The sequence below is a fragment of the Dipodomys ordii genome, unplaced genomic scaffold (assembly GCF_000151885.1).
Source record: "Dipodomys ordii isolate 6190 unplaced genomic scaffold, Dord_2.0 Scaffold117, whole genome shotgun sequence".
Classification (NCBI taxonomy): domain Eukaryota; kingdom Metazoa; phylum Chordata; class Mammalia; order Rodentia; family Heteromyidae; genus Dipodomys; species Dipodomys ordii.
In genome coordinates this window covers 1,500,868-1,570,384 of record NW_012267333.1, presented here as the reverse complement: position 1 = coordinate 1,570,384, position 69,517 = coordinate 1,500,868, and the positions used below count along the sequence as shown (strand labels likewise).

Genomic DNA, 69,517 nt, shown 5'->3' with positions numbered 1-69,517 from the left:
TCTCTGTTACTCTGTTTCTCTCTGCTTTGATTCTCTCTTCAATTTCCTGATTACTACATCCACCCACCCCATACCCTAGCAGTCCAGCTTCCTTCCCCTTAAGTAAAGGTCTCTCAGGCTGAGAATGTGGCTAAGTGGCAGAGTGTTTGCCTAGCATGCATGAGGTCCTGGGTTCGATTCCACAAAAACTACAACAAAGAACTTTAAATATATATATTTATTTATTTAAAATATAATATATGTCAGGTGCCAGTGGCTCACGCCTGTAATCCTAGCTACCCAGGAGGCTGAGATCTGAGGATCATGGTTCAAAGCCAGCCCAGGCAGGAAAGTTTGTGAGACTTCTCTCCAATGAACCACCAGAAACAGGAAGTGGTGCTGTGGCTAAAGTGGTAGAGAGTTTGCCTTGAGTTGAAGAGCTGAGGGACAGCGCCCAGGCCCAGAGTTCAAGCCCCATGACTGACCAAAAAAAGAAAAAGAAAAAAGGCCTTCCTCCCTCCTGGGGCAGCTGTGGGAAAGACACCATGCGCTTGTACAGCTGTGGTCATGGCTACTGGGTGGTAGGTGTATGGAATCCATCAGGTCAGTGACAACCTCCGCAAAATCCTCATCCCAGCTTTCTTACAGAACAGGAAAACAGAGGCTCAGAAAGGTCGTGCAGTTTACCTGAGCTTGCACAACAGAATCCGGATCTTCCCATCAGGTGGAGGGAGGTGGGGACTGTCCTCATAACACGATGCTTGAAAAACCCACAGTGCAGCAGCCCTGGTTGACCGACTGCAGTCTCTGATCCTTTCCAGAATCCCTCTGATGAAGATCAAATCCATGCGGGAGAACCTACGGGAAGACAACAGGCTGAAGGAGTACCTGGACAAGTACCCATACAGGACACTCCTGGCCCACAACCTTCTGGACCAGCATCTGTCCTACCCAGGAGTAGCCTATGAACCCATGAGAAACTACCTGGATGTAAGTGTGGTGGAGGCGGAGCTCCAGTGCGCCCCCTAGTGTTCATGCCCGGCCCAGATGGTGAGGCAGAAAGATGGGAGGGAGAGTTTAAACATCTGTCCCCGCAAGGAGGAAGCAATCCTACCCCAGCTAGGGACTTTGGTGAAGGGACCTCGCAGTGACCAGGTTGCCAGGCAAACGTCCTATTCTGTGCCGACAACATGTGACAGGCACCTGGGATCCACAACGATTGGGTCGTTGTTGCTTCTAAACTAGGTGGATCCCATCTACTGCACTGTCTAACCTGGTGAGAGCAAAGCCAATTGCAAGTCCAGGAAGTCCCACCCTCCAGCCCCAAAGCTCCCACCACTAAGAGCCCAGTGAGCTACGCTGGATGCGAAGCAGACTGGATGTTTTTGCTACTAGTAGGCCTGTGCCTCTTGTGGCCCAGCCAGAGAAAAGAACAAACATTTAACACCTAAAAGGGCCCACTGCGTGGTACTGGTAGAAGATTAACTTTAGAGAAAGGAAAGAGCCCAGGACCCTGGCGTGACCTAGGAGGGCTGCCTGGAGGAGGCATGCAAGCAGGGCCTTGAAGAGTGAAAAGGGCTTGAGAGTTGAGGAAAGATGCAAATTGGGGAGGCTGTGGGGGTGGGGACGGTTGGAAAGAGGCTTCCTTGAGGACACCCCAGGGAAGACAGACACTCTGGCAGTTAGGGAACCGGCCAAAGAGCCAGGCCAATCCAAACCATGCCGCTTCTCCTGGCAGCTGAGCTACCTGGGTGTCATCGGCATCGGCTCCCCGCCTCAGGAGTTCAAGGTCGTCTTGGATACAGGTTCGGCAGCACTATGGGTGCCAAGCATCTACTGCTCCAGCCAGGCGTGCGGTGAGCCCCCTGCCCAGTTCCTACCACCAGCCATTCTGGAAGGCCACCAGCTGCTCACTCCCTTTGTTCCTCCCTCCTTCCCCCAGCTAAACACAAAGTCTTCAATCCGCTGCTCTCCTCCACCTTCCTGGTCTCTGGCCGGCCCATTAACATCGCCTATGGTTCAGGGAAGATGTCGGGATTTCTGGCCTATGACACGGTTAAGGTAATGTGGAAACCAAAGGCTGAAGCAGGACCAGAGGCAGGGTCTCGCCCCCAGGGGGCGCTGTGTCCCTCCCACCCTCTCAACAGCGGGGGGGGGGGGACAAGGATCATTTACTGCTTGCAGCTCCATTCCTCAGGATGCTCACAAGGCTGGAGCTACCAGAAGCAGAGAGGGATGTGGGGGGAAAAAATCTCTTTTTTCATGCCAGGTTGTGCCAGGCTCCATGCCGGGCACAGTTTTCACCCACCTGAGGGCGCTGGATTTCCTAGATGAGGGAATAGAGACCGTGTGTGCTTTGCCTAAGGTCACACAGCTGGGGGGGCCCAGCAGAGCTGGGGATGAGTCTGGGGCCTCTGAAGGAAACAGGATCTGGGCCTTGTGGTGGGTGAAAACTGGGTGCCGTTTGGGAAGAATCCTGCCCAAAAAGTGGGCTCTTGGGGGAACTTGGAGGTCTTGAAGGATCGTGTCTGATTCTTTTTTATTTTCCCCTGTGGTTGGGTATGGAGCTTGAATTTGGGGCCTGGGCGCTGTCCCTGAGCCTCTTTGTGCTCAAGGCTAGTGCTCTACCACTTGAGCCACAGGGTCACTTCCCCTTGAAGAATCTAATGAGACTTGTGGGGCGCCTCCCACGAGGTGCCTGAGCACCCACACAGAAACTGCATACCTGCTTCCACTTGGGATACGCAGCTGGGGTCCAACCAGGCCTCAATTTCCCCACCCTGTCCTACGCCAGGCCAGCCCCACTGTCAGACCCCTCTCCCACAGATCGGGGGCCTGGTGGATGTAGCCCAGGCCTTTGGCCTGAGCCTGGAGGAGCCTGGCAAGTTCATGGAGTATGCGGTCTTCGACGGCATCCTGGGGCTGAGCTACCCCAGCCTTGGCCTTCAGGCAACCACACCAGTCTTTGACAGCCTGTGGGAACAAGGCCTGCTCTCTCAGAACCTCTTTGCTTTCTACTTGAGCAGGTGAGTCTTAAGCTAGACAAGCCCTTGTACCAATTTGGCTGTAAGACACTTACAATCACATTTAAAAAAAAATGTAGCCCCTCTGATCCAGAAGATTCCTTAGGGGTAGTATAGAGTTGGCAAACTATGGCCTGAGGGGAGGCCAACTCTGGCCCACCAATTGTTTTTTTTAAATAAAGTTTTATTGGAACACAACCTTGATTATTCATTTACATACTGCCTGTGGCTTGCACTAGCCTTAAAATGGTGGCAGTGAGTGCTACAGAGATCCAGCAGCATGCAAGGCCTAGCATGCAAAGTACTAGTGGGTTTGCTGACACCTGTAGCCCATGCCCTTTGCCTGAGCAAGAAAGGAAAGCACAGAAAAGATGCCTGGTCTGATACTGATAGAGGTAAGATATGAATTCATCCCTCAGGACTCTGCCCTGTGGTGGTGGTCAGTCTGTGAAGGCTTCAGCCCCTGGGCACAGTGAAAAGCTGGAGTCCCCGTGTGAGCCAAGAGTCTAGTAGCAGATGGGAAAGAAGGAGACACAAAGGCCAGAGGAACCCCGGATGACAGATCATGTGTTTACCACCAAAGATAATGGTGGAACCCACAGGAGAACGGATTGTGTGGCAGGCAAGGGGGAGCCTGAGCCCCCCACCCTCGGCAAAATACCAGCTCCACAGTGGGACCGTAGGCAAGCTTTTCAACCTCCCCAGGCCTCAGGAACACAGAACACATGCACCTACTTAGAGGACATGAGTCATTCAAGAAATATTTATTGAGCACTCACCATGTGCTGTATCACACACCTGGTGACTGATCCTGTGAAAGCCGTAAATCAGGCAGAAGGAACAACAGAGGGGGAGGGGGAGGGAGAGAAGGAGGATGGCTTTCTGAGCTGAGACCTCATTATGGAAAAGAGCCAGGATTGACCTGGTGGAGGGAAGAGGAGGGCAAAGGCTTCTGGGAAAAAGGGGTGTGTCATTTCCAAGCACCATCGAGGGGGCGTGGCACATTCCAGGACCAGTGGCACCTTCTTCTATTTCTTGGACAGCTTGGGATGGGAGCAGCTGGAACTTGGAGCTTCGCTGAATTTGTTCTCATTGAATCGAGGATAGAGGGACTGGGTGGGGGACTCTCTGGGAGAGGGTGAAGCAGAGAAGAGACACGATCTGATTTATGTGTTTGTTTTGCCTGTTCTTAGTTTTACTTTTACTTGGCATGGGAATGGTACCCGTGTATGGGGTCCAGTGTGAAGGTCTGATACAGGAACAGGTTTTGTGTCTAATGATTAAATCTGAGAAGTTAGCACTCGATCTGCATTTTTGAAAGTCCACTCACTCTGGTTGAACACAGAGAGAATGAATGAAAGGAAGGGAGGCAGGGAGGCCAGGAGAGAGGCTGCCGCAGCCTCTTCAGGGGAGAGAGGAGGTGGCTTGGGGGAGGAAGAGGCTGATGGGTGGGATGTAGAAGGAGAGGGGTGGGTGGAGAGTTTCATCCCTCACTAAGCTTTGCCATGAGCAAGGGTCTGGCCTGGTAATTTACAAACCAATCATGTAGGCCTTGTTTCAGAAGTTTTAAGAAATCTAAGACAGCAGTGGCAGCAATACAAGACATTTCTGTGCTGGGGGAGGGAGAGGGTGGTTGTGACTACACAACATGCCCATCCTGTGCTCTCATGTGCCTCAGTTTCCTGAGAAATGACAAGCTAGACAGGGGAGGTCACGTACCTGTGGACATCGATCGTCTAATGAAGCCTGAATGCCTGGGATGGCTGGAGAGCCTGTGTCCAGAGCAGACTCACCCCATTCAAACCCCAGCTTTGCCACGTAAAAACCACATAGCTCGTTATCCTAGCTACTCAGAAGGCTGAGATGTAAGGATCACAGTATGAAGCCAGCCTGGGCAGGAAAATACATGGGACACATTTCCAATCAGCCATCAAAACACTGGCAGTGGACCTGTGGCTTAAGCAGTAGAGTACCACTCGTGAGCAGAAAAGCTCGGGGACAGCACGCAGGCCTAGAGTTCAAGTCCCAGGACCAGCACACAAAAAAAAAGCGGGGGGGGGGAATCCATGAACAACCTCAGGTGGGTGCTGCAGCCCTCTGTGACTCAACTTCTCTCTCCATAAAATGAAGCTCACATTAGGACCATGGAGCTGTGGGGTTGTGTGTTCCCGCACACCAATAAGCAGCCTCTAGCCAGGGATGGATGGATGCTGAGCAATGAATCTTCCTCTTCTTCTTCTTCTTCCTCCTCCCTCCAGCAAGGAAGAGAAGGACAGTGTGCTGATGCTGGGCGGGGTGGACCCCTCCTACTACTATGGAGACCTGAACTGGGTACCTGTGTCCAAGCCCAAGTACTGGCAGGTAGCCATGGACAGGTAAGCATCTGCCCAATTGCTACGGGAAGCGATGCACCCTGCCACGGCGCATGCGCATAGTCACACAGGCCCATGCAGACATGCGCAGTAACCCAACAGCCGCATCCAGCCGCCAGCAGGGCAGTCAGAACCCCTCCAGGCCTTACCCAGAAAAGATGCATCAGGATGAATTCTTGGGCATTAAAAGGAGACGGGAATGGGGGGAAGGGAAGACAAGTCGGGTGCCAAGTCAGATGCCAGTGGCTCACGCCTGTAATCCTAACTACTCAGAAGGCTGAGATCTGAGGATTGGGGTTCAAAGCCAAGCTGGCAGGAAAAATCCTTGAGACATCTCCAAAAGGAGAAGTATGACTCAAGTGGTAGAGCACTGGGCCCGGGTGAAAAAGCTCAGAGATGGTGCTCAGACCCTGAATTCAATCCCCAGTCCCCAGCATGCACGCATGCGCATGCATGCATACACACACACACACACACACACACACACACACAAGCATGCTGAACATCTGTGTGGGGGCATTTGGGGGAGGCACTTCACCAATTAGTAGGGAAGATATACAAAAGCCAATGAATTGCACAGATAATGGCCACCCCACAACCTAAGGATCAGATGGTGGAAGAGACCAAGAGGAGGGTCTGAGGTAGTGTGCAGGCGGGCCCCCCTGAGAGGTGACCATCTGAAAGCTGGAGGATAAGGAAAATCTAGCCAGACAAAGGGGTTGACATAGCTCCAGTAAGGAAGCGTTGCACATGCAAAGGCCCTGAGGCAAGAAAGAGTTCTGTGAATTCAAGAACTGAAAGTTGGGCATGGTGTCCTGCACCTGTAGTCCCAGCTACTCAAAAAGCTAAGGCAGAAGGACTGGTTGAATCCTATGAGATCAAGGTCAGCCAGGGAAATGTAGTGAGACGGGTTCTAAATAAATAAAAAGAGCTAAAAGGAAGTCTAAGAAGAGAGGTGTAGCCAGGCACCAGTGGCACATAACCTGCAATCCTCAGTACTCAGGAGGCTGAGATCTGAGGATCAAATTTTAAAGCCAGCCCAGGCAGACAAACTGGAGAGACTGATCTCCAATTAACCAGCAAAAACCCAGCCGTGAAGCTGTGGCTCCAGTGGTAGAGTACCAGCCTTAATCAAAAAAGCCGATCAAGAGTGCAAGGCTCAAGTTCAAGCCCCAACACCAAAACAGAAGGTATGGCCATGCATAGGGAAACACACAGGGAGCCTGAGCTGAAGGCCTGTCCTGGACATGGCGGTGAACAGGACTGCACAGGGTCCCTGTGTCTGCTTTGCCCCCTGCCTCTCAGCATCTCCATGAACGGGGAGGCTGTTGCCTGTGCCAGTGGCTGCCAAGGCATTCTCGACACGGGCACCTCGTTGCTGACTGGCCCGCGTGACTCTCTCCTCAACATCCACAAGATCATCAATGCCAAGCCCTACAGTGGGGAGGTAAAGCGTCCTGCCAGAGGGTCACTCTGTGCTGTCCACCCCCCTGAGGCCAGCCGTTGGCCAACCTGCCCCCTTTCTCTGACAGTATATCCTTGACTGTGATACCATCAACACCCTGCCTGACATTGTCTTCACCATCAACGGTATCAACTACCCAGTGCCAGCCAGCGCCTACATAAAGAAGGTGAGAGGCCTCCAGCCAGGGCATTGGTCTTCAAATCATCCTTGGGCTGCAGCTGGAAGGGAGCGTCCCCTGGTGGTTAAACTATGTCATTACACAGTGGCACAAGGCTTAGGGACGAAGATGGGGGACACTGTGGCCTCCAGGGAGCTTCAGTTTAGTCAGGACATTCCAGTGGGTCAGCTGGGAAGGTCCGCTAGCTCCAAAACTGTCCTGGTTCGGATGATAGATTATATGGCCACCCGGCCTAGGCCCTACTTTGGAGGACAGGGTACTCTTCCAAACAAGCACCCACCCGTGTTTCTGTCCTCTGTAGGCTCACGAACACATCTGCTTCAGCAACTTTGAACAAGGCGTAAACAACCTGTCTGACACTGAGATCTGGGTCCTGGGAGACGTTTTCCTGAGACTGTATTTCTCCGTGTTCGATCGGGAGAACAACAGGGTTGGCCTGGCTCCTGCTGTCTAAGTGCTGAGGCTGGGAGGCCTCCTCAAACGCAGACCCACACCGCATCAGGGATTCATATCCAGGTTGCTGGCCCTGGGCCGTTTGGTGCTCTGGAAAGCCTTTTCTTGGTGGAATAATAAAAGCTTTCATTTGCAGTGGTGCTGATGTTCACGGTGGCTTCTGTCTGGGTGGGGAGGTGTGTTGGAATGAAGCAAGACTCCAAAATCTAGTGCCCATCACAGTGAAAGAAGCTCCAACTGGCTGGAATGAAGAAAGACTGGAGGCAGGACCCTAGGGTGGGTGTAGAACCAAACAGGTCCAAAGAGCCCAGTGACTTGACCCAAGAACTCAAAAGATGCCCAGCTCCCTCGTTTCCTCCCTCCTTCTCTTCTCTCATCTTTAATCCTCCGCCCTCTCAGACATCTACTTAAGGTCAGACACTTTCTCCTTGCCTTCTCTAAGGTTGTCCATCCTTAAAGGATCTGAACAGGTAGAAAACAACTCAGAAAATACCAGGATACCGGAGAGCACTCTTATTGGTTCACTTTGAGTCATGTGTTTGGTCCTGGACCAACCACCACCATGGACAGACAGTGTGGGATACTATGATTGGCTCTTCTTAGTCATATGGCCTTTGCCTGGGGCCAGAAGGTCCTTGACAGTTTCCTCTAGAATCACATAACTGAACCCAGCCAAAGAAGTCCCCAAAAGAAGGCAGTCCATGAGACTCTTATCTCCTATTACTAGTAAAAAAGCTGAAAGTGGAGCTGTGGTTCAAGTGATAGAGCACCAGCCCTGAGTAAAAAAACCTAAGGGACAGTGCCAAGGCCCTGAGTTCAATCCCTAATACACACACACACACACACACACACACACACACACACACACACAGAATTCTAAGTAGGGTGTACTGGTGCACCTGCCATCCCTGTGCTCAGCAGACTGAGGCAAGAAGATCTCCAGACCAGCCTGGAGCTCCGTAGTGAATTTGAGGCACTCCTGAACAACATAATGAGATCTTGTCTCAAAAACACAAAACATTACACAATAGATTCTATTCTTCCCCACTTGAAAGTGGCCTTGTGCTCAGAGGGAGCGGTAGTGAGGCCCTTTAAACCTGAATGTCCCCCGCCCCCTCAGCTCCTGGGGTGTGGGAGATAAAGCAGTAAAGCACACCACCAGTGTTCTGCCACCCACATCTGCAACAGATACCATGTGGGTACCAAGCCCTTCCCACCCCACGAATTCCCAGCATGGCCCTTCTGTGGGGCTGAGATCTGGAGGATTATGGTTCAAAGCCAGCATGGACAGAACAATCTGAGAGACTCCATCTTCAGTCTTGAATCCAATACTGGATCAGAAATAAGCAATCTCAAAAAAGTGGGGGAGGGGATACTTTGGGGGCAGAGGAGAAAAGATACTTGGAGGCAACCTGAGAATGTTGACTATGTGCTGTATGTAACTTAATGATATCGGCTAGGGGTGGTCACTCATGCCTGTAATCCTGGCTACCGAGGAAGCAGAGATAAGGGGGATTATGGCTCCAAGCAAAAAATTATTGCGATTCCATCTCAATGAATAAGTGGTAGAATACATCTGTGACGTCAGTTCCGCAAGGTGAATAGGAGAGCAGTCCAAGGCACTGGAAAAAAAGAGAGAGTACTTGAAAAATAACTAAAGCAAAAAATAGCCGGAAGGGGGCATAACTCAAGTAGGAGAGCACCTGCCTGGCAAGTGCCAAGTCCTAAATTCAAACTCGAGTGTTTCTACGAATGTTCAGTTCTCTGAGTGTGTTTGTTGTGTATATGTGTACACACATTGTGAGTGGACGGGGATGTGTTCGTTCTCTGGAGACACAAAAATTCAGAAGGGTCATGACACAGATCTGAAGGGACAAAGGTGAACAAATACAGCAGTGGTAATCACTAGATGCTATGTTGAAAATGAACTATAAAATTTGTGGGTAGAGACGGGAGGGGAAAACAGAGAGAGCGAGGGAAGAAGTGACATTGTCCTAAAGAAATGTACTCCTTCACCCCTCTGTAGATCACCTTTAAAATAACAATAAAGAAGAACAAAAGGAAGAAAAAGAAAAAAAGAAGGGTCATGGTGCCTGCAACTGATTCTATCATTCACTCAAAACATTCATAATATGTATGCACCAGGCACTGGTGGCTCACGCCTGTAATCCTAGCTACTTAGGAGGCTGAGATCTGAAGATCATGGTTCAAAGCCAACCTGGGCAGGAAAATCTGTGAAACTCTTACCTCCAATAAACCCCAGAAAACTAGAAGTGGCGCTGTGGCTCAAGTGGTAGAGCGCTAGCCTTGAAGAGGCTCAGGGACAGTGCTCAGGCCCAGAGTTCAAGCCCCATGACCAACAAAAAAAAAAGTACATATGTGTGCTGGGGTGTGATTTCAATCATTGTAGAGTAATAATAAAGTGTGTGTGTGTGTGTGTGTGTCTGTGTCTGTGTCTGTGTGTGTGTAGAGAAACCTCTCCCAGTCAGTTATAAAGAATAGATAAATCTCAGGATGTAAACATGAAATTTGTTGTTTCATTCTTAGGATTTGTTTTCTATAGACCTTTAATATTTTCAAAATACAAAAACTTAAACCTAGCCAGGCACCAGTGGCTCACACCTGTTATCCTAGCTACTCAGGAGGCTGAGATCTGAGGATCAGGGTTCAAAGCCAGTCAGGCAGGTAACTAGGTGAGACTCTTATCTCCAATAAACCACCAGAAAACCAGAAGTGGCACTGTGGCTCAAGTGGTAGAGCGCTAGCCTCGAGCTGAAGAGCTCAGGGGCAGTGCCCAGGCCTAGAGTTCAATCCCCATAACCAACAACAACAAAACAAGTTAAACCTCAGTTAAGCCAGGTGCTCATGCCAGTAATCCTAGCTATTCTGGAGGCTGAGTTCTTAGGATGGAAATTCAAAGACAGTCAGGGGCAGGGAAGTTCATGAGACTCTTATCTCCAATTAACTACCCCCCCCAAAAAAAGCTAGAAGTGGAGCCTGTGGTTGAAAGTAGTAGAGTACTTGCCTTGATCAAAAGAACTCAGGGACAGCACTCAGGCCCTGAGTTCAAGCCCCACTACTTACCAAAAAAAAATAAAAAATAAAAAAATAACTTTAGTTAAGTGGCTTCATGCTAAGACAAATGAAAGGGACGTTTTAAAGGAAAGTGAAAACAGGGGTTATACCATTTTCACCGTATTGATGTTGGTATAATTTGTGGAGGGGAAGGGAAAAAACAAATTGTTTAAACAGGGATACAGGTGGACCCATTGCAACAATGAGATGTACAAGATGCTATGTCGAAAAACAAACTTTACAACTGTGGCGGTGGGGGAGGGGGGGAATGGGAGGGCAGGGATGGGAAAGGGAAACAAAGGAGGAGGTAATGATGCTTGATAAGAAATGTACTCTAACCCCATGCTGCTGATCACATGTATGGTGTATATGTGGACACTGTTATATGTTATAGACCGTGATAGAGAATTTGCTCCAGGAAAGTTAGAATGAGTTTGTGACTTTAAATGAGCATCATTATCCCACAATATTGTGAAATTTGGGAAATTATGTAATCTCTTAATTACAACTTTAAAAAAACCAGAAAACTAGAAGTGGCATTATGGCTCAAGTGGTAGAGCATGAGCCTTGAGCTGAATTGTTCAGGGACAGCTCCCAGGCCTAGAGCTCAAGCCCCACCACTGACAAATGAGAGAAAGAGACAGAGAGACAGAGAGACAGAGAGAGAGACAGAGAGAGAGAGAGATCTTTCATGCGATGGTTTCTAACATATTGATAAGAGTATGTCTTTGTTGCCTTGTATATCCCTCCCCCATGGTACAACCCCTGCTTTCACTATATATAATGTTGGTATATGTGGAGGGGAAGGGAAAAAACAAATTGTTAAAACAGGGATACAGGAGGACCCATTGCAACAACGAGATGTTCAAGTTGTTATGTCGAAAAAACGAACTTTACAACTTTGGTGGGAGGATGGGAAGGGATGGGAAGGGGAAACAAAGGAGGAGGCTACAATGCTTGATAAGAAATGTACTCATTATCTTGCCCATGTAATTGTAACCCCTCTGTACAGTATTTTCACAATAAAATATATTTTAAAAAAAGAAATGTATTCATTACCTTGCTCAGGTAATTGTAACCCCTCTGTACGGTATTTTCACAATAAAAAAAAAATCAACTCCAGTAAATAAAAATAAATAAATAAAAGTGAAGTTAGAAAGGAGACATTCTGAGCGACTCATTTCTCATGGCATGTGGCGGAGTTTTGACATGGAACCAGGTCAGCTCCTTTTCCTTCCACAGTCAGAGCAAGCCCAACTCATGCCTGCAACTGGAGGTATGGTCCAAGTGATAGCGTGCCGACTATGAGCAAGAATGTGAGGCCCTGAGTTCAAGCCCTAGGGCTGGTGAAGGGAAAGAAAGAGAGGGGGAGGGAGGGGCAAGAGGAGAGGAGGAGGAGAAAGAGAGGAGATCTGAGCAGAGAAGAGGAGAGGTCTAGAAGGCTCTTCAAAGTCACCCACTGTGGAGCAGGATCTGAACACAGGCTGACTCCTGGTCATCTCTCTCTCAGTTGTTTTCACTCATGCTTTTTTCTGTGCCCAGAGGGAGGCTCAGGCAGGTGCCGTGGAGAAGGCTGTGGCCTGGGGCTCACCGTGTGCTGCACGTGGTCAGGTACTGGCTTAGGGGACAAGTAAGTCACAGGACACAGGGCAGGACAGGGGAGCTGGCCCTGAAGGCTGGCAGGTGCCAGCCTCCCCCCTCTCCCATCCAGAGTCCTTCTGTGGGGACCAGCCCTGCCTTGAGCCCTGTGCCCTGTGCCCTGTGCCCTGTGCCCTGTGCGTGTCTAACAGTCTGGCCTCCTGCCCGATTCCGCCCATGGTGTCCCCTCCCCTTGTCCCTCTAGGCTTCCTGTCCCGCTGACTCAATGTTCCCTCTGGGTCCTGCACCCCAGCCCATCCTTCCTTGCCCAGGCCCTGCACTGAGGCCTTCTGTCCAACCTAAGAGAGAAGCCCAGTAAGGAGGGCCCTGTACCCCAAAACAAGAGAGGGCTGCCCCACCAGACACTTCAAATGGCCAGGACAGCACGCTGCTCTACCCAGCTCGGCTGATGGCATTGAAGTCGGAATGGACGCCCTCCCTCTGTGACCGAGTCCACCCTCACGGGGCCCGCGGCAGGCCCCACCCCATCCCAGGGCTGAGGGGTGACAGGGCAGGCTGGGGTCCCGGGCTCCTGCTGAGGCAGAGCAGCTCCCCCAAGCCCAGACACCTCCTCTGCCTGTACTCAGATCAAAACCCTCTTCAGGGCGGAAGTCAGTGCAGCCTGCGTTTCGCATGGTGGAGGACCCGGGTTCCATTCCTGGCCCCCAAACACAAACAAGTGAGAAAACCTCCCCCCAGGCGTGACGGGTGAACTATGGTTAACTACCCACTCCGCGTTGGCGCCATCCTAAGATCAGATGCTTATGACAGGGAGTCTGGAAGGAGCGAATCTGAGCCCAGGCAGGAACATGGTCCTGGGGTCATTGCACCTTCCAGGTATGGCCAAGGCAGCTCAGATGCCTCCTCCTCCTCCAGGATGGCCTCCCAGATGTCCTCCGAACACGAGCTCAAGTTGACCCCATCTCCTTCCATTTTCTGAGCTATGACATGAAGCCACAGAGTAAGTAACTTATCAATCACAGCTATTGGTTCGGCTCTCCCCTCTGGAGTATGGGAAGTCCAAGATTGAGGAGATTTGTCTGGAGAGACAGGTCAGACCATGCCAGAGCAGAAAAGGGGGCATGCCCAAGACAGAGCACAGGAAAGGAAGAGCCAAATCCATCCCTTTTATCAGAACCCACCCTCTAAGTAACTAACCCACTCCCCTGAGGGCAACATTAGTTCATCAGGATGAAACTCTCTCACAGTCTGGTCAGTGCTCCAGTCTAAACACTTAAGATAAAATTAGTTGCATCATGACATTTAACCTGTCTCCTCTGTGTGTGTGTACACACACACACACACACACACCAGTAGTAAGGTTTAAATTCAAGGCCTGGGCACTGTCCCTATCTTCTTCGCTCAAGGCTGGCACTCTACCACTTAAACCACATCTCTTTTTCCACTTTTTGCTGGTTAGTTGGAGATAGGAACCTTAAGGACTTTTCTGCCTGGGCTGGCTTTGAACCATGATCCTCAGGTCTCAGCCTCCCGAGTAGCTGGGATTACAGGTGTGAGCCACTGGGGCTCAACTCATCACGCTTTGTTCCTTGCTGTCCTTCGCAGCCGTTACTATCTTGCTCTGCTTTCCAGTGTGGGCTGGGGCTGCCTCCATCCTCTCTCCCTTCTCCCACCCACTCCCAACCTGACTTCTGTTGCTTCTACTACATCTCCACTCTGTCTAGGACCACGGCCTGCCAGTGCCTCTCCAGCAGTGAGGGAGGTTGGCGTATCTGGGGTATTCAGGTGCACATCTGAGGGAAGAGGAGAAGGCACACAATCATGGGACACGGGTGGAACAGTGCAGCAACGGAGCCACAGGCTGCCCTGGACATTGATGAAAGTGAACGGAGATGGGAGGGAGGGAATGGGAGAGAAGGAGGGAACAGATGATACTTAGCACAAGGAAAGAAATGTACTTGGGGTTGAGAAGGTGGCTCAGTGGTAGAGCGCTTGCCTCGCATGCATCAGGCCCTGGGTTCAATTCCTCAGTACCACATAAACAGAAAAAGCTGGAAGTGGCACTATGGCTCAAGTGGTAGAGCGCTTGCCTTGAGCTGAAGAGCTGAGGGACAGCACCCAGGCCCAGAGTTCAAGCCCCATGACCGGCAAAAAGAAAAAAGAAAGAAAGATATGTATGGAAAGGTAACCCCACTGTAAATCACCTCTAAAACAACAAAAAAGTAATTTAACATAAAACGTATAGATGGCAAGTCATTTAACCTGTTCTAGATTTTCATGTAAACAGTACCAGCGAGTATCTACTCTTATTTAACTCAGCGTGATTGTTTCTTGAGACTAATTTATGTCATGGATATGAGTAGTTGAGTCTTTTCTTTTAGTTGTGGGGCTTGAACTCTGGGCCTGGGCACTGTCCCTCAGCTCTGCAGCTCAAGGCAAGGGCTCTACCAACTTGAGCCACAGCATCACTTCCAGTTTTCTGGTGGTTAATTGGAGATAAGAGTCTCACAGACTTTCCTGCCTGGGCTGGCTTTGAACTGCGATCCTCAGATCTCAGCCTCCTGAGTAGCTAGGATTATAGGCGTGAGCCACCGGCACCCGGCTAGTTCAGTCTTTTCTTGCCAAACACTATTCTTTATGTGAAAATTCCAGTTGTTCCACATTTTTACCATCATGTGGAATTACTATTATTATTAGTCGTAGTAGTATTTTACTTTATGCATCTGAATGCATATATAGTGGGTGACTTACAGGGGTTTTAATAGGCATTTCCTCATTTATTAAGGATCTGACCACTTTTCCATGTTATTCTTTGTCAAGTAGATATCCGAGCATTTTGCCCATATCTTATTATATCATTTACTGTTTATAATAAAAGTTTTATACATTAAAAAATTAGGGAGGCTGGAGTCCAGGACACTGGTCACAGCTCACCACGTTGGGTCTTTGCATAAGCACATTCTTGTCCTCAGGACCCTCAGCCTCGGGGCCTCCCGACTGTCCCCAGAGGGCTGGGCCACTATCCCCAGCCTCCCTCCTCAAGTGCCTCCAGATTCAGCATTATCAGGGATTCAGCAGGCTTTTTAGGGAGGTGTGGGGGAGAGGTCTGGGTTTTCCAATTATTTTATCATGGTAAAACACATTGAACATGCAATTGAATCATTGTAAGAGTACGACTCCAGGGGATGGAGGCTGCTGAGACACCAGGCCTTGGGATATGGGGATCAGAAACAATCTCTCGATTAAAAAGCACAATTCAAGAAGCTGAATGGAGCCGGGCACCGGTGGCTCATGCCTGTAGTCCTAGCTACTTAGGAGGCTGAGAGCTGAAAATGGCGGTTCAAAGCCAGCCCAGATAGAAAAGTCTGTGAAACTTTTCTCCAATGAACCAGCAAAAGAAAAAAAAAGAAAAGAAAAGGCCAGATGTGGAGCTGTGGCTCAAGTAGTAGAGCCTTGCGTGAAAAAGCCAAGGGGCAGTGCCTTGGCCCTGAGCTCAAGCCCCAGTCCCAGCACAAAAACAAACAAACAACAAAAACAAAAGGATCCTGATAGGCTTTTTCTCCTCCCATCCCACATTCTAACGTATACTGGGTAAACACCCCCCAGACTTAATCCAGACCATGGATACATTCTGAGAACTGAATAAAGATCTTTCTTTCTTTCCTTTCTTTCTTTCGTTCTTCCTTCCTTTCTTTCTTTCTTTCCAAAACACTCTTTTTTAGAAAACCCATCTGATCTAGTCCCTTCCCTTGGTATTCAAAAAAAAAAAAAAAAGCTCATTAAAAGTGACACAAAACAGAACTTATATTGCCAGGACCTTCGATACAAATGCCTCCAGGCTGGATGGATAACATCTGGGTAACAGCATGATGGAGCAGGTGCGGGACCAAGAACAGCACCTGCTCATCTAACACCTTGTCCTACTTTCTCAGGCATAAATACTGGGATGGAAAAGCCACTTGCTGTGTCCTGCTCAGGCAGCCGCGGCTCCCCTGAGACGTGTCACCTCGTGTCTCCTCCTGACGTGTTTGGCTGCATCGGCCAACACGGTCTTGCAGAGTCTCGAGTTCAGGCCTGCTCCCTTTGGGGATTTCTCGGACCACCACCTGTGCCCGGACCACGATCTCAGCTTTGGATGCTAAATGTGGATCGTGAGCTGATCTTTCTTCTCTCCCGAGGAAGATTTAAGGTAAGGGCCCACATATTGCTCCATCCCTAGAGCTTACTGCTTTAACCTTTGTCTTCTGTGCATGCTACTCTGCTCGCACCTCATCTGTCCAGTCTGCTTTGTTGTCTGAGTGTTTTCTCCTTTCTGAGATCAAAAGCCAAAACTGTTCTACCCCTTGGATACAAGTGTTTAAGGTTCATGAGAGGCTGAGTGTGGTAGCACATAGCTGTAAGACCTAGCCACTTGTGAGACAGAAATAAGGAAGACTATAGTTTGAGGCCAGCTTAGGCAAAAGGTTAGCAAGACTTCATCTCAAAAAACAAGCTAAGCCAGGCACCAGTAGCTCACGCCTATAATCCTAGTTACTCAGGAGGCTGAGATCTGAGGATTGTGGTTTAAAGCCAGCCTGGGCAGGAAAGTCCATGAGACTCTTATCTCTAATTAACCACTAGAAAACCAGAAGTGGTGCTGTGGCGCAAGTGGTAGGACATTGTTCTTAAGCTGCAGAGCTGAAGGACAGCACCCAGGCCCAGAGTTCAAGCCCCACAACTGACTCAAAAAAAAAAAAAAAGCTAACTGTGGTATATACCTTACCTACACAATAGGTATAAGTAAGAGTATCATGTCCAAGGCTGACATGAGAAAAACAAACTATCTGATAATGACTAAAACAAAAAGAGTTAAAGAAATGGCTCAAGTAGTAAAGTGTTTGCTTAGCAAATGCAAGGCCCTGCGTTCAAACCTCTAGTACTTATCTCCAAATAATCAGAGAGATCTTGAATATATCACCAAATGATGTACCTCAAGGTCGTAGAAAAACAAGAACAAGCCAGTCAAGAAATTCATAGATAAAAGAAAAAATAAAGGTAATAAAGACTGGAGTTAAAATTAATGAAACAAAAACTAAGAGAATAATACAACGGATCAATAAAACTAAGAGTTGGTTCTTTGACAGAATAGGCAAGAATGACAAGCTCTTAAATTACCAAATGAAAAAGTGGAAAGACTCAAATTATGCCAGGCACCGGTGGCTCATGCCTGTAATCCTAGCTATTCAGGAGGCTGAGATCTGAGGATCAGAGTTCAGAGCCAGCCAGGGGAAGGAAAGTCTGTGAGCCTCTTCAATTAACCACCAAAGAGCTGTAAGTGGGGCTGTGGATCAAGTGGCAGAGCACTGTCCTTGAGCATCAAAATCTCAGGGACAGTGCCCAGGCCCTGCGTGCAAGCATCAGTATCAGCACAGAAACAAACACCTCCCAACAAAGAAAAGCCTAGGACCAAATGGATTAATGCCTGAATCCTATAGGTCTTTAAAACAGGACTTCCACCAACATTCCTCAAAGTATTCCATAAAATACAAAGAGATGAAATGCTTCGAAGCTGGATAAGGATACAGGAGGAAAGGAAAGCTACAGATCAGACTTCCTTGACAAATATGGATGCAAATGTCCTCAACAAAATGCTTGCTAACTCAAGCTGGACATGGTGGCTCACACCTGTAATCCTAGCTTCTAAGGAGGCTGCAATCTGAAAATCTGTTAGGAGGCAGCCCAGATGGACAAATCTATTAAACTCTTCTTCTCAATCAACTAGCAAAGGCGGCAGAGATGAAAGTCACTAAAATGGTTTCAAGCTCTAATACCAGCACAAAACCCAAAAAGCAAACAACTTTGCAAAGCCCTGTTCATCCACTTGAGCCACGTCCCTAGTCCTTTAGCTATTTCTCTGTTTTTTGGATAGGGTCTCACACTAACTTCGCTCAGGCTGGCCTCAAACTTTGCTCCTCCTCCTACCACTTCCCAAATAGCTGGGATTACAGGTGTGCACCACCACACCCAGCCCGAGGCCACGGTTTTTAGTATCCCACCAGAGGGCTCCTCAGGTTGTTACTGAGGTTGATGGAAAAAGGCCAATGTTACCAGCCCTCTAGCCTCATTCTGGGCTCTATCGCCCCCAAGTTGTCTATCTCTACCCTTACTTGTCATTCTACCCCCAGCTTCTCCTCCAGCTACTCAACCCCTTAACTCTTGTAAGGGAAAGAGTTAAGTCCCACTGCTGTGGCAACTCTTGGCACAGCCATATACCATCCAAGCTCTAGTAATAACACATGCCTTTATGGGAAACAGCTGCAGCAGAGACAAACAGTAAGTGTTGATCTGCCTGTCTCTCTGACAGACTTGGTATGAAGCAAAGTTAAACGAAGATGCTTCCGGGGATCCTGAAAACTTCATAGGTGAGTTTCAATCATTCACTCCTTCTTTGGCTCTAGCCAGAGCAGATTTACACGTTGTACTGTCATGCTAGGTAGGAGGTTGGTTGGTGGTGGTGGTGACTCAAGCCTGTGGGCGGTGAGTGAAATCTATTGGACTGTTGCAGTACTAAATGTTGACCCTAGGTGGTGGTGTCAGCCTGGAACTACTCACTTGAAACTGAAGAAATAATATATATGTTGTATGAAGGGAATAAAAAATTAATGAGCAAGCTTGTCAGTTATGACAAGATTAATCACTCAGTCTAAAGATGAGACCCCCATATGTGTTTTGGAACAGATTAACGGAGAACCTGAGGAAGTAATATTAACTCCAGGGCCTTAACAAATATGCCTGGGAACTGCATTTATTAGCCAATCCACCACAAATATCCATCATGAGTTATGACCATAAATTCCAATTGATCTGTTACTCAATTTGGCCTTTGGGGTCTTCAACAATTGAGTCACAATGAAAGAATGACTAAGAGTTGGGAGACAGCAATTACTGGCCAAAGAGGAAGTCTGTCTCTTGACTTTAGGAAGAAAATTCCCTCCTAAAGAAATGCTCCTCATTGGACACCAGTGGCTCACACCTGTAATCCCAGCTACTCAGGAAGCTGAGCTCTGAGGATCGTGGTTTGAAGCCAATCTGGGCAGGAAAGTCTGTGAGACTCTCCTCTCCAATTAAGCATCAGAAACCCGGAAGTGGAGCTGTGGCTCAAAGTAGTAGAGTGCTAGCCTTGAGAAAAAGAGCTCAGGGGCAGTGCCCTAAGTTCAAGCCCCACAAATGACAAAAAATAAAAAAGAGAGAAAAAGACAAGAAATACTCCTCAAGGAAAATTCTAAGAACACAGAGCTAAATGAAATGATTCTAAAGCACAGAAGGGAAATGTTATGACCATAGCTAGCCAAACCGCTGGAGTGCTGACTGCTCCACAAAGGGGTGGAAGAGACCAGGGTTATACCTCTCTGTAAGGAGAGAAGCCAACAGAGGAAGGCACCTCCTTCATTTTTCAGAGAGGAAAGTTCTGGAGGACTGAAGATGCCTGAGCCCTCCTCCTAATTAAGCCCCTACTAGTCAACTACCAAGAACATAGGAAGCACTTCAGGTAGTTCCCAAGCTAGCAGGTAAATTGATAACTTTCCTTTAGATATTGGGGCTCACTGCTCTGCCTTGACTGAGTTCTCCAGATAACATGTGTGTGACACGCATGTGCACATATGTGTATGTGGGTATGCACACCAGTACTGGAGCTTGAACTTGGCTTTGAACCCTCACTTACCTTTTTTTGCTTATGGCTTGAGCCATCCATGCCCCCGGTCTGTATTTTTGCTGGTTCGTTGGAGATGAGTCTGGTGGTTTTGTGCTTCAGGCCCCAGTGGCCATTTGGAAATAATGACGGTAATTGACAAGTAGTAATTCTCTGGTAAAACATGGGCCCAAAGTTGTATCTTTATTATAAGTTGTCTGGATGCTTTGTAAGGGTCACCAAACATCAGGTTCCTAGCCAGACGCCAGGACTCATGTCTGAAATTCTAGATACTCAGGAGATTGGGATCTAAGGATGGATGATCAAAGCTAGCCCTGAGCAGACAAACCCAAGAAACTCTTATCTCCAACTAACTAGCAAAAAGCTGGAAGTGGAGGTATGGTTCAAGTGGTAGAGACCAGCCTTGAGTGAAAAGCCAAACAAGAGAGAGTGTAAGGTCCTAAGTTCAAGCCCCAGAACCAGCACACAGAAAGAAAGAAAATGACTGTTAAAAAAAAAACAGTGTAAAAAAGACTCAAGTGGTAGAGCACCTGCTTAGTAATCATAGGAGTCATGAGTTCAAACCTCAGGACTACCAAAAAATAAAATAGGCACAACCAACAGATGAACTTTTATCTGGATGGAAAGGATAATATACAGTCCTCAGCACCCCTACACCTGTAAGTGTACCCAGCACACCTTCGGGTTCATACATCCAGAATCAAACCTTTGTCTCTCCAATTTCAATCTCAGCTTTCAGATTCACCCATACCTGAGAGATTCGGTAATTCAACACTTAACTAAACCTCTGGGAGATTTTTCAAGAGACAGAAGACAACATAACAAGATCACTCCGGTGGTTCGACGACAACTTTGGCCTTCTTGACACTTCTTACACTCATCATTTTCCTTGGGCGTTGACAAACTCAGCTGTGGGTTCGCCCATTCCCTTGACAGCTGTGTGCCATTTCCAGCTCACTGAGGTAGACATGGCATTCTTAGTCTCATTCTGGTCACTTCCGTCAGGTCTGAACCCTCCCTTCAGCCCCAAAATGTCTAAACTGCTGGTTTGCCTCCTCTTACTCTTTATTCCTTCTGTCCATACGACATCCAATTCCTTTTTGGAATGGGCTCAGAATTATGCAAGCCAGGTCAATAAGAGTAACTGCTGGATTTGTGGCATGTTACCCATTTCCAGCACATCTGGTTTGCCCTGGTGGGTATCCCCACTCCAGGGGTCTGACTGGGTCCGCCTGCAAGAGTTCATAGATCAGGCCAGAGTCAATAACAGTTTTCTCAATGGTGTAACTAGATACAATGTCTCAGAATGGCCCATTGCAGGAACTATGCACCAACCAGGGCACAACAAATCATTTGACTTGTTAACCACCATTAAGGAAAGTTTAGAGTATATGCCTTCCCAGATGTCGGGAAGTCAAGAATCAGGACAAATACAGTCCAGAAATAAAGAAGAATCACTACAACCACCAGCCCCAAATGAAAAACATCATCGGTTCTATGAGGGGTTTTACCAGATTTGGGATCAGTATATGTGGGTGACTCCCATTATCGGCCAGTTAAATCAAAAGGCTCCACTGTGCTGGGAGCAGCGCAATCACACGCTTGATAACTGGGAGAACGCCACTAGGAAAATGGGCTGGATCCCCGAGTCAGACTGTGAAAGAGTAATTGTCCTCCAGGCCACTGACTGGTTCGCTTCCAACTGGATCGAACCATATAACACCTCTTTGGCGGTCCGTTGGGGGGCCCCTAATGGTACGAAATGGTTATGTGGGGACAATATGTGGCCATGGCTGCCCCCAGGCTGGATAGGCCGGTGCACCATTGGCTTTCCTTGGGTACAAGGACGATGGATACCAACTTTAGAAAAGCCTGCTAATTTGATGATCTTAAAACAGAGGTGGACTCGAGCTGTCTTTAAGTGGTACGACCATCTGGCAAACATTATTCCCACTGTAGGGTTGGAGAATGTCATGTGGCATATAGAATCTCTGACCAAATTTACTCAAAAAGCCTTGAATGACACCGCCCACGGGATCTCTTTGCTCAACTCGGAAATGAAACTGATGAGGCAAGCAGTCCTCCAAAACCGAATGGCCTTGGACATTCTCACCGCCGCTGAGGGAGGCACCTGCGCCATCATCAAATCCGAATGTTGCGTCTACATCCCAGACTACTCAGCCAACGTCTCCGAAATCCTTCAAGACCTTTCTTCCCAAATCAACTCGATGTCCGATTCCTCCCCGAGTCTTAACGATCTTCTGAAATCATGGGGTTTTGATGGTTCATGGTGGAAGAAGTTGCTGTTTGGTCTTGCAGTATTTGTATGTGGAGGAATAGTACTTTTCTGTGCAGTCAACTGTGTCTGTGGGCTCTGTTCTTCTCTAATGTCTCAAATGGCTTCTTGTCCAATGAGGTGGCAAGGGACCTACTGGGTGTCACCTGATCGTGGTAAGGCACAAGCTGAGCACCCCAACTCATCCCTTAATCTGCCAGTATACAATTTACAGACATTTAGGCAAGACCAACGCCCAATGTCAGCTTGAAGAAGCTATAAGAAAACGGACCTGCGTCCCTCAGCATCCCTGCAGGTGAGAGATGAAAATAATTTGGAGAGAAAATAAGGCAGATTAGAGACTAAGGAACTTGAAGCATGGGAATGAGAAGCCTGTAACTTTAAAAAAATAAATAAACATTAGGTTATGGGACAGCGGGATTGGGAGCTCCTCTTTTCTGCCCCCCAGTCTCACTCCCCTATTACAGGTACAACCTACACTGGCTTAATCCAGATTATTGTATTTTGTGATCTGAATAAATATATCATTTTTAAATTAAAAAATGCTTGCCTTTAGAAAACTACCTTGTACAGTCTCTTCTTTTGGTACAAGAAATACACATTAAGTGAACTATGCAACTTTGTGGACAGGGATGGGAGGTGTAAACTGAGGGAAAGTGAAGAAAGGAGTGACATTGGCCAAAAAGAAATGTACTCATGCCGGGCATATGGCTCATGCCTGTAATCCTAGCTATTCAGAAGACTGAGATCTGAGGATTGAGGTTCAAAGCCAGCCTGGGTAGGAAAGTCTGTGAGACTCTTATCTGCAATTAACTACCAGAGCTGTGGCTCAGATTGATAGAGTGTTAGCCTTGAGCAGAAAAGCTTAGGGACAGCGCCTAGGCCCTTCAAGCTCCACAACCAACAAAAAAATAAAAGAAAAAAGAACAGAAAAAGAAAAAGAGCGACAGAGAGAAATGTACTCATTACCTTATTTATGAAATAGCAACCTCTCTTTACCACAATAGTGATAACAAAAATAATAACAAATTAAAAAAAAATAGCTGGACAAACCAGGTGCCGTGGCTCATGCCTGTAATCCTAGCTACTCAGGAGGCTGAGATCTCAGGATCATGGTTCAAAGCCAGCCCAGGTAGGAAAGTCCCCATCAGACTCTTATCTCCAATTAACCACCAGAAAACCAGAAGTAGCACTGTGGCTCAAGTGGCAGAGTGCTTGCCTTGAGCTGAAGAACATACCAACAGTGCCCAAGCCCAGAGTTCAAGCCCCATGACCAACAACAACAAAAAAAAATACCCCTGCTGGAAAAGTCACTTCGTGTGTCCTGCGCCTATACATGCATGCCTCAGCGATCTGGTGCATCTTTGGTCTTTCACTTTGCTAAATTAAACACTGTCAGTCTCTTACCCCATGTCTCAACCTGACATTCTTTTCTGTGTCACCTCAGGACTTGCAGGCCCATTCCCTCTGGGGACCTTCTCACACCCACCTTCTCAGACCACAATGACAGGATTCATAATTTCCTACAACCATCTCCATTCATTGTATTTTGTAACACTGACTTTCCCTTCCCTGTGCGTACTTTTTCCCTTTACTCATTCCTGAATCAGGGTGCTTGCCTTTTAGTTGTTGTTGAGTTTTGGACATTATATATTCTGGGTATTGCTCCCCTATCAGATACATAATTTGGATGTGTGTGTATGTGCGCGTGCCAGTACTGGGGCTTGAACTCAAGGCCTGAGCTTCATTGCTCAAGGCTAGAGCTCTACCACTTGAACCACAGCTCCACTTCCAGCTTTTCAGTGGTTATTGGAAATAAAACTCTCATGGACTTTCCTGTCCTCATTGGCTTTGCACCCTGATCCTCAGCTCTCAGCCTCCAGAGTAGCTGTGATGACAGGTGTGAGCTACTGGCACCCAGTCATTCTTTGGATACTGTTTGTGTATGTGTGGGTATGGTTTTTCAAAAATTTTCACCAAGTACAATTTATACTTTTTTTTTTCCATTTGTCACCTGTGCTCTGCCCCCACCCCAAGAAATCAATGTCAGGTTCCCCGGGGAACAACAATGGGGACAATGGGAAGGAAGACTGGCCCCAGGGCTTTGGTAAGAGCCATGCCCCAGATGCCAGGGCATCCCCACTCAGCCAGGAATGCAGGTGGAGGGGATAACACAGCAACCACATGTTGCTGTGACAATGACATATGGTCGCTTCTAGAAGTCTGAGTTTGTATTTGTGACCCTGGCCCCTAGCTCAGCACCTAGCAGGCAGCTCCTGTCTTCCTTCTTACAGTGGGGCTGGAGCTCACTGGCTGGACACACCACCCTTGGGAATGGCTTGTGATGGGGGCAACTTTATATCCACATTATCCTGCATGTGAAGTTTTCAGAAAAATTCCCAGAAACAGCTAGGTGCCAGTGTCTCCCACCTGTTATCCTAGCTACTCAAGAGGCTGAGATCTGAGGATACAGGTTTGAATCTAGCTTGGGCAAAGTCTGTGAGACTCTGTGTGTGTGTGTGTGTGTGTGTGTGTGTGTGTGTGTGCATGTGCATGTGCGTGTGTACACCAGTTTGGGACTTGAACTCAGGGCCTGGACTTTTTCACTCAAGGCTAACTCTCTACCACTTGAGCCACTGCACTACTTTTGGCTCTTTGGTGGTTTATTGGAGATAGGAGTCAGATCATTCCCTAGGCAACTGTCCATCTATGTCTGCCATATCCCAGTGTCACAGGTGATTGCCCAAGACATCTCCAAATCCAGTACCAGTGTGGTGCAGGCTCCTTTCTCCAGAGGGTGCTAAGGGAGGGAGGGGTCCTTTACCACCACCTGTCCGCCTGACCAATGTGTTCCCATCATTCTCTGGGGGCAACATGCAAATGAGCAGGGTGGAGATGCAAATGAGCAGGGCAAAGATGAAGGAAAACTGAGCCAATCTTTAATCAGGACACTTCAGGGAAGGATTCATGATGACTGATGGAACAATTTAGTGGGATGCCAGCCCCTAGTGGGTCTCCTCCAGGAGAGGCCAAGGCTCAGCAGCCCCAAACTTCTCGAAGGATGAGCCAGCCTGAGGTTCAGGGAGGACCCTGGCAGTCCACTCAGTTCTCAGCCCATTCCAAAAGCTTCTCAGGAACAAGGCCACATCTAGCCCAGGGGCTTCATTCCTATCAGAAGCCCCCCCCCCATCCAGCCCTGCACAACCCCCCACCCAACTGTTTTCGGTCCCCATGCCCAGGTACCAGGAGCTGTTTCAGACGGTAGATTCTTCATCTTCTCTTGAGAGCCCGGTGGTAGGCTGCTGGGGACCAAGATGGGTGGTGGCCACAAGGGCCACAGAGAGTCTGGAAGGCCTGAGGGGGATCGTGGGGGTCTCTGAGGAGCCATGGTCCATCATGGATTGTCCCAAAGTTTCAGTCAAGAGGTTGGCACGCAGAGGCCACCTGGATACCGTCTGGGCCCCAGAGGCAGAGAAGGAGCTCTCTGGAGCGGCAGGTGGCCCAAGAATCCCTAGAGAGGTTGGAGGTAGAGCGGAAGGTCCTGCAGGGACAGATGACCCTGAGGTGGACCAAGGGGGCCGGGAGGCCCCAGACTCCCCTGGAAAAGTGGCCCTTGGCCCCGGAGGGGAAGAAGCTGAGGCCTGGGCTTCAGGAGGCCCCGCGGGTAACGTCTGTGCATTGGACAGATTTGTTCTCAAGAGCAGCTGGAGGAAATGGAGTGCTGGCCTTGAAGGTGATGTTGGTGGGGGGCCCGGGCAGGAACTACAGTTGATGAGGACCTCAGTGTCTCCATGAAGGCTCTGAACAGCTTTGCTGCGCCCCAGGTCTCCCTGAGGGGAGAGCTCCTGCCTTTCTTCTGGAGGAAACGGGGCATCTAGAGGGAGGTGGGAAACAGAGGCACAAGGGTTCTCACAGGTGGCTGACAGGCTTTAGGACAGACACACTCAGCTCCTGCCACCAGAGACAGATAACCAAGAAAGAACTATGAATAGGGAGAGGCATTCACAGTGTGATTTCTCCAAGGTACAGAATTCCTTCCATATTCTCATCAGCAAAAGGAGTATCACAGTATCACTGACTGACAACTGAAGAAAGAGGCCTGAACTCCCACATCAAACTATGGGTTTCGCATGTTAATGGTGCATGAAAGAAAGGTAATAATTTGGAGTTTCTTTCTTTTCTAACAGGATGGGGCTTGAACTCAAGGCCTCACATTCCTGACTTGCTTACTCTGGCGCTCTACCACTTGAACTATGTCTTCAGTTCTAGTTTTTCATTGGTTATTTGGAGATAAGAGTCTCACTGATAGGGGCTGGGAAGGTGGCTCAGTGATAGAGCGCTTGCCTTGCATGCCTGAGGCCCTGGGTTCGATTCCTCAGCTCCACATAAGCAAAAAGAAAAAAGCCAGAAGTGGCGCTTTGGCTCAAGTGGTAGAGCACTAGCCTTGAGCTGAAGAGCTGAGGGACAGCGCCCAGGCCCAGAGTTCAGGCCCCACGACCGGACCCCCCAAAAAAAAAATTCTATCCAATGTCAGGTCTTGCCACCTTAAGCAAGTAAATAAATAAATTCTATTTTTTAAAACTTTTTTTTTGGACTTGGGGTGTAAGTCTGTAGTGGAGAGTTTTTCTAACAAGTGTAAAACCCTGAGTTCTACCCCCAGCACCACAAAAAATATAAATAAAAGTCTTAGCCTAGAGCTTAGCAGGAGAACATAAGAACTCAATACATGGGAGAAAAACAAGGGCAGGAAGAGGCAAAGCAAAAAAAGACAAAAAAGACAGGCTGAGGAAAAGCATGCTGGATCCCGTGAAGCACACTTGTAAAAATGGAAGCGATTGTGTTTTTAAGATCATCCAGAAGATGGCTACACAACTCTGTGAATATGTAAACAGTATGTTCACTTTCTTCCCCCCCCAACCCCCCCCCCGCCACCCTAGTGCTAGGATTTGAACTCAGGTCTCACTCACACTTCTGGCCAGGGGTTGGCCTCTAGACTGAGACCTTTCTGGGATTACAGGCAGGCACCAGCCCACTCAGCTTGTACTATGAGGTGGGCTTTGGCTAACTGCTTTTTCTTCCTAGGCCATGCCTCCAGCCGTGATCCTCCCATTGTGACCTTCCCACCTCTGCCTCCCCAAGTAGCTGCTGGAATTTCAGGCAGGGGAACAACCAGAATCTAGGAGATCAAGGCCAGTTTGGCAACATAAAGGATGAGGGTCGTTAACTGCCAACTATGAATGTGTGGTCTTGAATGAGCCACTCTTCCTCTCTGAGCCCAGATTTCTCCCCAAGTCCTGTGTCTCTGAGAGGAGCAAAGGAAAAAACAGAGATGATGAAATGCCAGGACACAGGGCCGCTTACCTGGGCAGGAGGAGCAGCAGTCCCCCGGGGGCAGGGCAGGGTCCATGCAGGCAGGGTGACAGGGGACCTTCTCACAGCTCACCTCTCCCAGCTGGGGAAATGAGACACTTGTGAGGAAGGCAGAACATCCCACCCACCCCAAAGCAGCAGCCCAACCCACAGGAAGTTGCCAGGAAAAAGGCAATGCCAACCATGGTTGGGTTCACTTCATCTGGACCTCCACAGAGACAGGGGAGATGTCCAGATGCAAAGGTGCTGTGGCAATTCATTAAAGATGAACAGAGGGCTGGGAAGGTGGCTCAGTGGTAGAGTGCTTGCCTAGCATGCATGAAGCCTTAGTAACACATAAACAGGAAAGACTGGAAGTGGTGCTGTGGCTCAGGTGGTAGAGCACTAGCCTTGAGCACAGAAAGGCTGAGATCTGAGGATCATGTTCAAAGACAGTCCAGGCAGGAAAGTTCATGATACTCTTATCTCCAATTATCCACCCAAAAGCCAGAAGGAGGACTGTGGCTCAAGTGGTAGAGCAACAGCTTTGAGTCAAAAAGCCAAGCAAGAATGTAAGGCTCTGAGTTCAAGCCTCAATACTGGCACACACACACACACACACACACACACACACACAGACATACAAAAGTTGAACTTAGGTCAGCTCAGAGGGTGTTGTGTGTAGCAAGCAACAGTCCCCCAGGGCCCCGGGCCTGCTCACCTGACACGTACACTGAGTACAGGGCTCATCATCCAAGGTGAACAGCTGGCCATTCATCACTTTCCTCCCCTCATAGTTGCAGTCTGCAGAGGCAGAGGAGACAGGCCATAAGAGCTGGGCTTGCCAGGGAGCCTCAGGTTCAGGGTGGCAGGGCCCACTCACCACGGCACACGGGGCAGCACTCGCCATCAGGATGGAAAGGGTAGGTGCAGGCAATGGGGCAGTCCACAGGTGAGCAGGCCACTGAACCCAGCTGCAGGACACAAAATGGACAAAGCCCTTTGCTGAACGCTGCCAGTGCAACCCTGGGGTATTGGTACCAAGGCCTATTCTGAGCTGGCAATGTCACATCATGGGAGATGGCCCGGGTAGAATAGGATGCAGGGTGGTACAGGGGAGGGGGGCAGGGACTTGAGGGTGGCCATGGTGACATAGAATCAGTTAGACTCCTTCCTTCTTAGAAGACACCTCACAAGGCCTGGCTTTAACCACGAGTTCATCTGTTAACAAGTACCTGTTGAGTAAGCATATAAACTGTCTAGGAAGGTTAAGCCTCAAAACCCCGAGAGAGGACTGGGCTGTGGTTCAGTGGTCCAGTACTTGCTGAACACAGGAGAAGACCTGGGTTCCATTCCAGGTACAATGAAAATACAAACAGAAACTAGGCAGGAAGAAAGAGCCTGTACTGGGCACTGGTGGCTTACACCTGTAATCCTAACTACTCAGGAGGCTGAGCTCTGAGGTTTGAAGCCAGGCCAGGTAGGAAAGTCCATGATACTCTTATCTCCCAATTAACCACCAAAAAGGTAAAAGTGGAAATGTGACTCAAAGTGGTACAGTGCTAGCCTTGAGCAAAAAACTCAGGGATAGTCCCCAGGCCATGACTTCAAGCCCCAAGACCGGCACACCCAAAAAGGAGCCTGATTTGGGCCTCAGTGGCTCATGCTTGTAATCCTAGCTACTCAGGAGGCTGAGAACTGAAGACTGCAGTTCAAAGCCAGCCCAGGTAGGAAAGTACATGAGACTCATATCTCCAATTAACCACCAAGAAGCTGGAAGTAGAACTGTGGCTCAAGTGGTAGAGTGCCAGCCTGGAGCAAAAATGTTAAGGGACAGTGCCCAGGTCCTGAGTTCAAGCCCCAGGACTAGCACACATGTGAGCATGCACAACAGCAGCAGCAGCTTGAAGCAAAGCTCCCTGAGTTACAGGGCTGTGAACTCACAGTAGCACTCAGAGGCCACAGCCATGTTCATGGTTTCTTAATCTTTCTGTAGACCGTGTCCTTTTGTGTGCATGTACACAGTGAAGGCAGACTGACAACCAGAGATGTGCCACCACTGCCAGCAGAGCAGTCCCATCTGACATTAAGCTTCAGCATGACAAGCAGTGGGACTTTCCAATTTCATTTTTCCAAATACTCAATCACACCTAATAGGCTTTCTCACACTGAGACAGGATGGTTAAAGGGTACATGTGCAAATCCTGCAGTGAACCTGAAATGCCAGGGCTCAGTTCCAGGCACTGTGATTAATTTGTATCTGTACCCTGGTTCTCTAACTTAGAAAGAATTCTCCAATGGATTCTCTAAGGGATTAAAACAGGGGCCGGCACAGAGCAACATCTCAAGTACAGGCATTTTGGGTGGTTTTTCTCTATGTGTCAGTACTGGGGCTTGAACTCAGAACCTACATGCTGTCCTTTGGCTTTTGGTTCAAAGCTAGCACTCTACCAGTTGAGCCATACCTCCACTTCTGGCTTTTTGGTGGTTAGTTAGAGATAAGAATCTCATAGACTCTCCTATCCAGCTGGCTTTGAACTTTGATCCTCAGATCTCAGCCTCCTGAGTAGCTAGAATTATAGGCATGACACCCCCCCCCAAGTCTGAGTGTGCTAAAATAAAAATAAAGGCCCAACCTAGAGCCATGGGTTTGCACTCTTACCCTCCATCCTTAGCAAGAGTCCTAGAGGGCACATGTCATGCTAGAGGTCAGTCCCCTGAGATTCTCCTTGATCACCCACAAACAGATGGCATCTGTCAGCCAGGATTTAAAATAAAATGGCTCACTGGCTCTGGAAAAGATTAACCCTGGGCAGGTTGGAGGGAGTTGACTTTCCCCAGGATGCAGCAGCCAGGCTTCTCTGGGGCTCTAGCTTTGTCTTCTGGCAGGGGGAGAGGGGGAGTTCACATAGGAATTGGGGTGCTTCAAGGGCTGAGGTGAGATAGGAGCAGTACCTACCAGGCAGATGCAGTTTAAACATGGATCCAGCATGGACAGGAAGGTTTCATTGTTGTAGAAGATTCTGCCTGTGTAGGTGCAGCCTGCCAGACAGAACATGTAGTAAGCAGCTGCCAGTGGCCCTCAGGCTGATGACCAGAGCAAAGGTCAGAAGCTTATCTGCTCAGGCCATGCCCTTCCCCCAAGAAGTTACCTGGAACTGTGATTGCTGTTTCTATACTGGAATCAGCCAGGGGATCCCAGTGGCTTTTTTTTTTCTTTCAATACAGGGATTTAAACTTGGCTTCACACTTGCTAGGTAGGTGGCCTATCACTTAAGCCACACTCCTAGCCTTCTTTTGTTTTTACATATTTTTAGATAGGGTCTTGCATGTTTACCTAGGCCAGCCTTGTTCCCCCTACTTATGCTGTCCATGTAGCTGGGATCACAGATGTGCACCACCGTGCCCAGCTTGAGATGAGGGTCTTGCTAACTTTTTTTCCCCAGCCTAGACTCTTAACTGTAGTCCTCCCAATTTCCATTTCTCAAGTAGTTGAGATTACAGGTATGTACTACCACATTGGGCTCCACAGAGTCTTGGTCATCAGTGGCCTTGCCCCAAAGATGGGGAGCGGGATGCTAGGGCTGTGGGGGAGTCAGGCAGAGGGACTGGGAGACACAGGGGGTGCTGAAGACACACGAGAGCTGCCCTTCTCCACTCAGCCAACCTTACATTCTACCTTCCAGAATATTCCCCCACATCCTTCACATTCCTGATACCCCCAGAGGCTGGATCTGAACAAGGCCACTTTGCTGTGATAAATCATCCATGGTTAAGTATAAAAGCAGATTCGTCAGGCACGGTGGCTCATGCCTATAAAACCTAGGTCCTCAGGGCTGAGATTTGGAAGATTCAAGGCCCATGCTTTCAATCAATTAAAACAACAAAAAAAATAAAGCCGGTACCAGTGGCTCACGCCTGTAACCCTAGCTACTTAGGAGGCTGAGATCTGAGGATCGTGGTTCAAAGTGAGCCCGGGCAAGGAAGTCCATAAGACTCCTATCTCCAATTAACCACCAGAAAAAAAAAAAAAATGGAAGTGGCGCTGTAGCTCAAGTGGTAGACGCTAGCCTTGAGCTGAAGAGCTCAGGGACAGCACCTAGGCCCAGAGTTCAAGCTCCATGACCAATTAAAAAAACATCAAAAAAAAGAAGCTGGGTATGGTGGCACATACCTATCATCTCAGCTTTGCCAAAAGTGTCAAAAGGAGGCTAATAGTCTAGGCCAGTAACAGCAAAAACTGAGACCCAACTGGAAAAGTACTCAAAACTAGAATAGCTGGAGGTATGGCTCGCATAAGACCTGCCTAACAAGGCTAGACGCCCTGAGTTCAAACCCCAGTCGTGCCAAAAAAATAAAGAGCAGGTGAAGCAGTAGGAACTTTTATTTGACATTGTATTCTGAGCTACACTTAATCACTGCACCCGTCATTTGTCTCTGGACAGTGACTGCCATCAGCCAGCATCAGTTCTTAGAGGAGGGCCCTTGGTGGGGCCTGTTACCTGCTGAACAGTCTGGGCAGCACTGTCCCGGGATCCGGATGGGGTGAGGACAGGAGTCCACACAGTCTGTCCTCTTGCAGCTCACCGAGCCATCTGCCTGAAGGAAGAAAGCAAATTCACCAAGACCCCAGCTGGGACACCAGTGCCTGCCTCCCCTCGGGAAAGAAAGGGCACTTGATGCTGCACATGGGCCGTGGCTTATCCTTTAGGATGCCTTGATGGAGCCGGAGGGGTGGCGGGTCTCCCACCACCAGGACCAGCTGCTTGGGAAAGGCCTCCCCCATGGATCTGTATCTTGGGGGAGGGAGATAGAGCAGGGATTCTGGTCTCCCCGGCTTCCTGTTCTTTTGCTGCAGCCGCCAAGGCTGCGCCATCGCCCCCTCCACATTCTTCTCTCGTTTCCCTGGAACCCTAGCTCACCCCAAACCTATAGAGAACAATAAAATCCTATTTTTATAGAAAACTATTCTGCCGGAAATGCCTATTTCAGAAGACCAAAATGCCATACAAGGTTTCTTCTTTTTTTTTTTTCTTTTCAGACTCAGGATGTTTATGGCTCTTTTATTCTTGTAAAATGAGAGCCTGAAATCAGCCCCAAAGGGGAGAAACAGGAGAAAATGGCTTCTTCTCCCACCTCAACTTCCAATGACACATGCTTGGCTTTGTGGGACCCAAGGTATAAGGAAAGGCCATTAGAGGCACCTGAGGGCCTTGCTTCTCACATCCTCAAGTGTACAACATGGCCTGAAGGTTAAAATGCAAGCTCTGAAGAACAAACAAAAACAAAAAACAGAGGCCAGTGCCTCATGCCTATAGTTCCAGCTCCTTAAGAGTCTAAAATCTAAGACTCACAGTTCAAAGCCAGCCTGGACAGGAAAGTCTGTGAGACTCTCATCACCAATTAACGAGCAAAAAGCCAAAAGTGGAACTGAAGCTCAAATGCCAGCATTGAGCAGAAAAAGCTAAGGGACAGCATCCAGGCCATGAGTTCAAGCCCAGTGCCAACACAAAAATGAAAAGAAAAATTCAGGCTCTGAACCCCAAGATAGGGGCCGGGCCTGAGAGACAGTATGAATGACTAACAAGGGCTCCCCAAATGCTCCCCACTGTGGGTGCAAGAGCCTCATTCTGAGAACTAAACCTCCAGCTCCTCTACTTCGCCCCACATCCCCCTCTAGGAGGTCCCCCTTCATGGCAGCCACCCTCTGCACAAGCCTAGACATGTGTGGCTCCCAATGCAGATCACCAAGCTCTGCTGTCCTCCACCAACTAGCAAGGACAGGAGGCCATGAGCCCTAACCCTGTCTGAAAAAGAGACTAGCCCAGGCCAGAGATGGCCAGGCCTCCAGAGGTAGGGGTCCTCTGGGGCAAGCAGGTGGGGCAGCCGGGGAAAGCAGCTGAAGGCGAGCAGGCTGTCATTCACCTGGCAGATGCATAACTCACAGGGATCACCAGGCGACCAGATCTGTCCAATCGGAAACTCAACCCCATTGTCATCCAGAGAGCAGCCTGGCCAGGGGACAGTGAGGACAAGACACTGGTCAGAGGACTGAGAGTGTGACCCCCCAGGGTACAGTGCTGGCCTAGCATGCTTGAGGCCTTGGGTTCAAATCCCAGCACTAAATAAATAAAGCAGTGAAGCTGGGCACTGGTGACTCACACCTGTAATCCTAAGCTACTCAAGAGTTTGAGATCTGAGGATCACAGTTCAAAGCCAGCCAGCACAGGAAAGTCTGTGAGACTCTTACCTCCAATGAGTAGAAGTAGAGCTGTGGCTCATGTGGTAGAGGACCAGTCTTGAGCAAAAAAAGCTCTGGGAGAGTACCCAGGCCCTGAGTTCGAGCCCCAATACCAGCACACACACAAAAAAAAAGGCAGTGGCAGAATTGTCTGTCAGATATACAGCACAACACCACCCCACGAGATGACACCTTGTGCTCAGACACTGGAACACTGGAGACACACAGACACACACACATACCACCACAGAAGCAGATGCTAACACAAATGAGCATGCGCACTTACATAGACGCATGCTCACTAACATTGCCCAGGCTTCCCCGGAGCCCGGCTCTGGTGCCTCCTGACAAGGCCTCACCTGTAGCAGGTGTGGGCTTCTGGCAGGAGAAGCAGCACTGTCCAGGGCCCAGCCACCACTCCTCCCGGGGGCAGTTCAGCTCTGGACATGGTGTGAAGGAGCATTCTACCTCCCCGTTCTGCAAAAGAGCCAAGGGTGAGTTCAGTGAGGGCCGGAGGGGTCTGAAGAGGAGGCTGGAGGGCTGCCACCCTCCTCCCCTCTGCCTCAAGTCAACAGTGACAAAGAACTCTCCAGGGGAGTCCAGAGGCTGTTGCTCACGCTTGTAATCCTAGCTACTGAGGAGGCTGTGCGATCTGAGGATCGCAGTTTGAAGCCATCCTAGGCAAACAAACCCAAAAGACTCTTATCTCCAGTTAACTAGCAAAAAGCTAGACGTAGAGGTGTGGCTCAAGTGGTAGAGCTTTGAGTAAACAAGCTAAGCAAGAGTGTGAGAAAAGTCAGGTGCTGGTGGCTCAGGCCTATAATCCTAGCCACTCGAGGAGGCCAGCCAGGGCAGGAAAGCCCCTTGAGACTCTCTATTCCAACTAACTCCTTAAGAACTGGAAGTAGAGCTGTAGCTTAAAGTGGGCAGAGTGCTAGCCATGAGCACAAAAGCTCAGTGACAATGCCCAGGCCCTGCATTCAAGCCCCACCACTGACAAAAACAAAAAAAACAAGTATGAAGAAAAAAAAATCTCCAGGGAAAAGAGGAAGGGAAGGAAAAGAGAAGGAGCAGTCCTTCTTGGGCTGGGAAGGGGTTGTGAGAACACTAGGTATACCCACTCCTGCCTGGGCCTCCATCTCTTGCTCTTCCTCATCTGAACATATCCATCAGCTCTTGCCTCCTGCCCTCCAGCCTGTGTCTGTGTGTGTGTGTGCGTGCGCATGTACACACATACACGTACACACATGTACACATACCTGTGCTGGAGCTTGAACTCAAGGCCTCATACTCTTGCTTGACTTTTTGGTTCAAGGCAGGTGGTGCTCTACCACTTGAGCCACATCTCCACTTCCAGCCTTTTACTAGTTAACTAGAAATAAGAACCTCACAGATTTGTCTGCCAGGGCTGGCTCTGAACTGCGATCCCTCTATCTCAGTCTCCTTATTGGCTAGTATTACAGGTGTGAGCCACCAGCACTCTCCCTCACTCTGGTCCTTCCCAGGCATCAATTGGACCACATCACCCCCTTTTGTGGCAGCATCCCCAAATCCAGAGCCAAGGGCTGTCAACTCCAGCAGGAGCCCTCCCCTCAGAACTGCCCCTGGCTGACTGCAGCCATCTTCCAGAGTTAATAGTGGAGAGGGGTCCTTTACCCCCATGTGCATAGAAATGCCTGAGGCAGCCCAGCCGGCCTCTGTGACCCCATTCCTACTGTGGAGCTGCTCATGGGATGGGCCTGAGACTGGGGCCGTCCTGTGCTGAGCTGTGCCTCCAGCAGGCACTCTATCAATAGCAAAACTTCAAGGCAGCTGCAGTGGTTTGGCAGAGAGTCTACCTCAATCTCCCTTTTACTGTGTGACAGGCTGTCTTCTACCAGACAAGGAATCCTGGGTAAATTCCTGTGTTGCCCACCCCCTCCCCAGCACAAGCACCAGGACCTCAGCTCCCCCTACCTGGCAGATACATGTGGTACACTCATCACCACCCCCGCTGAAGACAGCCCCATCTGAGTACCATCGGCCGTGGAAATAGCATCTCACTGCAGAGGAGAAAGGGAGAAGGGGGTTCAGGGATTTGGGGCTGGACAACAAGAGGCCACGGCGACAAGTGGGTATAGGGGGTGAGGGGAGTAGCTCCCACACACCCAGAGCTCTCCTCCCCTCCAAACCCCAGGCACAAAACAAGTTACTGCTTAAAACTTAGGATGAGCCAGCACCAGGGACTCGCGCCTGTAACCCTAGCTACTCAGGAAGCTGAGACCTGAGGATTGCAATTCAAAGTTAGCCTAGGCAGGAAAGTCTGTGAGACCTTATCTCCTATTAACTACCAGAAGAGCAGAAAGTGGAGCTATGGCTCAAGTGGTAGAGTGCTAGTCTTGAGCACAAAAGCTCAGGGACAGTACCCAGGCCTTGAGTCAAGCTCCAGAACCAGAGCACACATTACCACCCCACCACCACCACCACACACACACAACCAGATCAAGTTCTGCTCTACTATTAACTGCTGTTTGTCTCTAAGCAATGACCTGACTTCTCTGGGCCAGTTTTCTTATCTATACAAGGGAGCAGTGAACACATCTCTCTCTCCCTGTGGCAATATGGTGCTGGCAGGTGCCACACTCAAAAAGGGGTGCGGGACTGACAGGGAATTTCCATCATGGTGATAAGACATCTCAGAAAAGAGAACCACGCATTTATGTCATCAGTGGGTTAAGAAAGCTCCTTCTGGGCTGGGAAGGTGGCTCAGTGGTAGAGTGCTTGCCTTATATGCATGAGGTCCTGGGTTCAATTCCTCAGCACCACATAAGCAGAAAAAGCCGGGAGTGGCACTGTGGCTCAAGTGGTAGAGCACTAGCCTTGAGCTGAAGAGCTGAGGGACAGCGCCCAGGCCCAGAGTTCAGGCCCACGACTGACAAAAAAAAAAGAAAGCTCCTTCTCCATCTAAAGACAGCAATTGCATAGGTGAACTCAAACCCAGTCCCGCCCATGTTCAAGGGGCATCCTGAGGTCAGGGGCAGGAGAGGCTCTAAGCAGTCTGGCATTCAAACCACATAAGTGCTCAACAGAACAAGCACTCTTGCTGTCACTGGATCACAGAAGTCAAACTCACTCTCCCTACCCCATCAGGGAAAAGACACCTGACCCCTGGACACATGACAATCAAAATTCCCAGCCTAGTGTCAGTGGCTTGCATCTGTAATTCTAACTACTTAGGAGGATGAGATCTGGAGGATCTAGATTCAAGGATAGCCCAGCCCCCTTCCCCCACCCCCAGAAAAGCTCACTAGATTCCATCTCCAAAATAACCAGAAAAAAAGCTGGACTGGAGATGTGGCTCAAGTAGTAGAGCATCAGCCTAGCAAAGCAAACTGAGTAAGCTTGAAGCTGAGTTCAAACCCTAGAAATGGAAGGAAGGAAGGAAGGAAGGGAGGGAGGGAGGGAGGGAGGGAGGGAAGGTAGAGGGAGATGGAGAGAGAGAAAAGAGAGGAGAAGGGAGGAGAGGAGAGGAGAGTGGAGGAGAAGGGAGGGGAGGAGAGGAGAGTGGAGGAGAAGGGAGGGGAGGAGAGAAGAGGGAAGGGGAAGGGAGGAGAGGGGAAGGGAGGAGAAGAGAGGGGAGGAGAGAAGAAGAAAGGAGAGAGGAAGGGAGGGGAAGGGAAGAGAGGAGAGGACCAAATTCCCCAGCACAGTCAGTCACTTACCAGGGACACAAGCACAGCAATCTGACTGCAGGTGCGTGTCACAGGGGCCAGGAGGACACTCAGGAGAGATACAGGACACATTTCCAGCCTTCAGAGACAAAAGAGGGCGGTGGGACAAGGGTAGGACAGCGTTCTTCTGACCTGCTAGGACACTGGCCCACCAGCGCATCACTTATTTTACACCAGGCCTTTCCAGAAGCACAGCTGCCTCAAGGACTTTATAGAACACTTGAAATGCCACGTGGTCACTGGAAACACTTCCCTGGTATTTAGTAGGGTGAGGCTAGAGGACCATCACTTCTTTCCAAGATACACGGTTTCCTGGGCAAGATCAGATCACCATCCTTACACAAAAAGACATGTTGCAAAGCCAGGTGACTTCTGATAAAAAGGCTCCAGTACCCACTCATGAGCATCCAGGTCTTGACCCAAGTGGCTCTTATTCAGTAGTCAATGAACCAATTACACAAACTTTAATGCCGGATGTGGTGCCTCATGTCTGTAGTCCTAGCTACTGAGGACGCTGAGATCTGGAGAATGAATCAGAATTCAAAAGCCAACCTGGACAAAAAGTGCCTGGACAGAAAGTTCAAGAGACCCTCATCTCAGTCATTAAAAAACTAGCTATGGTGGCATACAACTGTCATCCCAGTAATACAGCTGTAGGAGGAAGTATAAATAGGAGGATCACAATCCAGGGAGAGACTCTACCTGAAAAATAACTAAAGCAAAAAAGGGCTGAGGTATGACTCTAGTGGTAAAGTCCTGCCTAGCAAGCACCAGGCCCTGAGTTCAAACTCTAGTACCACCAAAATATAAAACAAGTAAATGTTACATTAATTTTTATTTTTTTTTATTTTTTGTCAGTCTTGAGGCTTAAACTTCAGGCCTGGACCTGAGTTCTTCTTGCTCAAGGCTAGCACTCTACCACTTTGAGCCACACCACCACTTCCAGTTTTTTGGTGATTAATTGGTGGCTGGCTTTGAACCATGATCCTCAGATCTCAGCCTCCTGAGTAGCTAGGATTACAGGCATGAGCCACCACTGCCCAGCTATGTTAAAATTTTGAAGTTAGGGGGAAAAAAAGCCAAAAACCTCTAACTTTGGAATCAGCAAGACCTGAGTTCTAATGTCCACTCCTCCCCTCATAAGAGCTTAGGCAAAAGACTTTGCATCTCTGAGCCTCAGTATCTCCACTGGTGATGGATGGAAGGTACCAGGCTTGCTGGCTGTATACTAGACATGCAGGAAGAGCTCTGATGAAGGGTGTCAGCAGCTGCCTACATGCCCAGTCTTTTGCCATGTGTCTACCCTCATGCAGACCAGAAGCCAACTTTTAAAATGGTCAGATAAACAATGGAAAGGGTGACAGTGATCAAATGCACTGTACTCATTACCTGACTTCTGTAATCGAAACCCCTTCGTACAGCTACATGATAATAAAAATTAAAAACATAAAAATAAAATGGTCAGAGGATGACTGTGAGATCTCAGCTCACTCCCAGCCCTGCCACCTCCCAGCCTCAGTCTTTGCAGTGTAAAACAGGGATAGTAATGCTGAGCCTGAGGCACTGCCTGGGCCTTGGGCACCAGCCTGTGCCTAGCATACAGCAGGTGTCCAGAATCAAATCCACATAGCAGCCTCGGGCACACAGTATGTGCTTACAGTTTCTGGAAAAGTGCACTTCCCTAAAGCAAAACACTCTTGTTGGTTCTTTAGCAGTACTGAAGTGCTGAACTCAGGGCCTCATGCTTGCTTCTTAGGTGCTCTTCCACTTGCACCAGCCTTTTTTTTTTTTTTTTTGCATTTAGTATGTGTCTCACAGGGTCTTCAACTTTTGCCTCAACTGGCCTATGATTATGATTTTTCCTTCCTTCACCTCCCATGTGGCTGGGATTATAGACATATACCATCACACCAAGCTTGTTCTTTAAGATAGGATCTCCCTAACTTTTTGCCTGAGTTGGCCTCAAACCTCAGTCCTACCTCTGCCGCCCAACAGCTCAGATTACAGGTGTGTGTGCCACCACACCCAGACTATACAGTATTCTTAATAAACCAAGTGTGTTAATTGACCTTCTCCCACCCAGATGTGGATACCTTTAGTGTGCTAGCAAATAGTTTGCTGGAGAAACAGGGGAGGGGGGTGGGGAGGGAACGGGGGAGTTTCTAAAGGAGTTTCTTCCATTCCCTTCCCAAACAGATGAACCCTGTTTGCCTTTGACTCTTTTCTGCAGACCAGAAGCCTTGCTGAGTCCACCAACCAACAGCTTTTCCTCCCTTCGAAATCCGACAAGTTCTGACTAAGCTCCACAACCTGAGAACCCTTCCTTCTACTCAAGACTACTCACCTTTAACATCCGGTCTCTTTCCTCCTCCTCTCAAACCCCCAAAGGTTAAGAAAACACCCACGAGGCTCTGGGGACTCTTCGGAAGCTTACCAGACAGACACAGACGGTGCAGTTCTCGTTGGGAGGTGAAAACACGGCCCCCTCAGCTCGAATGGCGCCACTGTGAAAGCAGCCTTTGAAAGACAAACCAGAGGCAGAGGCCTCAACCTCTTCAAAGGAGAGGAAACTCCAGGTCGCCTGACTTTTCCAGGCATAAAGTCCCTGGAGCTGCTTTTGCTGCCCTGGGTGTCCCCACAGCGGCGGATGCTGGCTGCCTGAACTGGGTGGTCCTAGGGAACCGCCCAGGAGACAACTTCAGGAGCCCACCCACGGGGGCCCCAGGGGGGTTCGCTGATGTCACATTAGAGCCACAACTGTCTTGAAAGGGTGCATTACTCCCATGGGACAGGCAGCCAGACAGCCTTGTGTTCAAAACCAGGCCTTGGAAAGAGTTCAAATACTCAGTACTTTCCATCTAAGGTTACAATACACAGTGAGAACACAATAAAAGATCACCATTCCCGTTAAGAAAAATCACAAAGTACATGTCTGTAGGAAGTGCCTTGTTTTGTCTTTGCAGTGCGGGGATAGAACCTGGGACCTCTCTAATGTTAGGTTAGCACTCTACCAATCAAGCCCTACCTCCAACCCGTGGGAGGAAGAGGAAATGGCGCCTCCAGCCACAGGGGAATTGGGGGCAGGGACAGGGGATGGCAGAGTGGATTAGGAGCACCTCACTGAATGAATGAAGTCAGGAAGGAAGCACAAAGATAAGAGGGAGGTTCCCTATGAGGGCCTTGCAGAGTTGGGGATGGAAGTCAGTGGTAGAGAGTCTTTACCCAGCATGCACAAGGCCCTGGATGCCACCTCAGCACTTCATGAAACCAAAAGAAGAGTATGGAAATGGTGAGGATCGCAGTTTGAGGCTAGCACAACCCTATCTCAAAAACTAGCTGAGTGTGGTAGTACATGTTTGAATCCTAGCAGTGAGGGAGGCAATGGCAGGAAGCTGGCTAAAGTGGAAAACTCTATCTGAAAAACAAACTACAAGCAAAAATGGGCTGGGGATATGGCTCAAGTAAGTACAGTGCTTGCCTAGGTTTGGCCCTGTGAGCAGCAGCACCAGGGGGCAGATTGGGAGTGTATTCCCAGGCCCCGCCCCACACTTGACCAATCAGAATCTCCGGGGGGGGGGGAGGGGGAGGGGCTGGAGTATAAGGTTTATTCAGTTAGCCAAGAGATTCCCAGAATGTGTGGGACAGTTTGGGCTGCAGAGAGGTGGTTCACCTGTGCAGGAGGGACAGCACTCTTGGTCTCCAGCGGGAATGGGGTGGGAACAGGTAGCTTCACACCTCAGCTTTTCACAGGTCATCTCCCCATCCTGGAAGCACAAAGATTTGCAGCCACCACCAGACGGGAGGCTTCAAGCAGGGCAGCCCCTGGCCCCTCACACCCACCTCACACCAGCACTGGGAACAGCCAGGCTGGAGCCAGTGACTCCCAGATGCATATGCGGTTCCCAGGTGCCAGCAAGGAGCTGGGCTTGTTTCTGGCCTTGGGTTCTCAGGACCCCTGGGTGAGGAAGGGGTCCCCACTGCCTCCCCCTGGAGGAATGAGGGAGGCCCCAGGGTCCCCAGCAGGGATGCACTGGGTACTGGGGTAAACAGCAGCCAGGTAGGGGAGGTGGTGGGTGGTACAGGGGTGGGAGATGGTGGGTGGGTGGTCTTGATTCCTGCAGGGGGCTCTGGGACCCCTGGAGGAGCTCCATGTCCTGGTGATAGAGCAGGCCGGCCAGCCTCGGGGAGCAACAGAGACATCTTGGGGTGCTGTCGGGGCTGCAAGATGGCAGACGGGGCCAATATCGCCTTGGGAGAAGCTGAAAAGGAATCACAGGGTCTCCTGAGGGAGGCAGCAGAGCAGACAGGGGTGCCAGGGGGTCCTGGGCTCTGCTCCACCCCAGTAACTCACTGACTCTCTGGGAAGATGGCTGGGAAAGCCCCAATCCAGGGAGGGGGTAACCAGCCAGAGATGTGGAGGTCTAGTGGCTGCAGACACTACCCAACCAGTTCACCTGCTTTCCTCTCCTCCCTACCACAAAGGGGGTACACGTTCTTCTGAGCCTCATAGGCCTCTAATCCTCCAGGGGTGCATCCTGGGAATATCTGTCCTCAAGGCCTGTGTTACTCAGCTGTGGTTCCCTAGAGGGACCTGAAGCTCTGAAGAGACATCCAGGAAGGATGAGCCCCATTCTATGAGGAGGCTCCTGCCCCCCACCCCAACACACTCAGCAAGCACACTTGGAACTAGGAAGAGCTTTTTCCCTACAGATAGACACTCACTGTCCAGAGGTCAGAAAGATGAGGAGGGGAGATAGAAGAAGAGGTTCAAGATCGAGGCAGATAGGAAAGAAAGCAAGGTGGGGAAAGAGGGGGAGAGAGACAGGCCAGCTCAATCATCAGAGCTGTGCTGCCCACAGCTAGCCATGGACTGAGGTAGCTGTCTCCACGCTGAGATGGACTCACAGTGGAATGGAGTCCGTCTATGGGATGTGACAACTATCACATCACAGGGTGAAAGAAGAGGAGAAAGGGATAAAGAAGGAAAGGGGAAGAAAGTGGGATGTTGGATTAACTGGGGAAAAAAAATGAAGGGGACTTGGGAAGACAGCCAGGCCTTAGAGGGCTGAGTCTGGCCCTGAAGGGCGAAAGCTGGGCTGAAGGAGTGGGGCCAGCATCGAGAGGGTGGGGCCAGGGCCTGGAGGGCGGGGCCAGGGCCTAGTGAAAGGACCTGAGTGTAGAGGGCAGAGCCTGTAACTCACCTTCACAGGACACACGGTCTGCTCGAAGCCTGAAGCCAGGTCTGCAGGTACACAGGAAGCTGCCCACGGTGTTATGGCAGGAATGGTGGCAGACTCGTCTCTCCTGGGGCCTCCGACACTCGTTGATATCTGTGGAAAAGCCTCACTGCCTTGTTGGGTCTATGGAGGTCTTCTTCCTCCCATCCCTTAGTTTGTGGGAGTTCCTTGCCATGTTCTCAGAGGTTTGTCCCTGCTCCAGGATGCAGGGAGTGACGCATGTGGCTGGAAATGGGGCTGGAATCTAGTGACAGTCACCTTGGAAGGTTATACAGTTGTCATTCAGTGGGTGTCTCAGCCAGCAGTGATTACATGCTGGTGGGTGCAACTAAGCCCTGCTTTAATCTCATCTAAACCTGCTATTAGCCTGGTGTTGCTTTCTAAAAAGCATCCCCAAACATCTCACGTTCCCCCCCAAAAAACCACGGTGCAACTATATTGAGTTCCAGGTCGAATACCTAACTCAACTTGAATGCGGTGTTTTTCAAGCTCATAGGACCTCACCTTTTATCCATGAGCCAAGCATACTAATCCCTTTCTGGAAATTTCTGCTAATGGGCTGAGCAAACAGGGGTCCCCTTCTACACCAGAGGAACCAGGACATGAAGTGTTCTATTTACCCAGGGGAACTAAGGCAGCCAAGAAAATAGGTGAACAGAGAGGAAAGCTGGGGGAGGACCAGGAGAAAAAATGAACAGGATGAAAGCAACACAGTGGCCAGGGAATGAGCAGCCTGGGGTCTCCCATGCCAAGGCCATGACAACCAAAGGGTGGATGGTGGCAACGGCTCAAGCCCCTTCAGATTTCAGCAGATAGGACATGCAAATGATAGACTTCCTGGGTTCCAGTGTGGAACCTGTCCATCATCCTGATTGGCCGCCTAAGTATATAGAGCAAGGTCCCTGCCTTACCCACACAGGAGTGTCGGTTCCCATGGAGGTGGAAGCCACTGTGGCAGGAACACTTGTAGCTGCCGAAGCTGTTCTTACATCTCTGCTGACAGGGAGTTCCTAGGCATTCGTTGGTGTCTGCCAGGGGAAAGGACAAGGCTGGCACTCTTTTCCCCGTTTTAGAAGTCTCTCGGGACTGTGAACCAGTGGCTCATGCCTATCATCCTAGCTACTCAAGAGGCTGAGATATAAGAATCACAGTTCAAAGCCACCTTAGGCAGAAAAGTCTGAATGTGAGACTATCTCCAATTAACCAGCATAAAACAGGAAGCAGAGCTGTGGTTCAAGAAGTAGAGCACAGCTGGGAGCTGGTGGCTCATGCCTGTAATCCTAGCTACTCAAGAGGCTGTGTTCTGAAGATCATGGTTCAAAGCCAGCCTGGGCAGGAAACTCCATGAGACTCTTATCTCCAATAAACCACTAGAAAACCAGAAGTGGTGCTGTGGTCCAAGCGATAGAGTGCTTGCCTTGAGCTGAAGAGTGCAGGGACAGCACCCTAGCTCAGAGTTCAAGACCCACGAAGAAGAAAGAAGAAGAAGAAGAAGAAGAAGAAGAAGGCAGAGGAGAAGGAGGAGGAGGAGGAGGAGAAGAAGGAGGGAGGAGGAGGAGGAAGAGCACTAGCCAGGCACTGGTGGTTCACATGCATAATCCTAGCTACTCAGAAGGCTGAGATCTGAGGATCATGGTTCAGAGCCAGCCTGGGAAGGAAAATTCGTGAGACTCTTATCTCTAATTAAATGCCAGAAAACCTGAAGTGGCTCAAAGTGGTAGAGCACTAGCCCTGAGAAAAGTCAAAGGACAACACCCAATGTTGAGTTCAACCCCCAATACCAGCATGAGCGCGCGCGCGCATGCGCACGCACACGCACACGCATGCGCACGCACACGCACACGCACACACACACACGAAAGACAAGCAGAAAAATGATCAGCTGTAATAGGACTAATTGAATTATTCTCAAAAAAAAAGTACAGACAAGCAGTAAAATTTCTAGGATAATTTTAAGGATGCAATAAGAATATTCACGTTGGGCTGGGAAGGTGGCTCAGTGGTAGAGTGCTTGCCTTGCAAGCATGAGGCCCTGGGTTCCATTCCTCAGCACCACATAAGCAAAAAGAAAAAAGCTGGAAGTGGTGCTGTGCCTCAAGTGGTAGAGTGCTAGCCTTGAGCTGAAGAGCTGAGGGACAGCACCCAAGCCCAGAGTTCAGGCCCCACAACCAGACCCAAAAAAAAAAAGAATATTCACGTAAAATCACTTAGTCTGATATCCATAACATGAGAGTAGGGCAAAGTGAATACTTCCATCCCAATGCAAAGGTAGACAGGTGGACATCCCAATGCAACAGGAAGACAGGGTAAACTTACCAGGCTAATAACTAAGTACCAGAAACTGATCTGTGCTCCCTCCCCTTCTGCCCTCACTAAAGTTCAGCATTCCTCCCAGTGTGATAGTAGTTTGGAGGGAGGGAGGGTCTTTGGGGGATTATTAGGGCTAAAGGAAGTCATGAGGGTAGGGTCTTCATGATGGACTGAAGAGACACCAGATGTACCTCTCTTTCCATGCCTCTAACGGAGCCTAGAGTCTTCTGGTGAACAGCAATGGCCCCAGATCTCACTCCACCGCTTACTAAAGGCAGATCCCTGGGCCAGCCTGAGTTTCCCCATCTGTACACTAGGGATGATACAGTATGTCTGTCAGCATCGTGACATGGAGAAGACATGGTGTGGAGCCAGAAGGGGTACGTATTCCATGTGGCATCCTCCCAGGTGGCCGTCCTTCCTCTGTCTCCTTACCTTGACAGCTGTGGCGATCGGCAGACAGCTGCATGCCTGGCCCACACTCACACACAAAGCCACCTTCTGTGTTCACGCACTGACCCTCGCAGGAGGAGCTTAGACATTCATCAATATCTGGGAAGAAAACACCACTGTAAAGCCCCCTCTGAGAGTGGCCATGACTCTGAGTGGGAGACAACACCACCCAAACCCCAGAAAGAGCAGGCACCAGGAAAGTTCTCAGCCAGGAACTATCTTCCCTCCCCAGAAAGAGTCAGCAGAGGGTGGGAGTGGACAGGACCCACCTTAACTCCCCACAGAACAGGTGGGGAGAGGAGGCTGTGGCTGAATGTGCCAGACTAACCCTCAAGGCTTTTAGCCAGAGGACAGGAGGTATGGTTAAATTATCAACAGTTGTTGGATGCTAGGGGCTCATGCTTGCCTGGAGGATGGTAGATATCCAGCCTGGACAGAAAAAGTTGTAAAACTCCATCTCTAAAATGAACCAGCAAATAGCCAAAGATTGAAAATATGACTCAAGTGGTGTCACTGGAGCAAGTGAGTAGAGTGAGCTTGAGGGCCTAAGTTCATATCCCAGTATGACCTATGTAACTTGTGGGTGGGATGGAAGGAAAAAAAAAACCTGGGAGAGAGCGAGAGAAAGGGTGACATCGTCCAGAAGGAAATGTACTCTTTCCTGACTTATGTGACTGTAACCCTTCTGTTTAATGAAGTTTTTGTTTGTTTGTCGGTTGTAGGGCTTGAACTCTGGGCCTGAACGCTGTCCCTGAGCTCTTCAGCTCAAGGAGAGGGCTCTACAACTTGAGCCACAGCGCCACTTCCAGTTTTCTGATGATTTATTGCAGATAAGAGTCTCATAAACTTTCCTGCCCAGACTGGCTTTGAACCACAATCCTGAGATCTCAGCCTCCTCAGTAGCTAGGATTATAGGTGTAAGCCACCAGCACCTGTCATGAAGATTTTTTTAATTAATCCCAGTATCATCCCCCAAAATGATCAATAATGTCATTCCTTAGATGTTGTTCATTGAGCACTAGTTATGGGTGGCAGATCCAGAGAGCAGTTTCTGAGGATACAAAAGTGACTCAAACAGAGCATGGATTCTCCAGACGTTTCTGACAACAGAGGGCAAGACACAGAGCCACATGAGGCAGGTGCACAGTGTGTGTGTGTGTGTGTGTGTGTGAGAGAGAGAGAGAGAGAGAGAGAGAGAGAGAGAGAGACTCATGCCCTTGGGAAGAACGGTCCCCACAACAGTTGGACTCTAGTAGAGCTAAGCCAGATACCAGGAGGAGGAGATGCAGGTTAAGGAACTGGGGATCCTGTTAAGGCAGGAAATAAGGCTACAGAGGTGGCTTAAGAAAGACCAGCCAGGTGATGGTGGCTCAAGCCTGTAATTCTAGCTGCTCAGGAGACTGAGATCTAAAGATTATGGTTTGAAGCAAGCCTGGGTAGGAAAGTTCAGAGATGTTTATCTCCAATTAATCATCAAAAAAGCCGGAAGTGGAGCGTTAGCCTTGAGCTAAGAAGCTCAGGGACAGCTCTTAGGCCCTAAATTCAAGCCCCATGATCACCAAAAAAGAAAAGAAAGAGCAGGCTGTGGGGTGCAAAGGAGTTCTGTTCAAGAGGGGTTGGCTACTTGGGCAGTGCCTTAGGAAAGTTAGTTAACAAGACACCTCATAGCTCTGAAGACCTTCAGGAACCTGAGGCTCCACACTGACTCCCATTCCTCCTATTTATCCATTTACTCTCCTTCAGGCAAGTTATCAAGACTGTGCCCAAGACATCTAGGCCCATTTGGACTCATCCCCTTCAGGTGTATATGTGGGGGTGTGGGGTGTGGGGGTGTGTGTTGCTGTCCCAGCTTGTCCTCGTACAGCCTGGTTCCCAGCTCCCAGAAGAGAAGGAATCCCCATTCTGCCCTCCCCTATTCTCCCAGCCTCTCACCTGCACACCTGATGCCAACAGCTGTCTCTGTCATTGAGAAGCCCACAGGGCACACTCGGGCCACCTCCTGACAGCCGCCATGGTTACAGGCAAGGTCACAACCATATTCCCCACAGGATACGTGTGATTCTAAAACAGGCATTGCACAGGTGAACACAAAGTCAACACCACAATGGACCAGGTAGCCTCAGCCTACCCCTGGCCCAGGCCATGTTGCTGCACCAAGGGTTTCTCCAGAATCTGTTGAGGGATGATTCTAGAAGCAAACAGGCCTGACTTGCAACCCAGCTCTTCCACTTACTGGTTAGGTAACCAAGGACAAGATCGTAACTTTCATGTCACATCTTCTCTTCTATAAAATGGACATGAGTAATCTGGTGTTGGTGGCCTATAATCTTAGCTAATCAGGAGGCTAAGGTCTCAGGATCAATGTTCAAAACCAAACCAGGCAGAAAAGTCTTTGAGGTGCCATCTCCAATTAGCCAGCAAAATGGTGGACTGGAGGCATGGCTCAAGTGCTAATGTGCCAGCCATCAGTGGAAAAGTCAAATGAGAGCTCATGGCCTTGAGTTCGAAGCCACTCCCGCCCCCCCCAAAAAAATGGGTATGAAAATGCCAACCTAACAGGCCTAGCTAGAACACTTCTTGACTGTCCAGTTCCTGGCACAGATTCTCAATACTATTTCAATTGTTCCCATTAGCCATGGCCCATACGTTACCTGGGCAGGTGGCCCCATGCTCTCCACCCTGGCAGGAACAGACATTGGGAGCAATGCAGATGCCACTCCCACAGCCAAAGGAACAGAGAGCTGAAAGGAGAACTGCAAGTGAGGGCCTGGGACCAGTTCTCCACCTCCTTCCCAGCCCCAGGTGCAGGGATGGGAACTTACGCAGGGTGCAGTGCCCACTGCCAATGGAAGGGGCCCAGCCAGGGCAGCAGCCACTCCCAAAGCCTGAAAGGCAGACGTGGGGGCCTAGTCGGCGTCTGCAAGAGAGAAGAATGTTTTCCATACTGTATCAGGAGAGGATCCGGCAACAGGAAAGCCCCCCGTCTGGCTGTGAGTTAGTACATTTTTCCAAAGCGTCCTGGGAAGAACTAGAAGGTTCCAAAGAAAAATGACCCAGACAGTCTGTCCTGGAGGTGGGACAAAGACAAAAGAGTGGGAGAACAAATACCAGCCTCCTATAGATCTGTCCTGTGATCACAGAACAAAGGGCAGCCAGGACAGAGCTCAGTGCTAAGGGAAGACAACAGTGGATGGAGGAAGGAGAGGAGGGCTACTTCAGGACCTTTCATTTGCTATACCTTGTATTGAGAAGGTTCTTCCTGGTAAGGTATAGTAGTAAACATCTGTAATCCTAACCCTCACGACACTAAGATAGAAAGATGATGAGTTCAAGGACAGCCTAAGCTACATAGTGAAACCCTGTCTCTAGTGAAACCCTGTCTCTAAAACAAACAAATAAGGTTCTTGCCAGAAGCTTGTGGTGCACAGCTATAATCCTAGCTACTCAGGAAGCTGAGATCTGAGGATTACAGTTCAATGCCAGCCTGATCAGATAAATCTGACTCTTGTCTCCAATCAACTAGCAAAAAGCCAGAAGTGGAGGTACAGCTCACGTGGTAGAGTTAGACTTGAACAAGAAAGCTAAATGAGAGCATGAGGCTCTGAGTTCAAATTCTAGCAGGCTCTCTTCACTGAGGCTTATTTTTTTTTTGCAGTCATGGGGCTTGAACTCAGGCCTGGGCACTGTCCCTGAGCTTCTTTTGCTCAAGGCTAGCACTCTACCACTTGAGCCACACAGTCCCACTTCCAGCTTTTTCTGTTTATGTGGTACTGAGGAATCAAACGAGGGCTTCATGTATGCTAGGTGAGCACTCTACCACTGAGCCACATTCCCAGCCCCCGCTGAGGCTTCTCTAGTGAGAATCTCCCCACAGAGACTTTCTTGCCCCACTTACACCTTGCTTTATGCTTCACATTATTGATTTATTAATTTGACCATTTGTTCCTTGTCTCCCTTGCAACTTCTTGAACACTATGACTTATTTGTTCATTGTAATAAATGGCTCTTGGGGAAAAAGGCTGAGAAGGGGGACCAGCAGAAGACACAGAGCGAGGGGCACCTGAGAGTATAACTAGCCAGGAACACTCTTTGGGACTGGATGGGACAGGAGCTCAGGAGAAAGGACAGAAAGCCAGACAAAGCAGAAGACTGTGCTGGATGCTTCGACTAAAGCCACCAATATGCCACTGTCCTCACCTCCAAGGGATGCTGGACAGACAGGAACCAGGTGACAAGAATACAGTGTGACAATGCCATGGGAAGGGTCAAGGCAGTAGGTAAGCTGAGGAGGAAGGGGGAAATGGCACAGTCATAAATACAAGCCCAGAGAGGACAGAGATGGTGCGTAGATCCATTTCCTTCAAGGGCTGGACAGACGGCCATGAATCCTGGAAAGCCCAGCACAAGAAAACTAGCAGGTGAGAGTGTCCTTCTGCCAGTTGGGCATGTTATAGAGAACACCTGGCCTGCACCAGGCGGTGGGAACATGCCATCCAGATTTACCCTCTTCTTGAAGGACAATAATCTATGTCAAATGCCACACTACAAAGGGGGGTGGGTGGCAGATTGGGGCAGTAAAACCCAGGGCCCAAGGAGCCCCTTTCTTTCTGAGGGAAGCAGGCTAGTAGGAGGGCTCAGCTTCTTAAACAGCTCAACAGCTGAGCCCCAGAAGGCTCCAAGAAGGACCAGCAGTGCCACCAAAGCAGCAGATGGCAGGGAAACCTGGGGGGAAAATACTGGTGGAGTGGCATCTTCAGGTGAGTGAGATCTGTGTGCCCACCAGAGTGGTCCCCGAAAGCCAGGGTTGGTGGTGACAGGGAAACAGGCGGCAGGTGGCTAGGGCCCCACAGAGCTGATTCTGAGCAGGAACTGGTGGCAGGGAGCTCACAGAGGACGTGGTGGGAGCCCCGAGGGGCTGCCCCCGCCACGCGCCCCCTGAGGACCTGGCCCAGGGCCAGGACCGTGTTCCCTCTCTGGGAGATGAGCACAGAGTCACGCACACAGCCCGCCCCCCCACCCCCACCCCGGGGCGCCCGGGGGAAGGAAACACGTGGGGAGGGCGGCCAGGGTCCGAAAGGGCAGAGAAGGGGCGCATTCCACGCCCCCTCCCCGCGCACACAGAGAATCCGCTACCCCAGGGCGGGGGGGCGGGGGGCACAGGACAGTCACTGGCACGTTCCGGGAACGGAAGCCAATCAGCCGAGACCAGATGGCACGTCCCGGGGTCCCCGTGCAGGGGTCTGCTTCTCCCGGTGCACTCGGGCTCCCCCAGCGTCTGGATCTCTGTGTCCCTTAGGTCCTAGCCACGACAGTCGCAGACTGGGACGCAAAGCTGCCACCCACCCAGAGGCACAAGTTACTGTCTTTGTCTTGACCCCGTGGACAGCGCCCCGGAGGATGCCCCGACCTGCCCCAACCCTCTCCGGCTCCGGGGGGTTCCGGGGCGCGCCTCCCACTCCACGAGGGGTGTGCCCCCTGCGGGGCCGGGGAACCCGGGGCTCTCACCTCTCTGCCAGGAAGTGTCCGGATGACTTTCTCCCCGTGTAGCCTGGGGCCGGGGCTCCGGGCAGCAGGAGCGCAGTGCAGGCGGCCCAGAGGAACAGTCCGGCCCACATGACCAGCGGTGGTGGGTCCCCGGTCCCCCGCTGGGCTCGGGCTCCGTGCACCAGGAGGGAGCCGCCGGCCCTCGCCCCTCCTCCTGGCGCGGAGGGGAGCAAACTAGCAGGCACCCGGAGCGGAGCGAGCCAGGGGGCTGAGGCCGCCGAGAGGAGGGGCCCGGGCCTGGGCAGGCAGACAGCTGGGGCGGGACTGGGGGTCCCCAGCACCCCCGCCCCCCCCAGCGGAACACACAAAAGGCAGCACTGCAGGCCTCTCCCCGCAGGCCAGGAACCTGGGGCGGGGGCAAAGATCAGGGACCCCTGGGGGCGGGGCTTCACCCTCCAGCCCACACCCCCTGCACACTTTGGGAGTCGGCTTCCTGCGAAGAGCTGAGGGAGGCAGACTGACGCCCTGATTGGAAAGACATTTCAGGAACAAGGCCAGGGCTGAACGCTGCGCGCCCCGCACGCCGAGCCACTGCCAGCCCCGTGGATGGAGCCTGGAGCCCGAGGCACCCACCCGGATGTCACCAGGTGAGAATATCCCTGTCTACCATGGCTGAACGCATGGATAGGTGGGGTCCCTCTATCTCAGGCCAGGGGGCACTAGCTGGCCTAGAACTTGCAGGCCACTTAGGCACCATGGGCAGGCTCCTGCTTTCCCTGAGATGAGGAAACAGCTGGGTAGCTGGAGCAACTGGGCAGTGGAGCCACGGAGGCAGAACGGGAAGGCTCCCCACTGCCCCCTTTTATAAAGGGCTGCAGAAGGATTGAAGCAGGAGAGTGATGGATCCAGAATTTACAGTTATCCTGCTGAGAAAAAGCTAAGGGGCAGGGGGTCAATTTTACCTTAGATGGGGAACAAGAATCTTTTCCCTACCTATCCAGACCCAGTTAGTCAAGTTTTTGTGTAAATAATGCCCAGGAATAAATGCCTCATTACTTGTTAACAAGTCTCCAACATGGATAGGCTCATCTTTCCCCCTCCACTGCCACTCACACACCTGTGCTCTGTGTTCCTCCTTCCTTGCCCTAGAAGTTATCCAAATCTCACTTCACACAGGACATTTCCTTCACCTGGATGTCATGGTTCATGCCATTTATCAGCCTCCAACACACATGGGCTAATGCCCCCGCCTTCATCCAGTAGAATTCACTCTGGTTTGTTCTGTATCACCACCACCCCCTCCCCACCCCCAATGGCAGGTGGACCCAGGAGATGCAGCTTGCACTTAAAATCCTCACCCAGTGGCCCAGCCTGTAATCCTAGCTACTAAGGGGACTGAGCTATAATTATAGGATCACAGTTGGAAGCTAGCTCAAGCTGGGTGCTGATGGCTCACGCCTGTAATCGTAGCTACTCAGGAGGCTGAGATCCGAGGACCGTGGTTCAAAGCCAGCCTAGGAAGGAAAAGTCTGAGACTCTCTCCAATTAACCACCAGAAAACTGGAAGTGGTGCTGTGGTAGAGCACTAGCCTTGAGCTGAAGGGCTCAGGGACAGTGCCCAGGCCAAGTTCAAGCCCCATGACCAAAAAAGAAAAAAACAAAAATCAGAAGCCAGCCCAGGCAATAGTCTGTGAGACTCTTATCTCCAATTAGCCAGCAGAAAGCCAAAAAGGCTCCCAAAAAGGAGAAGGGGTAGGGGTGGGGTCCAAGGTTTTCAGCACATTCTGGAGACAGACTAGGTAGGAAATTCCTGATGGGAATTTTGCACTGCTCTTGGCATTTCCTTCACTTTCCCTGTTTCCCAAACTTCTTGGAACCCACCTGGCCATTAACAGTTGGCTCCTTTGATTCCATTTTTGCTTTTTTTCCTTGTCTTCTTGTTTGGCCTAGGGATTTAGTTTGACTCTTGAGAATCTCTATCTTAACCTTAATTCATCTTCAAGGACTAGTTTAGGGATATCCCTTACTGAAGTTGCTGTAGTGTCCTCCTCATGTCTCTGGCTTGTGGCTTCTTAGTGACAAAAGGACCCTCCACTGAGAGCAAAGGATCCAAGTTATTGTTGGCTGCAGGATGCTGGCCTCTGGCTTGAGATCCTTCCAAATGGCCATGTGATGAGTCAGTGTTTCTATTCTCCCCAAGGTCCATTCATGCTGAGGCCTGGAGTGAGACTAGCTCATCAGCGCTTTCCTGTAGCACTGGCCAGCTGGAGCACTGGCTGGAGCAAGGCTCCAAAGACCTTTTACCCCTAGGAGGTGATTAATGCTTTTCAGAAGGGATGTGGGAGTGACAGAGGAATGTCAGCTTCTAAAGGGTTGCCAGAACTCAGCCCCCAGTCAGTGTGCCCCAGATTATAGGAAACAACAACAAAACAAACACTGCAAAACACTGCAAGGAATCTACAGCTTTCAGTAACAATATAGTAGGCCTCAGTGGCCAGAGGGTTTTACCACTGCAGAGCCCCTGAATGGCTGGACTTTGTGGTCTACACCTATAATGCAGCACTTGGAAGGCTGAAGCTGGATCTTGAGCTCGAAGCCAACCTAGGCTAGTGAGATCCTGTCTCACTAGTTAAACAAAGCACCATAATCATCACCCCTACCACATTCCTTTTGGTCTTGCTTGGCACCTTATAGTCAATACACTCTACTAGGATTACATTTTTTTTTGTTGTTGTTGAACTCTGGGCCTGGGTATTGTCCTCAGCTCGTCAGCTCAAGGCTTGAGTCTACCACTTGAACCACAGCACCACTTTCCGGTTTTCTAGTGGTTTACTGGAGATGTCTCAGGGTCTTTCCTGCCCCGGCTGACTTTCAACCTCAATCCTCAGATCTCAACCTCCTGAGTAGCTAGAATTATAGGCATGAGCCACCGATGCCCGGCTTAGGATTATAATTTTTAAAGAATCATAAACTGGGAGATGTTGCCTGCCTGCCTGCCTCATTAAGGCTGGTCTCTGGGGGCCAACCTCTTTCAAATCCAAGCCCTGACTCTTAAGAATTCAAATCAGTGTTGAGTTTCATATTTGAATGGTAGCTTTTCAATGTGTTGATTTTTTTTCTCTGAAGATCCTTATCTGACACCCTCAGAAATCCAAAAACAGTAAAGGAGAAAAGGGCAATAATTCACAAATGTCTCTGAGGAAGTAAACTTACTTAGAAAAACCCATGCCTTGCAAGCATGAGGCCCTTAGCACCACATCAACAGAAAAAGCTGGAAGTGGCGCTGTGGCTCCAGTGGTAGAGCGCTAGCCTTGAGCTGAAGAGCTGAAGAGCTGAGGGACAGCACCCAGACCCAGAGTTAAAGGCCCCATGACCAGCAAAAAAAAAAAAAAAAGAGCTCCTCCCAAAAGCTGAGATGATTGATTCCTTGAGCTTTCCTTTTCCTTTAAGCTATAGTCTCTCACAACCTAACTTAACATCATAATTTTCCTGACACCCTATCAAAAGCTGGTCTTAAAGGAGCCAGCAAATATGCCCAGGATCAACCCTGCAGGGACAAAGCAGCCTTTATTCCTAATGTGCCCACCCTGCCCTGCTGACAGATGACATGCTTTGTTTGCTGGTCCAAATGGTGAGCCTCATAGAGGCCACTGGAGCCAGGCGGCGGTGGCTCATGCCTGTAATCCTAGTTACTCAGGAGGCTGAGAGCTGAGGATCACGGTTCAAAGCCAGTCCAGGCAGGAAAGTCCGTGAGAGTCTTAGCTCCAATAAACCAATAGAAAACAGGAAGTGGCGCTGTGGCCCAAGCGGTAGAGTGCTCGCCTTGAGCTGAAGAGTGCGGGTATAGCACCCAAGCCCCACGACCAAAAAAAAAGGCCACTTGACTTCACTTGAGCTTACCAAGGGAAATGAGATGCAAATAAATGTGGCAAAAGGAAGTAGTGAGGTACACACGGAGCTGCTTAGTGGTCCAGGAGCAATGCTGGCTGCAAATGGGGACAGAAAAGGCAGCTCGCCAGGCCCCAGGACCAGTAGGTTACTAGCAGATGCTTTCAAAGAACCACTAGGAATATCACAAAAAATGAACTGGGCTGGAGGTGTGGCTCAGAGGTGTGGCCTCTTGAAGCAGAGGACACCTGCTTTGTGCATGTGAGCACGGAACCCACGATGCTGGAGAACTAGGTAGAGAACAGAAAGGCAGAACAAATGGATCTTTCTTCTTAGATTCTACTTTATTTGGTAAAACTCAGAAACTACCAACCAATTCACAGCCCCCACCTTCTCTGTGAAGAAGGGAGTTCCCCGAGACAAAAGGGCTGTGGCTTGGGGATCATCCACCATCCCAGGTTCCCACTCAGGCAGCCCATGACCTGACAGGCATCCAGGCTGATGTTCTCAGAGGCGAGAGAAGAAAGCAAAAGGAAGCTCATTTCATGACAATGAAACCCTCCTGACACTTCCCTGTGCCTTCACCTCCCCACACCCACAACCTAAATAAAAAGAGGACAAAGCATGAGTGTGAGACACACGTACACTCAGACACACACACACACACACACACACACACACACACACATACACACAGAGCTTCCTCACACACACACACACACAGAGCTTCCTTTCAGCCCAAGGGCTGCAGAATCCCTCCCCAGAAGGAGGACAACTGGCACACCAATCAAGACTTGGTGGTCCAAGGTGATGGCTGGAATCATATAAGACTGGTAAAAATCCAGGGAGAAAATACCCCACCTTCAGCCCATTCCCAAGTCTCCAGTGAACTGGTTTTAGTTCTAAGAAAGCCCCATTTCCACAAAGGTGAGCTGTGGCTTTCAGGGCAGCGGGCTTAAGGAAAAGCCTCCCATGGCCAAGAAGACAACGGTGGGAGAGGAAAGGGAGGGTGGAGGGCAGAACAGCAGAGCCTTCAGGGAGAGCAGGAAAGGAGCTCCCTGCCCTGGGCTAATGGATCCGAGTGAGCTCCTCCACAACCTTGATGAGGTCGTCAGCTGTGGCCTCTCGCTTCATACCACTGCCATCATCATACTGCAATGACAGGAAGGGAGGCCATGAGGGCAAGGGGGCACATGCCTTCGGTGGGATACAGAGATGCTCACTGGCCAGTACTACCAGAGAGAAAGGACTCACCAGAAACCCACTCTTGCCCCTTGGTACATATCCCTCCCCACAGAGCAATATCCCAACCTCCAGAACCACCCTACTTCCCACCTTCAGGTTTTACCAGAGATCTCTGAGATGTGCCTTTAGGGTAGAGTTCTGAGCACTATGCCTGGGACTTGGTACTGTGAGCCTAATGACACTGCCTTGCCTGTGCAGTAAGTACTGTGCAGGGCTGATGACTGCTCAGATCCAAGGAGAGGTACTGGGACCAGGCAGGCTCTGACCTTTGACCCCATCGGAGTGGCCCAGCCCCTCTGCTCACCTGTAGGTTTGCCACGACCTCTTGCATCTTGGGACGGCTAATATCCAAGAAACTCTCAATCAGGTCACCATCGATGAAGCCCGTAGCTGGCTCTGTCTTTCGCTCAGTGTGAAAGGATCTCCAGGTGGGCAGATGAGTTAAGGAAGGTGGCCTATCTGGAAACACCCTTACTCTCAATCATCCCTACCCTGAGCAGGACCCTGGTCTGTGGGGACTATCAAGATGGGAGGAGGAGGGCTGGGAAGTTGGCTCAGTGGTAGAGCGCTTGCCTTGCATGCATGAGGCCCTAGGTTCGATTCCTCAGCACCACATAAGCAAAAAGAAAAAAGCCGGAAGTGGCACTGTGGCTAAGTGGTAGAGCGTTAGCCTTGAGCTGAAGAGCTGAGGGACAGTGCCCAGGCCCAGAGTTCAGGCCCCACGACCGGACACCCCCCACCCAAAAAAAAAAAGATGGGAGGAGGAAATGACAGCTTCCTGAAGCCACTATTACTTTTGTCACTTGGGGAATTAAAAAAATGTATTGACAACCCAATGGTTCTCAACTAGGGTGATCTTTAAAAATGTTTTTAAAATACAGGTCAAATTATCAATGTAAAGTTCAGATGGATAGAAACTTTTTTTTTTTTTGGTCGGTTGTAGGGCTTGAACTCAGAGCCTGGGTACTGTCTCTGAGCTTTTTCATTCAAGGATAACATTCTACCACTTATAGCCATAGCACCACTCCCAGTTTTTTGGTGGTTAATTGGAGTCTCACCCGCCAGGGCTGGCTCTGAATTGTAATCCTCAGGTCTCAGTCTCGTGAGTAACTAGGATTCTAGGCACAAATCACTGGCACCCTGCAGATATAAACTTGAGCCACAGAGCCACTTCCCATTTTCTGGTGGTTAATTGGCCATAAAGACTCTCATGGACTTTCACTTGCCAAGCTGGCTTAATCATGATCCTCAGATCTCAGCCTCCTGAGTAGCTATTTTTTTTTTGGGGGGGGGGGTCCGCTTGTGAGGCCTGAATTCTGGGCCTGGGCATTGTCCCTCAGCTCTTCAGCTCAAGGCTAGCTCTCTACCATTTGAGCCACAGTGCCACTTCCGGCTTTTTTTTTATGTGGTGCTGAGGAATCGAACCCAGGGCCTCATACATGCAAGGCAAGCACTCTACCACTGAACCACCTTCCTGGCCCTTGAGTAGCTAATATTACAGGTATGAGCCACCAGTGCCCAGCTATAAACATTTTTTAAAAAGCACTTTTAGGAGAACCTGAAGAGAATCAGTCATCTAAGTCTTGCCCAAAAGATTCCTGGGTGAGGACTTTCCAAAAGGACTTGGGACTCTTGTGTCCCTAGACAGCTGACCCTTAAGCTTCTGGAATTGTACCTTCTACACAATGCTCTCCCCTGTTGTGCCCTTAGCAAGACCCAAGAAGCTGATCTCCCTCCTATACTGTAACCTGAGTTCCTGTCCAACATGCACCCAAGAAGCCAGAGGCAGAGCCAGCTCAGAAGTGGAAGGTACCTGTCTGTACATCCTAGGACAGACCAGCTGCCTGTATAGTCTACCAGTTGGGTGCTAAGTATGTGAGCATTTATTCTAATCTCCCTCTACCATTGTGTATGTTTTAAAATCTTCCAAACAGAAAAATTAAAAAGGAAAAAAACAAACGAACCTGTTCGGTCCACAAATCTAATCAAGCATTTCTGAAGACGCTGTGCAGGTTTGGGGATGCTTCCCAGCAGGGAGGCTCTGGGTGGGAAGGATATAAGGAGTGTTCGATCTTGCCCACACTTTTGATGACTTTATTGAGTCGGTTCTGCATGTCCAACAGGAGGTTGTACCAACTCTCTGACAGTGAGGTCACCAGCCCTGAAGAAGGAAGGGTGCAATGAGCTGCTGAGGGCAGAGTGCTCCAGAGCTGCAGCAAGTCCACCAGGTAAGCACCAAAAGGAGAATGCTGCAGCCTGTGGCAAACTCCTAGGTATCTATCTGTTCTTCTTCCCCAACCCTCCAAATGGTAGTCTCAGAAAGAAGGCCTGTGTGGGAGCATGCTCTGCAGGTGTATCCTTACCAATCATGCCATTGACTGTGCCAAAGAGCACTGAGCCCTGTGTAGGGGTAGAAGTCTCGCCCAGATTCTGCATAACCAGAGAGCCATGGCAGAAGACGTTGACAAATTCGCCCAGATGGAAGAGCCCAACCTCTTGTAGGTGCTGCCGTTCCTCGTCAGTAGTAGCAGCACTGCAAGGTGGACACACAGCACAGACGTGAATAGCATGTGTGCTGGGCATCCTGGAGAGCCTGCCTATGGGCTTTTTGATTCTCATGAAAGAAATGCTACTAATCAAAGAGCAACTGAGCTCCAGTCCTACACAACACAGGTCTGCCTCACCACTGTTCCTGTGGTGGTCACTCACCTGTCCTTCTGACAGACAAACAAGTTGAAGGCATTTTCAGCCCCCAGGAAATTGTCATCATCCAAGATTTCCACTGCACTCATCCAGTTGGGATTAAAATCTCGGGCAATCTTAAAAAGAGGCAAGGTGTGGTTAAAAAAAAACAAGTGAGCAGTTTGCATGAAATACAATTCTGGGACCTGTCTTTCTTTTATTAGAAGCCAAGTCCTATTCTGTCATTCTGTTAAACACAGGGTGACATCTAGAGATTCCTCCCTCCCAAATCTGACCAATGTAGGCCATCTGATTGCAATTTTCAGGACAAAATCTAATTGAGCTCAGGTTGAGGGTTCTTTAAAAAATACTTTACACAGAATGTGTCCCAAGGAAACACTTCTGCTCCCACTGGCCTTGATTATTCTTCCAATGAAATGCCTACAGGGTATTTAATCAGAAGTCTGTGTCCCCTACCTCTTCAAAGTTTCCCTCCATGGGCTTGTAGGCAAGCAGCAGCACTGAGCGCATGAGGTCACCTACAAGGATGAAGTCACCCTTGGTCTTCAGGTAGAGGGCCATGATGTTGTTGTAGTGATTGCACTCGGTGCGGAGCTCCTTCTCTGTGGTCCACTCATACAGCCGTACCTGGAAGATGGGTTAAAGTCAGCAGAGGTCCCAGTCCTCCAAGAATGACTAGCCCACTCAATTTTCCACCAAAGCACTGTTACCCACAGGGTCTGATGGATGGGGTTATAAGTGGTCTATGTAGTACTGGGAGGGACATTCTTTTTCTCAGTATTATATACTGATGATATAAGAAAACAGTAAGCACTAAACTGAGAATACAAAGTTCTCCTTTATATAAAAAAGGAGTCCAGGGCTAGGAAGGTAGCTCAGTGGTAGAGTGCTTGCTTCACATGCGTGAGGCCTTGGGTTTGATTCCTCAGCACCACATAAACAGAAAAAGCCGGAAGTGGCGCTGTAGCTCAAGTGGTAGAGTGCTAGCCTTGAGCTGAAGAGCTGAGGGACAGTGCCTAGGCCCAGAGTTTAAGACCCATGACCAACCAAAAAAAAAAAAAAAAAAGGAGTCCAGCCTATTGTCAGTGGTTCGTGCTTGTTATCCTAGCTACTCAGGAGGCTAAGATCGGAGGATCTGAGAATTGTAGTTGGAAGCCAGCCCTGGCTGACAAATCCCAAGAGACTATTATCGCCAATAAACTAACAAAATGCCAGAAGTAGAAATAGAGCTCAAGCACCAAATCACCAGCTTTGAGCAAAAAAGCTAAGAGAGAGCATAAGGCCAAAGAAATAATAATGCAGGTATAAAACTTGTATTAGTATTGTAAGTATAATACATTGCAAGAGTCTTTTTTTAACTTACATTTGGTAAAAGACCTACAGAAAAATCTCTAGAAAGAGAAGATCCATCTCCAATTCCCCGGTCAGAAAGGAACTGATGAACTCCTAACAAACTGCCTTTTCTCAACCTTTCCCAAAACATGCACATCCCTGGAACTTTTTTATATGAACCTAGCAAGTAAACAACGGGAAAGTAACAGAAACATTGCTGGGAACTAAAGGAATCTGAAGAACTAGCTTCTGTGGACACCCCACTGCCCACAAGAGGATAAAAGAAACACTATCCCCCTTTCACTACAATTCTTCTTGAATCAACCACATCTCTAAAAGAACAAAGAGGCCTTCTAACCAGTGGACAGGTGGAAGTATTCGGCACTGCCCACTGCTCAGGCAGACAAACACAATATGTCTGACTAGACAGGCTGTCCAGGCCCAGGTCATTCAGCCATGGCCACTGCATATCTAAACTTGTAGGCACAATGCAGTAAGCCAAGATTTTTCAAAGATATATTCAAGGAACCCCAGCTCCACACATTATTCACCAAGAGGGACTAATAATAATGTTTATAATCCTAGCTACTCAGCTACTCAGGAATCTGAGATTTGAGTTTTAAGCCAACCTGCACATGAAAGTTCATTAAGACCCGCATCTCTAATAAAATATCCAAAAAGCCAGAAGTGGAACTGTGGCTCAAGTGGTAGAGCATCAAACTTGGGCAAAGCAGCTCACGGGCAACACCCAGGCCCTGAGTTCAAGCCTCAGTACTGTCACCTCTCCCCGCCACCGCCGCCACACACACAAAAGAATTAAGAATTAGGTCCAACACACCTCCATCAGCAGAGTTCCTTTTGAGCATCTGATCTTCAACCTTAACCCTTCTGTGCCTCTACTCCTCCAATGACTGGAGTAAAGAAACTACCTCAGCCATTTGCTCCTGCCAACACCATCTCCCTCTCTATACTCTGTGTCCCATTCACCATCACCATGGAGACAGTCAAGATCAAGCTCACTATCACTAAATGTCCAATTCTCATTCTTTCCCATAAAGACTCCAGATCTAATTATTGCCACATGTGGCTACAAAACACCTGAAACGTGGTTACTCCAGGTTGAGAAGTGCTATGAGTATAAAAATCACAGATTTTAATCTTAACAAGAAAAAAGTCTCATTAATAGTGTTTAAACTGATTGCACGGCTGGGTGCTGGTGGCTCACAACCTGCAATCCTAGCTGCTCAGGAGGTTGGGATCTGAGGATCACGGTTCAAAGCCAGACCAAGTAAGAAAGTCCATGAAATTTTTTTTTTTGGGGTCCAGTCGTGGGCCTGAACTCTGGGCCTGGGCGCTGTCCCTCAGCTCTTCAGCTCAAGGCTAGTGCTCTACCACTTGAGCCACAGCACCACTTCCAGCTTTTTTTTTTCTTTTTGCTTAAGTGGTGCTGAGGAATCGAACCCAGGGCCTCAAGCATGCAAGGCAAGCACTCTACCACTGAGCCACCTTCCCAGCCACAGTCCATGAAATTTTTATCTCGAGTTAACCACCAGAAAAGGTTCTATAGCTCAAAGTGGTAGAGTATCAATCATCCTTGAGCAAAAGAACTCAGGAACAGCACTCAGGCCCTGAGTTCAAGCCACATGACTGAAAAAAATGTTTTTAAATTTCATGTTGAAATAATGTTTTAAATATCTCTTGTTATAGGCTGGGAAGGTGGCTCAGTGGTAGAGCACTTGCCTTGCATGCATCAGGCCCTGGATTCGATTCCTCAGCACCACATAAGCAAAAAGAAAAAAGCCAGAAGTGGCGCTGTGGCTCAAGTGGTAGAGCGCTAGCCCTGAGCTGAAGAGCTGAGGGACTACGCCCAGGCCCAGAGTTCAGGCCTCACGACTGGACCCCCCCACCAAAAAAAAAAAAATCTCATGTTAAAATGCATTATTAGGCTGGGAATGTGGCTTAGTTGGTAGAGTGCTTGCCTAGCATGCATGGAGCCCTGGGTTTGATTCCTCAGTACCACATAAGCAGAAAAGGCTGGAAGTGGCACTGTAGCTCAAGTGGTAGAGCGCTAGCCTTGAGCTAAAGAAGCTCAGGGACAGTGCTCAGACCCTGAGTTCAACCAGGACACACACACACACACTTAAAATCAGGGACAGTGCTCAGACCCTGAGTTTAACCAGGATACACACACACACTTAAAATCAGGGACAGTGCTCAGACCCTGAGTTCAACCAGGACACACACACACATACACACACACACACACACACACACACAATCCCAGACCCTGAGTTCAACCAGGACACACACACACACACACACACACACACACACAATCCCAGACCCTGAGTTCAACCAGGACACACACACACACGCACGCACGCACACGCACTTCAAATCAATTTTATTTGTTTGGATTTGGGTGGTACTAAAATTTTAACTTGGGGCCTTGCACTTACCAGACAGGAGCCACACCTGAACTGGTTATTTTTGAGATAAGGGCTCCTATTCTGCATAGGTGAATGCCTGGCCCACAATTCACCTAGAAGGCAGGGATGCACCAGCACCTCGGGTTGAGAGGGAGTCTCTTGGACTTTTGTCTGGTTGGCCTGTAACTTTATCTTACCTCCTTACATAGCTGGGATATGTGTGCACTAAAAACAACCAAAAAGAAGTTGAGAAGACTTTTCTGCATCAACTGGCCTCAAACTTCAAACCTCCCTGGTAGTCTGGATTATAGATGAGCCACTAGTCAGGTCCATCTGCTTTTTAACATTAATGGGTGGCTACTGGGGGGGGGGGGGGTGGCAGAGAGAGTCAAACTATTACATTTAAGTATATATAGTCAAACTGGGGATTCAATCAAGGGTAGAGTGCTTCCCTAGAATAGAATATGCAAGGTTCTGGGCTTGATTCCCAACACTGAACACACACAGCTCTAGGAAACAAGAGAAATGCTCTGCAGACAGTGGTGTGCCACCTGAAGTACAATCCCACAAGGTGTGGCCTCACCGTGCTGTTGATGCTGGCAAGGAGCTTCCCGTTAAACTCCACCATAGAATACACAGCGCCTTTCACTTCCTTTTCAGCCACAGTCTGTAGTTTTCCTAGGGGAAGAGGAAGAGGGAAGAGATATTTTTTCAGTTTTTTTCTATGAGCCCACATTTTATCTAGTCAAGAGTCCCCTGGTTGCCCTTTTGGCTTTAATTCATGCCTCCTGAACTCTCATTGGAAAATCAAGAAATACAGTCAAATATACACTGAGGTGAAACACCACTCAGGGCTGGGGAATGTCCAGCCCATGAGCTATTCAAGGCCCAAGAAATCATTTGGTACATGACAGGACACATACGCATGTTTGTTTTTTACGCAGTCATGGGGCTTGAACTCAGGGCCTAGGGGCTGTCTTTTTGTACTTTTTTTTGTGTGTTTATTTTCCATCCTTCCCCCCCTCCTTTTGTACTTTTGCTCAAGGCTAGTACTGTACACTTTGAGACACAGCTCCATTTCCAGTTTTTGAGTGGTTAATTAGAAGCAAGAGTCTCACAGGGACTTTTCAACCCAGGCTGGCTTTGATCTCAGCCTCCTAAGTAGCTAGGCATGAGCTACCAGTGCCTGGTGCCATACATGTTTTGGTTTTTTGTTTTTTGCCAGTCCTGGGGCTTGAATTCAGGGCCTAGGCACTGTCCCTGAGCTTCTTCTGCTCAAGGCTAGTGCTCTACCACTTGAGCCACAGCACCACTTCTGTTTTTTTCTGTGTATGTTATACTAAAGAATCGAACCCAGGGCTTCATGCATGCTACCACTAGCCACATTCTCAGCCTCAACCACACATATTTTTTGTATACTTCTTGCCAGGTGCCTGTAGTGGATACCTATACTAATTTTGTGTGTGTGCCGGTCTTGGGGCTTTAACTTAGGGCCTGGGCACTGTCTCTGAGCTTCTTTTGTACAAAGCTAGCATTCTACCACCTGAGCCACAGTTCTACTCCTAGACTTTTTGGTAATTAGCTTGGTGGAGATAAGAGTCTCATAGACTTCCCTACCAGGGCTGGCTTTAAACCACAATCCTCAGATCTCAGCCTCCTAGGTAGCTAGTATTATAGGTGTGAGCCACCGGAGCCTGACTGGTACTAATTTTTTATGGTCCTTGGGAGTTATAAATATCCAAATGGCCCTTGGCAGTAAAAAGTTCCTCATCCCTCATACTAAAGCATGAACCACAAACTATAAGACAATGTGAGGTGATTCCAGGAGGTCGCAAGACCTGTCTTTCCCCTGTCAGCTTCAGATCTATTCTTTAAGGAGGACACCAAATCCCTTCTAAGACCTCTGATATGAGACCTATGGATGACAACTAGTCTTTAGATCCACATCTTTTCTTGGGTGAGAAGAGAAAGAGTTCTAAGTGCTAAAGCTGTAAAAAGCCCAATGCCTGAGCAGTCCAGTAGAAACAAATGGAGAACTCATTTTGTTTTGGAGTACTGGGTTTGTTTTTTTGGTGGGTCATGGGGCCTGAACTCTGGGCCTGGGTGCTGTCCCTCAGCTCTTCAGCTCAAGGCTAGCAGTCTACCACTTGAGCCACAGCACCAGTTCCGGTTTTCTGGTGGTTTATTGGAGATAAGAGTCTCACAGACTTTCCTGCCCCAGCCAGCTTTGAACTGTGATTCTCAGATCTCAGCCTCTACAGGTGTGAGCCATCTGCGCCCAGCAGGAATACCAGGATTTAACTCAGGGTCTCAAGCTTGCAGATGTTCTACCACTTGAGCCATACCCCCAACTCCTTTTTGCTTATTTTTTAGGTATAGTCATTAATATTTTACATGAGGACAGCACTGCACTATGATCTTTCTACCTCTGCCTCCCACATAGCTGGTATGACAGGCATATAACACAGTTAGCTGGATTGCTGAGATGGGGGGGTCTCAATTTTGGAGGTCCTCAAACCACAATCCTCTTCATCTGAGTCTCTCAATGGAGTGGTTTACAGGAATATGCCCCAAATATAAATCACAACCATATTCTGACTACTAGATTCTTTCACCCATTGTTCAACACTCTTTTCTTCTGCCTTTCAAAGAGAAAACAAAACAGCAACAACAAAAAAACCTGCTCACCTACTCCAAAACTCAACTAACAGATTAAAGGGAAGTACAGAATATATTTTTTTTTTGGGGGGGGTCCGGTCATGGGGCCTGAACTCTGGGCCTGGGCGCTGTCCCTCAGCCCTTCAGCTCAAGGCTAGCACTCTACCACTTGAGCCACAGCGCCACTTCCGGCTTTTTTCTTTTTGCTTATGTGGTGCTGAAGAATCGAACCCAGGGCCTCAGGCATGCAAGGCAAGCACTCTACCACTGAGCCATCTTCCCAGCCCAGTCCCAGTATTTTTTGATTTATACCTTTTCTTATTATATGTGAGCACTGTTCCCTGCCTAGTCATATCCTTTGCCAATTTGGGAACCGAAATTTGGTGCTCTTCTAGATGTTTTATAAATTAAAAAATGAGTGCTTGGGCTGGGTGCCGGTGGCTTACACCTATAATCCTAGCTACTCAGGAGGCTGAGATCTGAGGATTGTGGTTTGAAGCCAGCCCAGGCAGAAAAGCCTGACACTTATCTTCAATAAACTACTCAGAAAAAAACAAGTGGAGGTGTGGCTCAAGTGGTAGAGCACCTGGCCAGGCCCAAGGTTCAAGTCCCAGGACTGGCCAAAAAAAGTGTGCTTGGTATACCCATTTAAAAGTTCTGGGCTTGTGTCTGTAAGATGAATTGCAACTAGTTTATTCAGTCCATCATGTCTTCTGAATTAGCTAACAGTGTTCCCTTATATAAACATTAAGCTTCTCTCACAATACTCAGGTGTTTGGGAGGTTGCTTTTTTTTGGTCGGCTGGGGGCCTAGGCGCTGTCCCTCAGCTCTTCAGCCCAAGGTGAGCACTCTACAACTTGAACCACAGCGCCACTTCCAGTTTTCTGGTTGTTAATTGGAGATAAGTTTCACAGCCTTTCCTGCCTCGGCTACCTTTGAATTGCAATCCTCAGATTACAGTCTCCTGAGTAGTTAGGATTACAGGTATGAGCCACCTTGCTCAGCTTCCAATATTCAGGTTTTATCAAGAGTATTTTTTATGTTTTCTTTTGTACTATTTTAAAATATGCTTAAGTTTCTACATATAATTTATCATTATGGGTTATCCTGTTCTTCATTTATCTGTTTTCTACTAGCTCCTATCAACATGCCTTCACAACACGTAACAAAGTCAAAGGCCAAAGTCACAAAAGTAAAATCTGCATCTTTTGTCTACCAAAAGGCTACCTTTGATGCCTGGTAAGTCAATGCTGGCATGCTCATGGATTCCAATTCCATTCCGGATGATCCTCAAGGAACCTTCCTTGAAGGCCCCAGAGCAAGTGACCAGCTGCAAGTAGAAAAAAGGTTTCTCAATACCCTGTTCAGGAAATTTAGGCAGCCCTAATTCCCCGGACCCTCACTGGAACTAAATTTGAGGATGCAGACCCAGCAGAGGTTGATTTCCAAAGGCCTTTGGCTTTACCAAGCAGATAGGATGTTCTAGTCAAGAAACAAAATCTCCTATCAGTGTTCCTAGTAAACTTACTTAGATACTGGAACCTCGTTTACTAGAAAAAACACAGGATCTGGCTATTTATTAGATTACTATGGGCAAATGACTCTTAGTTCCCAGCTGGATAGCCAAGAATCATTCTAACAGTACTTGTGGGATTACAGATTGCGTGACTGTGATTGTGTGTATGTGTGTGTGTGTCACAGTTCTCCTATATCGCTAGGATTGGGGAACAAGGGTCTTAAAAGTACATTCAGTGTGTATTCCCCATTCTAGATAAGCCAGACAAGGCAGACAATTTGAACAGGTATCAATCAGGCATTTCCACATGACCCTCTTACCTGCCCCTGCCCCTGTCTCTCCAGATCCACCACACACATATCCACAATGGGTCCTAAATTGGTAAAGGTTTCCATGGCCACAACATAGGAGCCTTGCTCATTGCTATCAACATTGAGCTTAAAAAGAAAGAACAATGTTAGTCCCACAATGCCCCTAAAAGACTAACCCTAAAGAGATGTATATCATTCTCAAGCAAATTTCCATCCTGCTAGCTCTGTCCCCTTCTTACGCTTTAAGATGCTTCTAAAAGGGAACTACTGACTAAGGAACATGATTATTTCCACAATGGACCTACTAACCAGTCAGCAAGTTCTAACCTAGAGTCCCATGCATGGGTTCAGAGAAACAGTAGCTTCTTAAAAACTAGTGCAAAATGTGTTTTTCTATACATAAAGTCCAGAGTTTTCATATTCTAAAGGGGAAAGTTCCATCACTTTAGACTATGATCTACCTGAGGGTGGAAGCTGGGTATTATTCATCATTAAATTCACAGCAACTCTCACCTTACCTTGCCTGGCACATTTGCCGAAGAACCATTAAGACAAAGAGCTGGTCAGGGATAAGATGCAGATAAACTGGAGATTATGAGGCATAAAACACAGAAGCAATCTGTGAAGAAACATGAGGAAAAGAAGCCAGAAACAAGATGTCTCCTCACCTTCACAAGCTGGGAGTCACCAAGGCGAGACCCAACAAACACCACCCCATTATCCAGGTACGTCAGGCACTCGGCAATGGAGGTCTGGAAAAAAATTGGCACATAAGCGAAATCAAACTGGACCCTACATGGACTTTGACACACAGGGCAGACTCCAGAGGTGTACCACCAAATGTCCATTTCCAGATGACCCCTTTCCTACCCCTGCCCTGCTTCTGCCACCTGCTGACAATCCTCTGCAGCCATTTTAAATCCTCAGGTCACACTAAGCAACTGTCCCTGAAGTTCATGATTCTCTGTGAACCATATTCCTTCAGTCAGAAAAATCTAAGACTTACCTTGCATATGCCTTCTACAAACAACAACTTTAATCTCAATGTCAATACTTCCAGGCAAAAATAATTAGGAATTTCTAAAGGTCACTGCATAAGTATTGTTTGTTAGAAACAAACTTCAATTCCAAATTGTATTATTGTTTTCTTACCTCTCCTGCCTTTTCTTGGGTTCTTGAGTATCACACTATACAGCTGGACTCAGCTCCCAAATGCTGACATAACTGGCATATACCACCATTCCTAGCTGTTTCCCTTACTTTATATCCCCACAACCTATGGATTCTTACATCTAAGCCATTGAAAATTCAACCTCCACAAAATGATCAACAGCCAAACAACATAATTCCCAGAGTAGTATTGTGGAACTACACACCTAAGATCACTAGACAGCTCAAATGAGGCACAGGAGCAGGGACAAGCCCTACCTCTCCAAGGAGTTCTACACGGAGATCCTTGAGTGTGACAGTGCCATCCATTTGCTCCTCCTTCTCCAACAGCAGCATGAAAAGCCGTCCTTCCATGTCTCCCAGCAGGTATCTGGAACCATTAGGGTCCACACGATTGTGGCACACAATTGTGCTTTGCTGCCAAGCATGAGGGCACAGTAATTATGGTCAGCATCTTCCAAATAAGAAAGTAAACCCTGGCAGCCATGCTCTTCACCAAACCCAGCTAATTCACTGGCAATGAATTCAATCATGTATGGACAAGAGAGACAGTGGGCAGACTTTACTATGAAAGCAATTTTCAAAACAGCCTTAAAAAAGAAGCAATTTTCAAAATGCCTTAAGCGTTATCTCACCCATTATTCTATGGAAAACAAAAACCATGTAGAAATCTGGCAGCTGGGGAGAGAGCTCAGTGTCAGTTGCCTAGCAAGCACAAGGTCCTAGATGATATATATACACCTATGTGCACGCACACGTACAAACACGCACATACACACACACACACACACACGCAGGTACATATACATGGCAGATGGGAAAAGAAGCACTTATAACTGTTCCATTAGAAATAGGTTTGCCAGTGGCTCAGGTCTATAATCTCATAATCAGGAGGCTAAGATCTGAGAACAGCAGTTTGATGCCAACCCAGGAAGGAAAGCCCATGAGGTTCTCATCTCCAATCAGCCAGCAAAAAGCAGGAAGTAGAGCTCAAGTAGTAGAGTGCTAGCTAAAGACAACACCTAGGCCCTGAGTTCAAGCCCCAGGATTGATGTGTGTGTATATGTGTATACATATACACATGTGTGCACACACACAGCTACAACAAGCATCCACTAGACCATGAATGCCAGCACAGGTTTTGTTACTTATCCACACTATGACTCCTCATTTCCTACTACTAATGCTACCAGTTTTACTCTTTATTCTCAATAAATACAAGTAAAATGAAGCTTTGGAGGTTTTTCATGACCCAATTTGAAGCTTGAAATTTTCATGACTAATTTTTAAATGTCTTTATAAAAGCTACATAATTTATCGCTATATTAGCTGTCTTGAGAGCATGAGAGAG

At 49.0% G+C, this 69,517-nt stretch overlaps 4 protein-coding genes across 4 annotated transcripts in view; 2 read left to right on the top strand and 2 right to left on the bottom strand.

The window, feature by feature from the left end:
• Positions 1-7,471, top strand: part of LOC105995492 (pepsin F-like) — a 7,880-nt gene extending 409 nt beyond the window's left edge. The window contains exons 2-9 of the mRNA XM_013029205.1: positions 801-969; positions 1,718-1,835; positions 1,922-2,040; positions 2,806-3,005; positions 5,261-5,377; positions 6,680-6,821; positions 6,907-7,005; positions 7,319-7,471. Coding sequence (XP_012884659.1) covers positions 801-969; positions 1,718-1,835; positions 1,922-2,040; positions 2,806-3,005; positions 5,261-5,377; positions 6,680-6,821; positions 6,907-7,005; positions 7,319-7,471 — 1,117 coding nt within the window. The remainder of the gene's footprint in view (positions 1-800; positions 970-1,717; positions 1,836-1,921; positions 2,041-2,805; positions 3,006-5,260; positions 5,378-6,679; positions 6,822-6,906; positions 7,006-7,318) is intronic.
• A 13,394-nt stretch (positions 7,472-20,865) lies between these two features.
• On the top strand, positions 20,866-22,618 carry LOC105995284 (endogenous retrovirus group PABLB member 1 Env polyprotein). The gene is made up of 3 exons (XM_013028992.1): positions 20,866-21,247; positions 21,284-22,158; positions 22,598-22,618. The coding sequence occupies exons 1-3, from the start codon at positions 20,866-20,868 to the stop codon at positions 22,616-22,618; spliced, it is 1,278 nt and encodes a 425-aa protein (XP_012884446.1).
• A 2,766-nt stretch (positions 22,619-25,384) lies between these two features.
• On the bottom strand, positions 25,385-51,045 carry Vwce (von Willebrand factor C and EGF domains). The gene is made up of 20 exons (XM_013028991.1): positions 50,936-51,045; positions 48,253-48,347; positions 48,082-48,171; positions 47,363-47,491; positions 45,413-45,529; positions 43,579-43,695; positions 42,632-42,760; positions 41,271-41,689; positions 41,101-41,194; positions 39,865-39,947; positions 37,422-37,509; positions 35,677-35,762; positions 34,080-34,197; positions 33,405-33,490; positions 31,982-32,078; positions 30,439-30,521; positions 28,363-28,453; positions 28,201-28,283; positions 27,492-27,582; positions 25,385-26,004 (listed from the first exon to the last, which is right to left on the bottom strand). Exons 1-20 carry the CDS (start codon positions 51,043-51,045, stop codon positions 25,385-25,387), a joined length of 2,826 nt encoding a protein of 941 aa, XP_012884445.1.
• Positions 51,046-55,125: 4,080 nt separating this feature from the next.
• The window catches only part of Ddb1 (damage-specific DNA binding protein 1, 127kDa), a 32,214-nt gene continuing 17,822 nt past the window's right edge, over positions 55,126-69,517 (bottom strand). The window contains exons 16-22 of the mRNA XM_013028990.1: positions 63,095-63,189; positions 59,207-59,377; positions 58,757-58,866; positions 58,411-58,580; positions 58,106-58,208; positions 56,352-56,475; positions 55,126-55,954 (exon numbers count right to left, since the gene is read on the bottom strand). Of these exons, the coding sequence (XP_012884444.1) occupies positions 55,871-55,954; positions 56,352-56,475; positions 58,106-58,208; positions 58,411-58,580; positions 58,757-58,866; positions 59,207-59,377; positions 63,095-63,189 (857 nt within the window). The 3' untranslated portion in view covers positions 55,126-55,870. The remainder of the gene's footprint in view (positions 55,955-56,351; positions 56,476-58,105; positions 58,209-58,410; positions 58,581-58,756; positions 58,867-59,206; positions 59,378-63,094; positions 63,190-69,517) is intronic.

Coding starts and splice junctions, on each gene's coding strand:
- LOC105995284 (XM_013028992.1), top strand. CDS start 20,866: ATGTCTAAACTGCTGGTTTGCCTCCTCTTACTCTTTATTCCTTCTGTC. Junction 21,248..21,283: donor GCCTTCCCAGATGTCGGGAA/GTCAAGAATCAG, acceptor CCAGAAATAAAG/AAGAATCACTACAACCACCA. Junction 22,159..22,597: donor TGTTTGGTCTTGCAGTATTT/GTATGTGGAGGA, acceptor CCCCTATTACAG/GTACAACCTACACTGGCTTA.
- Vwce (XM_013028991.1), bottom strand. CDS start 51,045: ATGTGGGCCGGACTGTTCCTCTGGGCCGCCTGCACTGCGCTCCTGCTG. Junction 28,284..28,362: donor GTGCTGCCCCGTGTGCCGTG/GTGAGTGGGCCC, acceptor CTGCCTCTGCAG/ACTGCAACTATGAGGGGAGG. Junction 26,005..27,491: donor CTGCTGCTCCTCCTGCCCAG/GTAAGCGGCCCT, acceptor ACCTCCCTCTAG/ATGCCCCGTTTCCTCCAGAA.